Source organism: Canis aureus, chromosome 17 (genome assembly GCF_053574225.1).
Source record: "Canis aureus isolate CA01 chromosome 17, VMU_Caureus_v.1.0, whole genome shotgun sequence".
Taxonomy (NCBI): Eukaryota; Metazoa; Chordata; class Mammalia; order Carnivora; family Canidae; genus Canis; species Canis aureus.
Window position 1 is genome coordinate 43,377,744 of NC_135627.1, and position 72,089 is coordinate 43,449,832.

General features: G+C 35.3%; 1 long non-coding RNA gene and 1 pseudogene across 1 annotated transcript; both read left to right on the forward strand.

Moving 5' to 3' along the window:
• Positions 1-7,001: 7,001 nt before the first annotated feature.
• LOC144287547 (uncharacterized) lies at positions 7,002-22,753 on the forward strand. The gene is made up of 4 exons (XR_013355331.1): positions 7,002-7,643; positions 15,155-15,320; positions 15,431-15,604; positions 22,561-22,753. It is a non-coding gene; the product is annotated as an uncharacterized LOC144287547 (long non-coding RNA).
• Positions 22,754-32,852: 10,099 nt separating this feature from the next.
• LOC144287635 (BOS complex subunit TMEM147 pseudogene) lies at positions 32,853-33,651 on the forward strand (annotated as a pseudogene).
• The last annotated feature ends 38,438 nt before the right edge of the window (positions 33,652-72,089 follow it).

Below are 72,089 nucleotides of genomic sequence, written 5' to 3' on the forward strand. Positions count from 1 at the left end.
CTATTACTTTGAAAAGACAATGTTTTTTTAAAGTCAGATGGAAGATAGAAATAATATATTAGTCATACTTTTAAAGCTACTTTGGAGGGTAGGGAATAAATGACTTCTTGGGATAAGGCAATGTTCAAAGATATTTTAAATATATATTTTTAGCACACAAGAAAGCATTTTGTACAAATGTTGTATACATTAGAGCAGAGGTCAAAATCGGCTCAGGCACACAATTCCTAGTATGTTGTATACGTTTTTCAAACCCTTTGGCTTTAAATGGTCATAAAAACAACAATTTTCTAATGAGGGTTGCATAGGTAATGTATGTGATACACATAGCATGGTGCTCAGTAAATGTATTCCCATTCAACCAGATTTTTCAATTTCATATTTCTCGTAGTCAATTCCATTCTTCTCATTCAGTATAAAAATATGTAGGCAACTCAGTTATCTCAGAGGAACATGGCTAACATAAAACAGTATTATCAGTAGTCATATTATTTATGGATTTAAGGGGAAGCTAATGACTTTTAAACTACAGGGACCCTCACTAGGAGGAAATTGAATAAAATCTGCATATAAAATAACTTTGTATTCTTTATCTTAAAGGATATAAAAGTTTATATATTTTGATATAATTGTATATAAGCTTTAGATTTAGATTTCACAAAATTGGAACCTGCTTTTGGGTAAAATGTAGACAAAAATCTTGTTGAATTTCTGTTTTTTTTTTTTCACCCATTTCAGATAAAGTCATGGATTTCTGAATTGCAAAGAAATTTACTTTTTATTATTTTTAAAATATTTTATTTATTTACTGATGAGAAAATCATCATGACTCAGGACCATGCCCTGAGCTGGAAGGCAGAAGTTGAACTGCTGAGCCATCTAGTTGTCCCGCAAAGAATTTCAAAGATCAATTATCTAAATCCTACTTCATGACTAAATCTCTTTTAAGAATACCTCAATGAGTATACTTGAACTGCTCATAAACTTCTATAGGACAGAAATTAATAATACAGTTAAATTGTAGGCAAAATCTTTATTCTCTTAAATAGCTAACAGGATAACCAGCTACCAGTTGATTACTGAATAATAAAATTTTATATAAAAAGATCATGACAGTTATTCTTGCCATCTTAGCAACAAAATCTGACAAATACAGGATTTACATGTTTCCAAGCAAATGTAAATTTGGTGGCTTAATATTCAGCATAGGCCATGAGGTGCAATGTAGGTATTAATGGATTAAAACATGTTTACTATATGCATACATTGTGAACTTTTTAATACTTGTTTTTAATAGAGCTGTAATATTGATCAATTAGGTTTACCCATTCAATGTATTCAGTCATTAATAATTTATTGAATTATTCTATAATAAATACCAGAATTTTGTTCACAATTCTATACCAGAATCTGCGGGGTGGTGGGGAATTATCGGCTTTGTTCACAATTCTATACCAGAATCTGCGGGGTGGTGGGGAATTATCGGCTTCTAAATGGCCCACAATTTAGTTGTGAAGATAAACCTGAGTGATTCTATAATTAAACATAATAAATTTCTATTTTCAAGAAGCAGCAGAAATAGAACCTCCATGGAAATAAGTTGTGTACTAAATATTCAGAAAGCATTAAAACCTCAAACTATTCTAATGATCTTTCTACTCTATGAATATGCAGCAAATATTTAAAGCTGATGAAAATTAAAAACAAGCAGACATCTTACTATTTTATTTTCATTTTTTTAAAAAGAGAACTGAGTGCTTTGCCTGGAACAATTCTTTCCTCTTATCTGATGTTTCAGGAAGTCAAAGTAAATAATAGAAAAGATTGATAAATCAAGGCCTGAAAGTCAAGGATGAGTGTGGGCCCTCATAAGCAGTGGCCTCCCTAAAGGCATTTATCTTTTTAGTCTAATAGGATGTTTGGAGATAGGCATTCCTAGGTCTGGTGCACCCATTCAGGATATCCTCCTGGTACAAAGACATGCTCATCTTTCAGACTCTCATCTTCATGGCTGCGGGATAGTTACCTCACCCCTCCAGCTCATGTCCTTATTCTAGCAGGAAGAAAGAAGGGCCACATACCTTTTCATTGCAAGAATTTGACTAACTATCTAGAAGGAAAGACACCTTCAGCAATTGACTGCTTATAGTTCTATGGCCAAAACCATCTTGCAAGCTACATTTAGCTAGAAGATGGCTAGAAGAAAAGTATTTAACTTGCCATACTCGATAGTAGAGGAAAGTAAGGTAGAGGGTAGTTTGGTGTGAGTGATGAATAAGCCATGTGAGAGTGTATTGCACAATGAATGCACTCAAAGTGGACTGATGATGAATACAGGGGGTCTCATTTTTCCCCCAAAAGCATTTATGAAACTTTCCAATACCTCATCTGAAAAGCTATTCTATAAAAAGGTGGTATGTTAGCATACAGAGCCTCTTCTTACATGCTCTATTTTATAATCATCATTACTTTTGTCCATATTCTTTGATTGCTTTATCCTGCACATTTTCGGAGAGAAATCTCAATGCAAGTCATAATAGCTTTCAAATTGTTTGAGATAGTTTCTGTTACAGATGTTTTTATAATGGACTGATGCCTTCTGTGGTGGTTACTGAAAATGGATGTGCAAATGGTTTTAATACGGAGAGAGCTCAAGAATGAACCAAAATATTCTGAGCAGTTATAATCTAGCTTGTCCAACTAACAATGAACACTCTAAAACGAACATATTAAACATATCGAGATGAGATAGCAGTTTAAAATGTTCTCCAGTAATGACCCTGTGACCATGTAAGCTGTGTGTATCTGCCTTAGGAAATATCTGTTTTATCCTGGGGTCATTCATTTATTTAAAATATCTTGGGTTGAAAACAATTCTTAATATATTTACAAGATTTTTGAATCAATGTTTCATGAGTGTTATTTTATAGGATCCCACATATTTAGTTCTAGTCTTGATTACTAAGCATTATAGCTAACATTTAAAATGTACCAATGGTTAATACTAGGCATTGTTCTATCTGCCTTACTTATAGAAACTCATTTAGTCCTCATAACAATTCTGTGAAGTAGTAACCACTATTTCACCCATTTTATAAGTTAGGGAAATGAGGCACAGGGAAAGTTAAGTAAATTTCCCAAGGCCACATAATAGGCCGGCTGGGATTTAAACTAAAGAATTCCTCACAATTAATTAATGCTTGTAGCTACTCTCCAAGTCTACCTATAACGTGAAATACATTTTCGACAACAAAATATCTTAATGCCGTATTAATTGGTTTTATCTAGACTGTACAGATAACACTTATTTGGATGTTTATCTTATTTACAGAAGGAAGATTTTGTAACAGTTTGCATAAATGTCTGAAATTTGGAAAAATGCTCTACTCAGTCTCCTGAAATATTTACTGACTACATATATAGCCCATATTTATGATATTCATAATTAATAGATGTCTTTTTTGTTAATGGGAAACAAGGGTAAGCAAGATGTATGTCTTGCTATTCTATTGCTAATCTCTTTGTGAAACTTTAACAAACTGCACTAGAACCAATGTATGGTAAATTTAATACAGTGGGAGAGGATAAAACAACATCTGCCATGAAAATATCCATCACTAGTTCCATATTCTCAATGGCTTCTGCAAGCTGGTAATCAGGAGATATAAATGATTTGACTCTGCCAATTTCTAGTTGTGCAGGCGGTGTAAAATACAGGGATTATAAAATGTTCCTCTGTCACATATTTTGGCGGTGATTGGAGTATCTAGTGAAATATGGGATTTTATTCTTAGCACTTTAAGTTAATAACAATAACTGTAAAACTAATATTGTTCTTTCCAGTAATTGCCACCATCCATCATACTGCCGAGGAACGCAGGAACAAATATGTGCCACTTGGTCTCGGCGCGGGCTCCTGGGTAACACTACGGTCTTATTACTGAGTCTTTTCTACTTAAAACATTATTCAAAGAAATTATACGGTAATGAAATCATATATTTAAAGGGAAGCACAAAGCGAAGAGTGTAATAATGGTTGTATGTTTTATAGCAATCTTGCCACCTACACCCTGACCTGGCATTCTGAGGCTATCAAGTGGTTATAAATATAGAACTCCTTGTAAAGTGGTAGGTAATGATAAGGTTTTATTCAAATTCTAGTCTCTTAACATACACAGTGCTTTTCAGAAACAGAAAGGGAAAAAGAAAAATGCCAACCGTGAATAGATTGTTTTCGCTTTGGGAGCAAGAATGCCAGGCAAGACATTTAAAACATCCTAATGAAATTATCTTAAGTCTAAACCTACGACAACATGGTAGGAGCATGAGTGAAAAGGAGAAAGGAAGTCAACAAAAGTATACTTTTCCCTGAGTTAATATTTATAGTAAATTTTGAAGTGAAACTCTTCTCGGCTGGGCTCCCAGTGCTCCCTCTTTGCCACCAGGGCGCCACATTAGTAACAGGTGACTTATTATTAATGCACACTTTAAAAATAGCTCACTGGTCATATCAACTGCCAGCTCCAATATTCATCTGAATTTTTCAAAGTATCTTGGATGTTAAGTCTCATTTCACAATGACTTAAAGGTGAAAGGGCAGCCTGCTCTGGGAAAGTCATTAAATTTTCTCAGAAGAGACCAGTTAACTTTAAGCAGAAAGAGAAATTAATGTAAGGAGTGGGGGTAAAGAAACCCGTGGACAATCTGGATTGGCCTTGGGAAATAGCCAGACAAGGAATCAGAGTTGATGTGCAACTCACAGCTGCTTTTTGCATTGGCTCTCTTCCCTGCTTCCTTCTTTTGTGCATCTGTGTTTCCTTCTCTTTGCCAACAGGTCTGTGCCTCCTAGTTCCACACGGTAGAATGTGGTCTCCCCTTGTCCTCAAATTCATAGTTAATCCTGCAAAGGAGATGAGCCAGTTCTCAATTTGAAGGGAAGAACCTGATAGGTCTGGATTGGGTTTTGGTCTTCATGCCAGGCACAGAAGAAGTAGAGTGAGTGCTGTACCCTATGCTCTGGGATCCATGCTTGAACCCTCAACGTTGTAGGCTCCAGGGATTGTAGAGGTCCTTGGATCTCCAAAGTGAAGTGTCCCATTAAACTGTGAAGGGTGGCAGAGGATGAAACCACACAATATGCCACTTGTACATAAGGATTATTTTGAGCTAAAGCCACTTGAAAAACAGCAGATGGAAGCAGGACATTCTAATCTGCCCTTTTCTTTCTGAAAACAGGAGAGAACTCCAATATGAAAGATGCCTTCCCTGTACCAAGGAAAAAAGAAACAACTCTCTCACAGGGAGAATTCTGTACAAAATGGTCATACTGTATCTATAACAAATTATTTTGGTTAAAATAATTCCTATCTTTCTTTAGCACCCCAAATTGCCTTGGTTCAACCTAGCATAAAAGCATTTAGGGTTTTACCACTTCCTTGGGTCCTTATTCCCTAAAGAGGCCTTCTATATTATATAAAACTTACATAAATGTGTATGTTTTTCTCCTGTCAAACTGTCTTAGGCCAATTTAATTCTCAGGCACAGCTGAAAACCCAAAGAGGATAAAGGTAAAATTTTGCCTCGGCTGCAACTGCAAGCTTTAGCTGCCACTCAGTTACTTTGGGGTTCTTATTCTAAGAGATCAATAGTCAAGAAAATGAGTTATGATCATGGCAGGCATAACCAAAATGGGACTGTTGTAGGATTCCAGCAAGTAAAAAATGCATCTGGCTCTCAAGTAATCCACTGGGACATATCATAGTACTTGCCTTTCCAATTGTGAAAATAAATGCAGCAGGCACAATCTGAGGTGGCCATGATGGCCAGTGGTCTAGAGGTCACGGGGGAGGTATTTTGGTCACCTTACTAGGTAAGCAGTGGCTGTGAGGGAGATAAACCTGTGTTGTAGAGAATGAAGACACAGATCAATGTCTTTGACACCAGCTGTAATAGTAGAGGTTATAGATTTTCCCATTAGCCTTCCTCTTATGAAAGATTACAGAGTCAAAGGCGCTGACAAAAATCCTACATGAGCTATTTCTGGTAAGACGAAATTACATTAAAAAACATGTAATATAAAGGATGGAATGCAGGGGATGCTCAACACCATCAAGATCCTCCTCTTTCAAGACCAAGGCACTGATCTGGGGTGCTGGGAGCTTGGCTTGCTGATGGCTTATGGCTGAATTTCTCCCCAGGCCTTGCTATCAATCTGGGCACTGTTTGTTCAAGGTCATGGCCCCTGCAGTGGGCAGTTTGCACCAGTGACGAGTCTATGTGGAAAGGCACAAAAATGTCTTCATTTACATTTGAAGAATGCTCTGGAAGACCAAACTGATGCCAAAGAGACCAGGTATTTGAAGCAATGTTGAAGATCAGATTCTCCTTTTGCCTTTTCCTGCTTTTCTCTCTTCCTCACAATGGGCCTAAATCCATAACCTACTGGAATGATGCTGTGAGAATCAAGCAGTAAAACATAATGTGTGAAGTCTCTAAGGTTCCTTTTAAAGATGGGGACATAGGAAGATCCTGAACTTACCTCCTCCCATAAGATAGACCTTATCTGTAGATACATAAGGAAAAAATTTCCTCTGGCAAAAACCCCCCAAACTAGCTGAGCGACTCCTATCTTGGGGAAACAAGGGGGAAAAAATCCAGATCAAAGCAGGTAGGAGACACAAAGACACATTCTTACCAAAAGCCACTCCTTTCAGTACAGTGACCCAAAATCAGGAGGGAGCTTAAAACCTGGAGCTGCCTCCTGAGGAGTGAAGGATTTAAACTCTACATCAGGTACCCCTAATTTTAAGACCTGTACCTGAGAGATGAGCCTCCAAAACGTAACATTGAAACCCAAGGGGATATTTAAAAAAAAAAAAAGAAAGAAAAAGAAAGAAAGAAACCCAAGAGGACTTGCATCCAAGCACCCACAAGATTATAGTAAACTGAGAAATCAGTCTTCAGGGGCTCATGGGCACAGACCTACTGACCCCAAGGTCCAGTGCAGAGGAAGCAGATAGGAAAGCACCCAGGATTTCTGTGATAGAAGCTCATTTGCTTATAATAAAGTGGTGATGTGAGAGGCAGGCATCTAATTTAATGTATATCTAGGATGCATTAAATGCATGTAGGATGACTACAACTGTGTTCAGGGACAGAGGCTGGCAGCTGCCATCCTTGTACTTTCTCTCTGCTACATTAGAACAACAGTATCCAGCGAGGTGGATTTCACAGGTGTCTGGTGCCATGGTGCTTTGAATCTAGCACTCAGGCTCACTTGACCTTGTTGGCTAGCAGGGCTTGGATTCCTAGATCCATGAGACTACATGAGACAGTTCTTGGCCAGCTATCACCCCTAAGGCACTGTACAGACAATAGACTGAAACAGATACCAGTCTTGCTGTGAAATAGGCCTATTTCCTTGTCCTGGAGCCTTCCCCTAAAGATCAGGCTTCTGGTTTGATACCTAACTAAGGACTTTTTGAGCTGCTCTCAGAGAACAGAAGCTAGTAGACATCATTTTCATGTTCTGCCTCTACCTCACTCCAGCTAGCTGCTATCTCCAAGAAAGAAATCTTCCCTCAGTCTGATGTTTCAGTTTGTGCAGCTGCTACCTGGGATCATCTCTAGATCGTAAATATATGGTAAGATTCAGAATAATCTAGTAATTCTAATCTAATTCTGATACCCAGCAAGCCCTGCATTCCTGGGTCCCCGAGGGATGTAATAGACAGTTGTTGGCCAGCTACCACCCCTGGGGCACAAGAAGAGACAAAGTCTGAGGTGCCCAGCCCAGTATTTCTCTGAAAGAGGACCATTAGCTTATCTTCATAGTAACAGCCTGAAGGGGAAGTTTCTATTTAAATACACATCTAAGGGCCCCCTGTGATCCTCTTCAGAGACCACAGAGGTCAGGTATGGTATTCACCTTCCCTCTCTACTGCACTCTTGCACAGATGAATTTCTACATATGTCTAATGCCCCAGTTTTTATATCAGGTTCCCTGACTTATGTGGCTCTGCCTAAAAATCACCTTGGTGGCCAATGAAGCTTGTGTTCCTTGGTCAAATGAGACTAATAAATGGAGAGACAGTGCTTGGCTCCCTACCAACCCGACAGTGGACTGAAATATTCCCTTAGTCTTTCTGTGTAAAAGGCCTATTTGCTTATCCTGAAGCTTCAGCATGAAAGCAGGATTTTGGTTTGGCACATCTAGAAGCCTAAGGAAGTGGTTTCCAAGGATGGAGGCTAATGGACACCAGCTTGGTACCTTCTGTCTTAAACACTTATCTGGCACCCTGATTATTGCAACTTCTGCCTAAGGGACAGCTTTACAGCATCCAGTTCTGGTGTCCAGAGAGGCTTAGGCTTGTGGTCCCATAGAACTACATATATTAGCATACTTTAAAAGCTGTTGCCCAAGGGTCTGGCTTCCAATCAGCCTGAATCTAGGTGCTGAGATCCTCCCCTTTGAGATGCAGGTCTTGGCACCTTCTTAATGACTGGGAGGCACTAAAAATGAAATAGGCTGCTCAGAGAGACAACCAAGATAGAGGACAGAGTGAAAGATAAGGTTCATCTCTTATGAGAAGACATGCCTCAACATTGGGGTATGTGGCTGATTTATCTACTGCATAGAACTAATACAGAGAGTCAAGGAAAATGAAGAAAGGGATAAGTTCCAGATGAAAAACAGGATAAGTCCTCAAAAATGTCCTTTATAAAATTCTGATTAAAAGACCAACTTAGTGGTCACAAAGATAGTCACTGATCTCAAAAGAATGGATGGCCATGTCAGAACTTCAACAAAGAGAAAACATAAGAGTGCCAAATAGAAGTCACAGAAATGAAGACTAAAATAATAAAAAAAATACACAAAAAGAGTTCAGACTAGATAAGGAAGAAGAAAAAAATCCATGGACTTGAACACAGGACAGTAGAACTCAGTCATAGCTGCAAAAATTTTAAAAAAAGAAGTGAGGGGACGATAGTGGAAGGACTCATGGAAAAACATCAAGCAGACTAGCATTCAATTTCTAGGAGTCCCAGAAGAATAAAGAAATAGGCAAAAGGCTTATATGAAGGTTTAATGGCTGAAAGCTTTCTTAACCAGTGGAAAGAAATACATCCAGGTGGAGAAAGCCCAGAGAGTTCCTATAAATGGGCCCTATAGAGACCCATAAGAAGAAGATGCATTATAATTAAAGTTATTAAATTAAAGCTATAACTGTCAAAAGTTAAGGGCAAGGACAGATTCTTAAAAACATGGAGAAAAACAAGTTACAAAGGAATTTCCATAGGACTATCAGATTTTGCTGGCCAAAAGGGAATTACATGATATGTGATACAGGTACATCCCAAGAGCTGGATAAACACCTTCTCATTAGGACTAGTCTATCCAAAAGAGATGTCATTCAGAATCAGAAGAGGTAAAGAGTTTTCCAGAGAAGCAAAAGCCAGAGAAGTGCATCACCACTAGACTGGCCTTACAAACAAAACAAAACAAAAACTTTTGAGTTGAATAAAAAGGGTGGTAATTACTAACTGGAAAACAGAGTATAAATCTCACTGGTAAATATATGGTAAGATTCAGAATAATCTAGTTTTGTAAAGGTGGTGGATTAATCACATATAAAACTAGCATGAAGATTTAATAAAGTAATACAAACAAATGTAACTACAATAATTTGTTAAGGGATACACAAAATGAGATATAAACTGTGAAATCGAACACAAAGCAGCTTGGGGGAAAGTGAGCTGTTATTTGTAAAGCCTCATGGTAACCACAAAGGAAAAACTATAGCAGATACACAATAAAGAGAAATCTAAGCACACTGCTAAGAAATTCATCAAACTGTAGAAGAAAGCAAGAAAAGAGGGAACTACAAAACAGCCAGAAAATAATTAACGAAATAGCAGTAACATATGTACCAATATGTAATTTACATGTTAATGACTAAATTTGCCAATCAAAAGACATAAATGGCTAAATGAATTTAAAAAGAACCATACATACGCTGCCTACAAAAGACTTCAGTTGTAAAGACAGACTGAACATAGAGATATGAAACATAATATTCTATGCAAATGGAAGAAAGCTGGGGCAGCTATACTTATTACTGACTTTGTTTTAAAGCCTATTTTGTCTGATATAAGGGATGAAAAAGGTCATCACATAATGATAAAGGGGTTAATCAAAAAGAATATAACTTATCTAAATATTCACCCAATATAGGATCACCTAAATATATAAAGCAGTAATTAAGAGACCTAAAAGAAGAAATGGATAGCAAAAAAATAATAGTAGGGGACTTTAATTCTCTACTTTTATCAATGGATAGATTATTCAGAGAATCAGCAAGGAAACATCAACCTTAAATGACACATTAGACCAGGTGGACTTACATATATAGAACATTCCACTCCAAAGCAACAGAATATTCTCAAGTGAACACAGAACATGCTCCAGGGTTGATCATATGTTAGGCTGCAGAACAGATTTAATTTAAGAAGATTGAAATCATATCAAGAATCTTTTCTGACTATAATATACTAGAAATTAATAAAATGGGAAAATCACAAATGTGGAGATTAAACAATAGGCTACTGAACAACCAAGGGGGCAAAGAAGAAATAGAAATTAAAAAAAATGCCCTGGGACAAATGAAATGAAATATATTCAACACCAAACTTATGGAATGAAGCAAGACAATTCCAAGTGGGAAGTTTATAGGAATAAATCTCTATATGAGAAACAAGAAAATCTAAAAAAAATTCTAATTCTACACCTCAAGGAACTAGAGCAAGATGAATAAACAAAGGCCAAAGTTAGGAGGAAGGCAATAACAAAGACCAGAGCAGAAATAAATGAAATAGTTTCACTGATCTTTTCTATTGTCCTTTCTGTCTCTAAGAGCTATTTTTTTGAAAAGATAAACAAAATTGACAAACTTTTAGCTAGATTAAAAAAAGGTGAGGCTCAAATAGAATAAAAAAATACTAAGAAGAAAACTAAGGATAGGATATTACTATGAACAATCATACATTGGAGAATCTAGAAGAAATGGAAACATTCCTAGAAACTTACAATTTAACAAAACTCAATCATAATGAAACAGATAATCATAATAGAGCAGTTACTAAGAAGGAGATTCAATTAGTAATCAAAGACCTCACAATGAACAAAATTTCAAGACTAGATAGCTTCACTGGTAAATTCTAACAAATATTTAATAAAAGAATTAATACCAGATATTTCTCAAACTTTTCCAAAAAACAGAAGAAGAAACATGTCATTTTAGGAGGCCAACATTATCCTGATACCAAAACCAGACAACAGCACACAAGAAAATTATAGATTAATATCTCTGATGACAATAAATGCAGAAATCCTCAACAAAAAATGCTATCAAACCAAACTCAACAATACATTAAAAGGATCATACATCATTTCAAGTGGTACTTATTAAAAAATGGTAGTTATTAATCATCTGCAAATCATTCAATGTGATATACTACATTAACAAAATGAAGGAAGAAAATCATACGATCACCTCCCTAAGATGTAGAAAAAGCATTTGACAAAAATCAACATCCAGTTATGATAAAACTCTCCATAACTGGGTGTAGAGAAATCATTTCTCAACATAAATACTCTCTAGGATAATCCCACAGCTAACATAATACTAAATTATTATATACTAATAATACTAAATTATTATAAATTATTATATACTAATTATTAGTAAAAGGTTGAAAGCTTTTCCTCAAGATTGGGGACAACACAAGGATCCCAACTTTTAACACTTTTGTTCAACATAGTAGCATACAAAAGAAAATATTTAGAAATAAATTTATCCGAGGAGGTCAAACACCCATACACTGAAAAGTATAAAGCACCAAGGAAGAACACAAATACAAAGATATTCTATTCTCATGGATTTGAAGAACACTGTTAAAATGTCAACAATACTTAAAACAATCTATAGATTCAATGCCATCTCTATCAAAATTCAAATGACATTTTTCAGAGAAATAGAACCATCCTAAAATTTGTATGGATCCAAAAAAGACCCCAGATAGCCGAAGAAATGTCAAATAGAACAAAGCTGTTTGGGGTTTCATGGGTGGCTCAGTGGTTCAGGTCTGTCTTCAGCTCTGGTTGTGATCCCTGCGTCCTGGGATCTAGTCCTACATCAGGCTCCCCGCAGGGAGCCTGCTTTTCCCTCTGCCTGTCTCTGCCTCTCTCTCTCTCTCTCTCTTTCTGTGTCTCTCATGAATAAATAAAATCTTTTTAAAAAAAAGAACAAAGCTGTTTGTATTATCATAATAATAGACCTATAGATCAATGGAGAATAGAGGGCTCAGTAATACACTTCCATAAATATGATCAATTAACTTCTGACAAATTAGCCAATAATATACATGGGGAAAGAATAGTCTCTTCAGTAAATGGCAGGCAGGGGAAACTGGACAGCCATATACAAAAGAACGAAACTGGACCATTATTTTATATAGTTAGCAAAAAATTAACTCAAAATGTGTTAAAAACTTGAACATACAACCTGAAATCATAAAACTCCTAGAAGAAAACATAGGGGTAAGTTCCTTAACATTGATTTTAGCAATGATTTTCTTTTTATTTGACATCAAAAGCAGAGGCAACAGAAGCGAAAATCAAGTGGACTACATGAAATTGAAAGTTTTCTACCATTTTTCTACCTAGTAAAGGAAACCATCACCAGATAAAAAGGCAACCTACCAAATGGGAGAAAATGCTTGCAAAACATATATAAAGAATTCTACAACCCAATAGCAAAAAAAACTAATAGTCAAATTAAAAGATGGGCAGAGGATCTAAATATACATTTTTTCCAAAGAGGTACATGAAATGAGCTCAACATCACTAATCCACACAGAAATGCAAATCAAAAGCAACGTGAAATATCACTTCATACCTCTTAGAATGGCTATTATCAAAAGGACAAGAAAAAATAAATGTTGGAAAGAATGTGGAAAAAAGGGTCTTTGGGTACTGCTTGTTGAAATTTAATAAATGCAGCCACTATAGAAAACAGTATGAAGTTTCCTAATAAATTAAAAATACTGTAATTACTATATGATCCAGGAATTCTTCTTCTGGGTATTTATCTAAAGAAAACAAAAACACTAATTCAAATAGATATGGATGTCTATTCCTGGTATCATTATTTACAATAGCCAAGACTTAGTTTGGCTAAACTATTTCCTAAGTTTTGGAAATAGTTTCATTGATCTTTTCTATTGTCCTTTCTGTCTCTAAGAGCTATTTAGAGACAGAATAACTGTCTGTCTATTGCCTTAGAGGAAGCAATCTAAGTCTCCATGGATGGATGAATGGATAAATGTGGTATATATACACAATGAAATATTATTCAGCCATAAAAAAGAAGGACTCTTACTATCTGCAACAATATAGATGAACTTTGAGGGCATTATGCTAAGTGAAATAAGTCAGAAAAAGGTAAATACCATATTATATCACTTATATGCATAATCTTTAAAGTCATAATACAAAGATTGGTGATTGCTAGAGGAGGGGGTGGGCCTGGCCAAAACGGGTGAAAGAGTTAAAAAAGTATAAACTTCCAGCTATAATATAAAGATGTCACAGGGATGTGATGTCCATCATAGTTAATAACACTGTGTAGTAGTTTTAAAGTTCCTAAGAGAGTAAATCTTAAAAGTTCTCATCATAAGAAAAATTATAAATATGAATAGTGATGTATATTAACTGTACTTTACTGTGATATCACTTCACAATATCTACAAATATTGAGTCCTTATGTTTTTTTTATGCCTGAAGCTAATATATTATGTGTCAATTGTATCTCAGTAAATAAAAATGAGTTAGAAGCGAAATTAAAATATTTTCAACATCTTTAAAGTTAAATTTTGTATGTTCACATCCCAATTATATTTCAAGATAGATGTAGTGGTCATTTCATTTTTCTTTCCTACTTTTCCTTCCCTGTAAGATGAAGATGGAAATAAGGTCTCATTTAAAGAAAAGTGAGATAACTATAAAAAATCACTTAAAAAAAATCACTTAGATGAACTACACAGTATAAGAAATCAAAGGAAGTAAAGGGTTTATTATTATTTTAATTAAGAATATTGCTTTGGAGAAAATCACTTCAGAAGCCACATTAAATGGGAGAAAAGGTGCATTGGTAAGAATTTAAAAATTCAATAATTTCTATAAAAGTTGATTTTATATCAAATATATGCATTTATGTAAAATTCATATGTGAATATTGTATGGATATATATGCATACTTATAATCAAATTCTAGCTTTTTCTTAAAATAGCTTAATTGCATTCCTAATATGTGAAACTAAAGTAAATACAGTGAGAAAATGTATATTGTATATCATAATGCATAATTCATTAAAAGATGTAAGTATATGTAATATATAGTTTGATGTATCTGCTTTTTTATGTCTTTTTAGCATTATCTGTCTATATTTAAGAAAGAGGAAGAAATCTAAGGATATGTGCATCTAATATTTAACTGCACATTAGTTTGTTTGGGCTATAACAACATAGACTGGGTGGCTTAAACAACAGAAATTTGTTTTCTTACATTTCTAACATCAAGATGCCAGCAGAGTTGATTTTGGGTGAGACTGCTCTTCCAGGCTGGCAGATAACCACGTTCTCATTATATCCTTATGTGACCTTTCTCTGTGTACACTCAGCGACATGTCTCTAGTGTCTCTTGTTCTTGTAATGACACCAGTCCCCTAGAATAAGGACCCTACTCTTATGACCTCATGTAATCTTAATCACCTCCTTAAGACTCTATCTCCAAGTATAGTCACAGTCCAAGTTCAGGCTTCAACATATGAATTGTGGGGATATACCAATCATTTCATAACAAACAGGTGCAACCTTGGGTCTTAAATCAGCTTTGAAAGGAAATAGAGCAAGACGGTTTTACAGACTGAGGTATGAAACATTAAGTTATTTATTAAATACATTATCAGCAGAATTTGTTAATTTGAGATGCATAAGTATGTAATTTAGGGACATTATAATAATGGTACAATCCAGCCAATTTGATCCACTTCATAAGAGTAAATTATGTACATTTCTTTCCAAATATGTTTTTAGTAACCTGATCTCGACAGCCTGAAATCAGCCACAGTACTTTAAATAATAAAGAAGTTTGGAAAAAGCTATAAATCGGGGTTCCTCCAACACATCGCTATTTGGAGAACAGGGAGTTGAAGAATTTAAAAATGTGTGCTTGTACAGATATAATGTACTAAACAAAAAGGTAAAGTGTTTATTTCATAACAATTGAATGACAGACAGTTGACCTAATGGAAGTGGCTAGAGATTTATGTTTCATACTCTAGAAGTTCTTTTTTTTTTTTTTTTTGTTAGGACAAGCTTCACAAAAGAGGAAAACTTTTAAGAGGTCAACATCCCAACAAATTGCACCTCAGCAATAAAATTTTTCAATGCCAGTGCAACCTACAGAGAGTCAGTATGTCAAACTACCCTATCAGAATACATTTTAAGACACTTTGCTCATTTATTCATCAAATATTGAATCAGGTAAGGTCATATACTTTGCTTTGCACTAGATATATAAGCCTAGAAGGGTCTCTTTCCTTGAAGAAGTTAGAGTCTTGTGGTAAAACAGACATTATATAAACAAATCAATATGAAACTACAAATGTAGAAAAGTGCTGTTAAGATCATGAAAATGTGCCATGGTAGAAAATGACAGGGACAAATCTAATTAGAGAGGATGTTTGGAGAAGACCTCTTTGAGATGATGATATTTAGAGTGAGATTTGGAGGATGAAAAGAAGCAGGCTGTGTGAAGAGCCACAGGAAATGCACTCCTGGCAGATAAAACAGCACAAAAGGGCACTAAGTGGGACAGTTCTGGGCTTGTTTTATGAGCTGAAAGCAGGGCATTTTGGCCAGAGCAGAGGTGGTGGTGACTCAAATGACTTACTGGGGCCAGTCAGGTAAGTAAGTAAAGTAGAAGGGCATCTTTAGTTGTATTCTTTTAACCCAGATATACTTTGTTTGCATATTAATGGAATCTTAATTGTATTCTTCCCAAAGGGACACTCTCTGATTACATATTAAACTCACAGGAATATTTTTCACTAACACAAAGAAATATGCTCTGTCCTAAATTTATGATATACTAGTCTCCTAGGTCCATCTTTTGTTTTCTCCCTCAACTTTGCAATACAGAAAACAACAGTGCAATCTCAGTGATAAATAACAAATGACAGTGGGGTATCAATATAACAATAAGGTGATATATTGGTATCAATATAACAATAAGGTGAGGGGCGTCTCTGGTAAACTGAGAGTACATGCTTCTCATAAAGATCAGAGTCACTATTTAGCCTGAGAGCTTTTGCCATGGGTGAAGGAGGGTCCAGATTTAGCTAGAGGTTATAATTTTTAAAGAGAAGTTTAGATCTAGATTTTCCCATGTAATCCCCATATTTTACAATATTGTCAGATCATTCAAATTGTAAAAAACAAACAGCAAGGAATTATTACCAAGACTAAACAAAACCTGAAGGCGGTCTGGGATTTTACCCTACTTGCAAACTAACAAATTAACCTTCAGATTTCATTAATGCCACAAAATGTAAGACTTCTGTGTCAGGGAAAAAGGACAGTTTATGGTTCGCATTAAAACACTAGTCAGATCATCAGCATTTGTGTTGATTCCCCCAGCTTTAGTTTCCCACTGATCAATGCAAGGGGGCCAGCCGACACCAGCATATGTAGTAGATTGCATTGCACAGGAGAGGATCCCTCATTTCAGAAAATCCAAGTATTTTATGAGGGGCAGAAAGCAAGTCTTCCATTTTGCTCTGGGGGAAGATATCTTTATTTTCAAGCCTTCAAGCAAACCAAGGCTGTTGATTATATGAATGTGCCTGTACTTTCCCTACAGCAACAGACTATGCCTCCATGTGCAAGATGTTGAAAACAAACCTACAGAGAACTGTCAATATCCATAGTCCTCTAATTTTCAATCTTTGCACTAAAGCATAATGAGTGAAGGAAAGAATCATTGAAAATGATGTTTCTAGAGATGGACAAGAACTAGGTTGTGTACAGGTTTATAGGCCACAGAAAAGATGGTCCTTTTTATATGGAGCTCAGTGGGAGTCCATTGTTGGATACCAAGAATAAGAACAGCATGGATCACTTTATGCTTTCAAAAGAGCATTTTTGTAGTTAGATAAAGAATGGACTTGACAGGAACCAGATTGAAAGGCATCTCAAGATGTCTAGACATGATATGATAGCCTGGCTCAAATGCTATAAGTGCAGATGGAGAAACGTAGATTAATTTTTGATAGCATCTAGAGGTTGGATCTATAGACTTAATCAATGCATAGGGAAGATAATGGAGATAAATGAATTAGAAAGTCTCATTAGAGTTTTTGGTTTGAAACTCCAGAACAATATTTGGTCTTATATTTATTTGAAAGGGAAAGTTAGTGAAGTAATATGTTCTAGGGAAACAACAAAAGTTTTGGATATGTTATCTTTCAGATACCACTAAGCATTCAGGGACAGAAACAAAGTGGGTAGTTGAATATATAATTTAAATACTCAGAAATGTGTTTTTTGTTACATATGTAATGTTGGAAGCAGTTGGCACAGAGATGACACTTAGGTATTTAGTGTGAATAGAATCATATCAGGAGAGAATGGTGAAAAAATAACTTAAACATTGATTACTGAAAAAAAATCCCCATAATTTTTAGAAGCTTTTTGAGCAATTTAGAAACAAATGAATTTAATAATAATAATAAATGTTTAGAGAGAGAAGGAAAAAGGAGGGCATGACAAGTTGCAATAGAGACTATGAGGATGTTTCTAGGAGGAAGGTGTCCATCATATGACACTTATAAAAAGTGAGATGAGGACAGAGATGTGTCCACTGGATTTGCAAACATGGAGGTGAGGAACAAAAGAATGGTACAAGAATGGTATTGTGAGAGAAGTAGAAACAGAACAAGCAGATAATAGTTTTCAAAATGTTTTCTCTGAAGAAAAAGAGAAAACATAACTTTAGTGGATGAAGAATCAAGGTAAGATTTTTCTTTAAGATGGATCATTAATTCCCATTTTTAAAGGATCATTAACTCCTATTTTTAAAAAAGATTATTTATTTATTTATTCATGAGAGACACATAGAGAGAGAGAAAGAGACAGGCAGAGGGAGAAGCAGGCTCCCTGCAGGAAGCCCAACGTGGGACTCAATCCTGAGTCTCCAGGATTATGCCCTGGGCTGAAGGTGGCACTAAGCCGCTGAGCCACCCAGGCTGCCCCATTAATTCCTATTTAAAAAAAAAATTGAGAGAGAGAGAGAAATAGCAAGAGAGGACAAGTAGCAAGGAGAGGGAAAAGCAGGCTCCCCACTAAGCAGGGATCCTGATGCTGTGCTTGATCCCAGGACCCTGGGATCATGACCAGAGCTGAAGGCAGAAGCTCAACCGACTGAGCCACCCAGGCACTCAAGGATCATTAATTCCTAATGGGAATGATTCTATTAAGAAGGAGATACAGATAATGTAAGAGAAATAAGTGGAATACAAGTCATGTAACTGTGATTCACAGCCTCTGTGGAGAGATTGTCATTTGATTAAATTTTCTATCTTCACAGAAGAAAACCAGAAGATAGATTCAAAAACAAATATGTTAAACATTTTACTGAAGATGAGGGGATTTATGCCTTATGGCTTGTATTTTTGTAATGACATAAAGAAAATCAATAGGTAGCAAAGCAATGGTAGGTTTGAGGGGAAAAAAAAGGAAAAGATGACTGTAGTAATTGTAGAGAGTGAGTGATCTTTGTTAACAAGTGAGGTTAGCATTCATGAATCTATAGCAGCACACTGATTCCAGGATGTGAGATTTTCCCTAGGAATAACCTGCCCACTCCATTAATAAAACACAGAGAAGATCTCTGAGTTTATCCATAGCTAGAGTATGAAATAGAGTATAAAATATCTGGAGATAAAAGACCATTTTTAAGGGGGTGATTGTAATGAAATACAGAATCTACACTAGGTAAACAAGAAAGCAAAGCTGGGTCTGTCCAGGTAAACAAACGATATACCATTAGGAAAAGACACAATCCACTTATTGTAAGAGTGAAAATTTGTTATTCTGAGATGGTTTTAGGAGGGGACATGGATAGATGGATATTAGTGGTTTGATTAGGATATATAAATATGGGATTTTAGATGATCTATAGTTTCCGGGGATGACAGTTTCCAAGGAGTTTTCCCACAAGTGAAGGAGAAGAAAAGTTCATTGGTGATCAAAGAACAAAAAAAAATTCAGGGTCAACTTTATGTATGTTGCACTTACTGAGATCAATTTGAAGTGTGAGACACAGAGGAATATATTTTGAAGCAAATAAGTCCAGCAATGAATAATGAAAATACTCTGAAATTCTAAATTATATTAAAAATAATCATTAGTGTACTTGTTAAAATACACAGTTTCTAGATTTCTGGAGGTACTGAATCTGTAGACTTAGGTAGCACTTCACAGTCTTCTGTTACCAGTTACCACTGGTAATTTCAATCATCAACAGTTTAAGAAACGTGGAGTTAGGGATCCCTGGGTGGCGCAGCGGTTTAGCCCTGCCTTTGGCCCAGGGCGCGATCCTGGAGACCCGGGATCGAATCCCACGTCCGGCTCCTGGTGCATGGAGCCTGCTTCTCCCTCTGCCTGTGTCTCTGCCTCTCTCTCTCTCTCTCTATCTCTGTGACTATCATAAATAAATAAAAATTAAAAAAAAAGAAACATGGAGTTAGAACAAAGGGGTTATGGAGAATGATTGAGATAAGAGTCAGGCTATTTGATGTTCCCTGATGTCAGAATGGGAGACACAGACTTTATAGTGAAGGACTGGGGCAGGTATACCTGTGGGATATCAGGCATGGTATGTAATGATAAAGTTGAAACTTCAGTCAGGCAGCATCAGATTAGTGCTGGCGATTTACCCACAATGTATTTGGATGTGGAAATGCATCTTCAATTTCTTTCAGCTGAGCTCCCTAGTCCTCACAAAGAATATCACATTGGAATGAACTCTAGAGTGGGGGTTGGCTATCTAGTTAGTGAGATTTCTAAACTCTAAGTGCTTTTAGAAAAATGGTTCCATTTATATACTCTTTTTAGTGGCAAAATAGATAAATAGGCATGCTCTTTGGGACTTGGTATATAGGCTGCTACCATACCAACCGAGAGATCTGGAAATTGCTGCTCACAGGGATGATCATGGGCCCACTGAATTGCTAGACAGAGAATACTTGATGAAATGCCAAATGTGCTGTGCTCACACTGTCATAATGTGGACTGATAAAAATAAGAATAGGGAAGGTGGCTATCATTAAGTATAATCAGTGCTTGGACATAAAATGTAGGTAAAAATAAATTGTATGCCAACTTACTAAGAGACAGTGCCAATGTGAGTCATCAGAACCTACCTGGGCGATATACTCTCCTTATCACTTTTTACTTGTTTCTACCGTTGGCTGAGGCTTGGCCATACTGTAGGACTAAATTGGATACCAGAAATGAAAGTGTAGAATCTCATAGAGCATCAGGCTCCATTTTTCTTCTCATACCTTGTAATAATCATATACATTGGTTTACCTCTAATTTCTTGTTTTTTTTCATTCAGTTTATTGTGTGCCCTTGAATGGGTACCTTCCCCCACTTTGGTTTCTAGTGCTTAGCCTCAATGGCGAGGATCTAGAAATTTTTTTTGAGAATCTGGAAATTAATATAAAATTTCCCACTTAACTCTAAATTAATAAACTAAATTTCCATGTTTATTGTTTTATGAACATCTCTTTAATACTTACAGAATACTAGCCATTATGCCAACATGTAATGAAAATCATATTTATTTTTACTACAGCAAAACTTAAAATGTCTCATTCCCATTTGTATGGAGAATCAGAAAGATTTAGTCACTTGCATTAGATCAAACTGCTTATAAGTGAATGAGTCAGGGATTCAAATTCAGATGTTCCTTCTGTTTACCATAGCTTCCTTTACTACTATTTCCAAAGTAGGACAATTCTGTCTTGTTGAAAATAATACATGTTTTCTCCAATAGAGAATAAGTACAAAAATAACTTTGAGACAGAATAAATTTGATTAAAATGTTTTGGGATTTAAACAAGAGTGAATAATTAGATTTTCATGTAATTCAAAAATTGAAGTATAAAATTGTAGGGTATGTGGCATTTTTTTGGGGAAAGAATAACAAATCTATGGGGAAATATTCCAGGGGAAAATTTAAGAAAGTGGCAAAGATTGGGAGATTCGAGATGGTTATAGGTTTGACCAGTAACAAAGAAGAGAATTGTGGATATAAGAGTGGAAATGTTTACCTGGGCCAGGTCACAGAAAGTTTTAAGAAACAGGACAAGGAATTTTAGGGGAAAAGAAAGGTACTTGAAAGTATTGGATTACAATTATATTGGCATATTAATTTGGTAGGGCTTCTTAGGGTCATGAAATAATAAAGATCTGAACTGAGTGTTGGTTGTGAGAAAGGAAAGAATACAGCCTCATTGAATAGATGGAAGTTAAGGCGTGGAGTTCAAGAATAACATTTCTATTTCTAGTTTGGTTAACATTGTGATCTCATAAACAGGCATTAACTGGCAGAAGGAGAGGATAGATTAAGGAAAGGTGGTAGTTTGTGGTAGAAGAATATGGAATTCCAATAAGAAACTGGGAATGCCAAATTCAGATGTGAACCTGGAGTTCAGAAATCATGATATGGATATAGATTTTTTTTCTTTTTTAAAGATTTTGCTTATTTATGAGAGAGAGAGAGAGGCAGAGACACAGGAAGAGGGAGAAGCAGACCCCATGCAGGGAACCCAATGTGGGACTCGATCCTGGAACCCCAGGATCACGCCCTGAGCCAAAGGCAGACACCCAACCACTGAGCCACCCAGGCATCCCTATAGATTTGATAATAAATCTTAGGAGTGTGAATGTTTAGAGCCAAAATTATGGGTAGTAACTAAATGCCATCAAATATTTTTCCAATTAATAATTATACTTTTCTATTACCACAACAGACTCATGATATAAGCATAACATTAAAATCAGCATTTTAAGGGGCATCTGGGGTCGGCTCAGTTGGTTAAACATCTGACTCTTGATTTTGGCTTAGGTTATGATCTCAGGATTGTGAGATTGAGCCCGTGTCAAGCTTCATGCTCTGTGGGGAGTCCGCTTGAGATTCTCTCCCTCTTCCTCTGCTCCTCTCCCTTTTTGTATGCATGCTCTCTCTCTCCTATAAATAAGTAAAATAAAATAAAATAAAATAAGATAATAAAATAAAATAAAATCAGCATTGTAACAGATAAAGAAATGAGTACAAGGAAATCATAGGCGATAGACCCAACAGTTTTATTCTAGGAAATTTGTTCTTTTTTTTTTATTTTTTTTAATTTATTTTTTTTTATTTTTTTTAGGAAATTCGTTCTTAACCTGTATACTATTTTTCCTGCAATAAGAGTGAAGAAAGAAAGGAAATAAAAATTGCTATGAATGGAACAAGAATACCATGGCTTATAAAAAGCAGTAGAGAGCATTCTAAGAAGAAGTATATGGAATTAACATTTGCTACAAAGGAGTTTATGGATATAGCCATTGAGAAATATCTGCTATATTTCATCACAGGAAATTGTTTAGCTTTGAAAAAATAATTTGATAAATAGACAATAGCAAAGGAGTGTATGCAGAATTACTCCTCTAACACTTTTTTAGTGAGATTGTGTTTTCCAGTGAACAAGAAGAAGTTCCAGTTCAAGATGGCAACATAAGAAAATGCTGAACTCATCTGCTATGGACTCACTGAATCTATAGCTACATTTGGAACCATTTCCTCTGGAAAACAAACAAAAAAAACTAGCTGAGCAACAACTCCATACCAAGCAAATAAGAAAAAAAATTACATCAAAGCAGTTAGAGAGGATGAGACACATATTTACCATCAATTCTACCTCTGGCATGGTAACTCAAAATCAAGAAAGAATCTCAGATTGGGAGGGAACTCTAAACCTGGAGCTTCTTCCTGAGAAGTGAAGGTTTTAATCACACATTAGGCACTTCACTTTCAAGACCTACTCTGGAGACAATCCCTCAAAACACCTACTTTGAAAAACAACTGATCTCATGTCCATAAGACCCCCAAGGCTGTAACAAACTGACAACTTCTCCTAAAAGGTTTGAGTACACAGTCCTACTCTCCCCATGGCCCAGACCAGAGGAGGTGGTTGAAAAGTACCCAAATTTTGTATTACAGAGACTCATTAGCTCATCTTAAAGCACTGGCCTAAGGGGCAGGCATTTAACCCACATGTAAGGGCTTACTGGGGTCCTCTCCGGGGATGCAGGCTGCTGAGTACCATCTTTGAACTCTCCCTGTGCCTTGTACCAACTAGCTGTTATGTTCTGGAAGGGACCTTGTTCCTTCCTCTGGTATCCCATATTTTGCAGCTGCCACCCAGGGAACACCTCTAGATCACCTAGTGGTATTTATGCTTGAAGGGCCCACAGGACTATAACCAACAGATAACGTTTTTAAACCACTACCACCCCCTACCCCTTGGCACAACAAGAGGCAACAGGGCCAGCATCCCAGTCTCTGTGAAACATGCTTATTAGCTTATCTTCAAAGCTACAGCCTGAGGGGCAAGCTTCTAATTAACTCCATCTAAGGGCTGACTATTATCCTTTCTAGAGATCTCAGAGGGCGGGCTCTATCTTTGTGCTCTCCCTCTGCTACACTCCCGAGTGCCAGGATCTCCTGGAAAGACTCTTATACTTGTGTCTAGTGCCCCATGTTTGACATATGGTATCCCAGTTTTTGTGGCTGTCACCCAGGAGTCTGCTCCTTGACTGCCTAGCTCTGGTGGCCAGCAGGGCTTCCAGGCGTGGGTCCCATGGGACTGGAACAAATTGTTTTTAGCCAGTTACCATCTTGAAGGCACTGCACTGGTAGCAGATTGAAACACACTCCTAGTCTTTCTGTGAAAAGAAAGGTTTTGAACCTTTGCTAAAAATCTATAAGTTAGCTGAGCAACTACTACACATTAGGCAAATGAGAAAGACCCACATCAAAGTAGGTAGAAGAGGCTGGGACACATTCTCACCATAAACTCCATCTCTGGCTTGGCAAATCAAAACTGGGTTTGCTATCCTGGAGCTTCGGACTGAGGAGCAGGATTCTATTTTGGCACACATCTAAGGGTCTATGGATACGTACCTCAGGGATAGAGGCTGATGGATGCCATCTTTTTGCTTTACGACTACTTGACTACAGGTTGCCAATATCTCCTAGAAAGCAGGTATACACATGACTGACACCCTAAGTTTTGTGACTACCACCCAGAGGCTACAGCTAATGTCCTGGCTCTGTAGCAAATGGAACTTATGCTTACGGTTCCACAGAACTGTATATGTTTGCATATTTTAAAACCTGTTGCCTGAGGGTCTAGCTTCCAATCAGCCTGAATCTAGGTGCTCACTGAGATTCTCCTCATTTGGGCACTGACAGGTCTTGGCATACATTCAAATAATGGGAGCCACTAAAAATAAAATAGGCTGTTCAGACAATCATAAAGGTAAGAAAGACAAGCAAGATGGGAGACAGGGTTAATGGTTAACGTTCATCTCCTACAAGAGGCCATCTCTTAAGACAGAGATGTGGCAGTTTTATATCTATGGCATAGAACCAATACAGACAGTCAAGGAAAATGAAGAAATAGAGGAATGTGTTCCAAATTAAAGAAAAAGATAAATGCTCAGAAAAAGTCCTTCATTAAATGGAGAGAAGTGATTTACCTGATCAAGTATTCAAAATAAGCCATACAGATGTTCACCGATCTCAGGAGAAGAATAGATGAACACCAAGAACTCCAGTGAAGACCTAGAAAATATAAAAATTTACCAACTAGAAGTTCCAGAACTGAAGAGTATAATAACTGGACTGAAAAATACCCTTGAGGGATAGCAGACTAGGTGAAGTAGAGGAAGTGATCAGTAAAACTTAAGGACAGAGCAATGGAACTCAGCATAGAGAAAAAGAAAATAATGGAGATAGCTCATTAAGAGACTCTTGGGACAACATGAAGTGAACCAACATTTGTTCTAAGTATAGGTGTCCCAGAAGATGAGAGACAGAAAGGGGCAGAAAACTTTGAATGGCTAAAGATTTTCCTACCTGGTGAAGGAAACAGACCATAAGGCTGATTTTTCAGCAGGAAATTTGAAGGTCAAAGGGAAAAAAAAATATGAAAGGAAAAATTTTCACAGGTAAAAGCAAACATCTAGTAAAGGTAGTAGATCAATTACTTATAAATCCAAGTATTAAAATCAATAATATATACAAAATTAGTCAATGTATACCAAAAAAAGATGTAAAATATGACAACATATGTATAAAAGTGGAGAGGGGAATAAAAAAAAAAAAAGGGACTCAAGTGACTAAAATCAGAAATAAGGATAAAGAACAACCAACACCACAGAAAGAGAAAAGATTATAAGGGAATATTATAATGTCTTTTATGCCAAATCAGGAAGGAATAGAAGTAGAAAATTTGAACAGACCAATTACTAGTAATAAAATTGAATCAATAATAAAGAAAAACTCCCAAGAAACAAAAGCTCAAGGCCAGATGGTCTCATAGATGAATTCTACCAAACATTTAAAGAAGAGTGTATATATCTATTCTTCTTGAAGTATTCAAAAATATAGAAGAAAAAGAAAAACTTCCAAATTAATTCTACAAGGCCAACATTATCCTAATACTAAAAACAGAGACACTAAAACAACAACAATAAAAACCCCAAAGCAAAACAAAACCAAAATCCCCTACAGGCCAATATATCTGATAAACATAGAGTAAAAAAAAAGTCCTCAACAGAATATTAGCAAAATGAATTTGATAATACTTTAAAAAATAATCCGCCATGATCAAGTAGGATTTACTTTAGGTATGCAAGTGCAGTTCAATAGTCACAAAACCATGTGATATATCACATGAACCAGAGAAAGGATACAAAATATGATCATCTCAATAGATGCAGAGAAAGCATTTGACAAAGTACAGCATCCATTCATGATCAAAACTCTTAACAGAATAGGTTTAGAGAAAACATACCTCAACATAATAAAAGCCATATATGAAAAAACTCACAGTTAACATCATACTCAATGATATAAGATGGAAAACTTTTTAAGATCAGGAACAACACAAGAATGTTCACTCTCATTATTATTATTGATCATAGTGCTGTAGCATTAGATGAAAAGAAAAAAAGACATCCGAATTAGTGAGAAAGAAACAAATCTGTCACTATTTGCAGATGACATGATGTGGGACTTGATTCCGGGACTCCAGGATCACACCCTGGGGCAGAAGGCAGGTGCTAAACTGCTGAGCCACCCAGGGATCCCCTCAAACTTTGTTTTAGAATAAATTAGACATGGTGATGTAATATATAGCATGATAACTATAGTTAATGCTACTTTATTGTATATTTTAAAGTTGCTAAGTGATCAGACCTTAAAATTTCTCATCACAATAAAAGATTGTAACTATGTATGATGACAGCTATTTGACTTAAACAGCCACATTCTTTATATATGAACTCATAATGGTAGATTAATTACAATTTGACGTTATTGTGCTACTTTTTGTATTTCAGTGGTATACAAAATGAAAATGATGTAGGCAAGCAATGATAGACTCTAAATTGTAATATATATAACTTAAAATTAGATCCTTAAGGTTAAAACAGAAATCAGAATGGCTAAACTTTATATCTTCTTATAATCTTTCCATATAAAAATTAAACAGTAACTTTAAGAATCAAATATTCAGGGGATCCCTGGGTGGCGCAGCGGTTTGACGCCTGCCTTTGGCCCAGGGCGCGATCCTGGAGACCCGGGATCGAATCCCACGTCGGGCTTCCTGTGCACGGAGCCTGCTTCTCCCTCTGCCTCTGTCTCTGCCTCTCTCTCTCTCTCTCTCTCTCTCTGTATGACTATCATAAATAAATAAAAAAAATTAAAAAAAAAGAATCAAATATTCAATGTCTTTTTAATTATTTTACTTTGATTTGAAAAGCCCACCATGTGAAAGAAGAGGTATTTGGTTGAATGAAATTCTATGCAAGTACATGTCAATTTTTGACCTTTCAAATTGAAAATACCTTAAAACTCTGCTGGCCTGTCAGAAGGAAAAGAGCAACATTGAAAGATTCTAATATATCTGATTCTTAAAAATCTAAATTACTATATATTTACTTTTGACAAACTATTTTGTGAGAAAAGAAAGTAACTACTAAAAGACAATTATATGGTGTTCCTCTATATAGAAGATAGATGATATAAATAAAACAGGCACCATACTTTAGTATCTTTTAATTTGCACAGCTTTACATTGTTTTTTTTTTAAGTTGACAATACATAGACATTTTTAGAGAGACAACTGTCAAAAAAAACTCAATTATATTATTCAGTGTTACTGTAGTTTATGGAATATATGTGAAATGTCCTATGTAAAAAATTACATTATTAGCAGAGAGCAAATTTAGTTCAAAACAAATAGGTCCAATTTGTATTATCAACCACATAAATCCATATCTATATAGAAATGACTTAGACTTTCTATGAATTTTAATACATTTTTAAATATTTATTTTCATTTATTTGAGAGAGAGAGAGAGAGAGAGAGAGAGCATGTGCATGCACATTTGAATGGGAGGGAAGGGGTAGAGGCAGAGGGCCAGAAAATCTCAAGCAGAGTCTACACTGAGCATGGAGCTGGGAGACGGGGGCGGGGTGGGGGTTCAATCCCAGGACCCTGAGATCATGACCTAAGCCAAGAACAGAAGTTGGACGCTCAACTGATTGAGTCACCCAGGTGCCCCTGAATTTTATTGTATATATTATTTTTTAAAGAAAGATTTTATTTATTCATGAGAGAGACAGAGAGCAAGGTAGAGCCATAGGCAGGGGGAGAAGCAGTCTCCCCATGGGGAGCCTAATTCGGGACTGGATCCCAGGACCCCAGGACCAAAACATGAGCCAAAGGCAGACTCTGAACAACTGAGGTACCCAGGCATCCCATGCCCCTGAATTTTAATATTCTAAGAGTAAATTTTAATATTCCAAACTCTAAGATTGTTAGTCTATATGATATGTTTTCCTTCGGAAATAGTTGAAAGCAAATGCATATATATGGAGATGATCAACAAACAAGTTTAAACTATTCAAAGTCTAACACACTTTTTGGCAAAGTTTCTGGGATTTTCATGTTGAGTACGTGTCTATAATCCTCCTACTATGGACCCAATATGTACTTTCTAAAATAGTGACAGCATAGAAAATACACAATTAGAATACAAAACTATCATCAAGGAACTGGTGATCTTGTATGATGGCTAAAGCAGTAAAAATCTATAATGAAATATAATAAAACTTTCACAAGGCAGGTAAAATATCCTCAGTAGATTCATCATCTGGGTCGTATACTCCTGAATGTTGGATAGCAGCTGAAATACTCTCAAGCCAGTCTTCTCTTCCATTTCTAGTTCAGGGTACATTTTGTTGTGTTAATAGACCCCCAAATACCAGTTTTTGCTACTGTTCATGTGGAGTTACATTGTAGGAACTCATCATTAGAAATCCTGTGTTACTACTTAATATACAATGAGGTTAGAATTTGAAGTCAGAGGAAATAAAGAACATCCACTTATTTAGGAAACATTTAATACCTTTTACTATAATATGTACTCACACAGAAGTGATGTGTCACTGTAAACCTTAGAGAGCTACAGCACTGTCTAAAGCACTTTTTAAAAAAATCAAAACACAAAGATTAGTTCCTAGAACTATATAATGATAGTTTTAAATGTTCTAAATTCAAGGAAGACAGCTAAAGTGTAGGAGACAAAGAGAGAAAAATGGGGGAAAAATCTGAACTATTTTGTGACAAATTATTTAGCAAAACAAAGAATGCAATTTTTCATTCATGAATAAATGGAAAGAAGCAGATCATTTGGAAGAAACGTAAGGGAACACTTTAAGTGCAGTGATGTTTTGTGTTCAGTGTACATGGTATGGGCCACAAAGCACCCCTTAGAACTGATGAGGTCTGGCCTTTCCAAGCGTTCAGCATCACAATGGGAACACTGCTGTTAGCTTTTTTAAAAAGACAATGAAGTTGTCCAATTTAGAATTTCGGCGTTGATAGTAAACTTCCCCTTAAGAAGTATGGAAGAAAACATTTGCTTACAAGGCAGACAAAACCACCACTCAGACTGTCCACATAAATTTAAGTACCTAACTGTTACATCTCTCTTGGACTCTTAAATTTTTAACTTTTGTTTTTCTACTTTTCAGGTGACTTGAAAAAAGAAAAGAAAAAAAATCAGGTGATTTGTCTTCTTAATTCTCAACAGTACTTGAATTGACAAGATGTCCAATGTCTGAAAAAGAATATTCCTTTATTTGTGTTATTGCTTTTTTTCTAGTTAAGTAGAAAAGACAATATAGAATCCTTCAGCTCTACTGATTGACAGATGTGTTAAGGTATGTGTTTCAGTGTGTGGAAGAGGGATTATCATTTGTTTCTACAAAGGTAAGCGTGTCATTTAACTAGGTCAGTAAACAGGGAGATTTTATACGAGTTACCTGAATTGTCCACCTTTAGTAGGTAAAAAATTCCAGCTTAGAAAGGACAAAGCCTATGGATCCATCATGAAGACAGCTGAAAAGAATGAATTGGCCATATCACAGTTCAGCTTGGCAGCTGCATGAAGAAATGCATGTTGTTACATTTGTTTCAGAGAGAAAAAGCTTCATTTAATTCCTGTAGAGAATGACAACTTTTGTTGTATGTTTTCACTTTCCAACTTGCTTTTAGACCATGAAGTCCTTCAGGTACAAAATGAAAGGACATGGAATCAAAAAAATTAATGAGCATGAACAATTAAATCTATCAGTGAGTTGTTATGAACTGCTTTATATGGGAATAAAGGGAATTCTATGTGCTTTCAAATTCCTTTGGAGTCAAAAAATGCTATTCAGGCCTATATTCTGAGTTATTGGGGCAATCATGGATATCTTTTTTTACTTAATGAATATAGGAAAGAGTATTTTATATAACCAGTTCAGTGCTGAAAGAATTACATAGTAGAGAAATATCTTCTATTTGTAAAGCTGGAAACTGACTAAAGATTTCTTTTTATATTTTATCTTGTGCAAATATTTGTCCATTATCATACAGATGTGTTCATTTTAAATTCTGTAATAAAATAATAGTCTTTATACAACTACGTAATTATCCAGGGGCACTGCAAAATAGTAGTTTTAAATATTTTATATGGTATATAACAAAAACTTGAACCTATTCCATGAAAAAAGTGGTCTCTGTTTTTCATATGTATGAATTCATAAGCTGAAGGAAAATAAAGTTTTGTATTGATGTTCTTTACTGTTTCTTTCTCCTTTTTTTGACACCATTATATTCTGCTCAGTTCTAAGCATATTATTCTGTGAGGATTAATTCTATATATCTGGGTCAATAGAAAGCTCTCTGGTTCAAATGTTTATTTCACAGTTACTTTATTGAAGACAGGCAATGCTTTCTGTGATGCCATAATGTTTTCACTTATTCTTTATAATTCTTGGCATTAAAATAAGTGCTGGCTAGTGAGAACCAGTAAGTTTTACTTAAAAAAAAATTTCTTAACTGTGGGTTCTGTTTAATGTATGTATGAACACTCATGAGTCTTTAAAAATATTACCTTATAGATAGTTTCTACATTATCTATCCCAGTAAAAAGTATATAACATATGCTTAGTGACTATTTGTTTAATAATTGGAATATTAGACAATAAGAAGTTTAAAAAGTTCAAAGATTTAAAATGATTGTATAGGCCACAAGGTTAATATCTGATGAAATAGGAAATATATAATGAAAGATGGAATAAAATTGAATTTTAAGGGTTTCTTTTAAAGAAATTATTTATCAGAGGTCAACATGGGAACATTAAAATGCTAAAAAGGTACTTAATTACTTATTGCACATGGGATAATCTGTCATTTGGATAAGATTTCTTATCATTGATAACTCTGTTCACTTTCAAACTAAGAGTAACACAAAATATGTGCATTTGGAAAAAAAAAAAAAACCTAGCTCATTACCAAATTTTCTAATTACCATTTCTAGAATGCTTTTAAGAAGTAAAACATATCACCCCTATCATTTTCCTTGATGACAGGTGACTACATTAATCCATGATTTTTTTATACTTTACTCACTTATTTGTTTTCCTCATGTGCTAATGAAACTCATATGCACCATAAATTTTTAGATACATGAATATATCAGCATTTTTCATTTCTAAGAATCCATTAATTAGTATCTTAGATATCTAACACAAACACAGATGAAAAATCTAAGTTAAATATATCTTTCACACACCCCAAATTATTTGCTTTTCTATCCTTTCAGAAGTTTCTAATTATAGTATAAAGTTTATTTTTCCAACAATTTAATTCATGGATTTTACTTTTCAAGATTTAGTTAGAGAGACTGTGATATATATTATACTAGAGAGGACAAATTCAATAAAAGATAACAGATGGGTTACTGGAAGGGAGGTGGGTGAGAAGATGGGATATTTGGCTGATGGGCATTAAGGAGGGCACTTGAAGTAATGAACACTGAGTATTACTAAGAATCACTAGATTCTACCCCTGAAACTAATAATATACTATATATGTTAACTTAAATCTTAAAATGTTTTAAAAATTTAAATTTAAAGAAACTTAAAAAATTAAATGGAAGATAATCAGAAAAAAAAAGGACAAGTTAAAGGCATTCTATATAATCCATGTTAAAAATCCAGAAATTTTGTATGATTTTTAAAAGTTTTTAATATAGTGAAAAATATTTGACACTTTATACATAAGAACATAAAATTATTTTCTTACATATAAATGTAGAAATTGAAACTTCAGTGGTTTCTAAATGCCTTTCAAGGGGACTAGATATATCAGAATAATCAGGGCAGTTTTTAAAAATCTAATTCCCGGAGGCACCTAAGTGGCTCAGTTGGTTAAGCATCTACCTTGGGCTCAGGTCATGATCCTGGGATCCTGAGATGGATGCCCTGAGCTGGGTTCCCTGCTCGGAGGAAAGTCTGCTTCTCTCTCTGCCTCTCCCATTCTCTTTCAAAGGAATGAACAAAATCTTTACAAACAAATGTAATTCCTGGACTGCACCCATGATTTAGTATACTGAGGTAGATCAGGAACTCTACCAATTTTAATAATTTGTAAGTATTCTGATTCCCGATCAGATTTAAAAATAATTTTACTATTTACTCTTATAACATATTTCAATATAAAATGCTATATAACTTTAAAATGTTTTGTTAAATCTGTCCAAATTTGTTTCTGTATACATTGTTATTGTTCAATTTATCTTAAAGGAGCCTGTGACTATTACAGATTTTTTTTAGAATTTGGCAATCATTTGATTAAATATTCCCGCAAAGTATGTCTGGGCTCTCCTGTAGGTAGGAATGAGAATGCCTTGCCTATGGAACAGTGTACATTAAATGACTCCTGTGAGGAAAGCTGTGTGGTTCACAGGGGAGACGGGTGGGCTCTGGGCCTGAGCTCAGTCACCAGGCCAATCAAGCCAGACACCAGGGCTCCAATGGGTCTGGGCGGCTGATGCCATGACCCTGTTCCACTTCGGGAACTACCTCCCCTATCTCATCACCTATGAGTGCAGCAGCCTGAGTACAACACCTTCTGGAAGCATGTGCAGGCCAGAGGCACCCACCTCTTCACACTGCTGCGAAAGATGCTGCTCCTGGCCATTTTTCTCCCACCAGGAAAGGTGGCATCTATGACTTCATTGGGGATTTTGTGAAGGCCACAGTGGATGTGATAGACCTGATAGACCTAAACCTTGTCACATCCTGGAATGCAGGCAAGGCGGGGTACGAGATCATGGCTGCTGCCTTGGGCTACCCACCACCAAGCTCATTGTGTCCTGCTGAATCCCCTTTTGGTTTGGAGCCCCAGATTTGAGTTTGACTGAAGTATATCCAGATGGGCAATGACTCCAATATCAGTCTGGTCCATTACATCGTTTCATCTGCCCAGGTCTGGATCACAAGGTGCTATGACCTGTGCCACAGTTTTCAGCCAGTAGTACTTCTACTGGCGTTCCTTAGCATCTACGAGGCCTTAGTCAGGGAGACCTTCATCCCCCTCTGTTCCCTGGGCAGCTGGACAGCATTGTCCAGAGCAGTGGTGACAGGGCTGCTGGCTCTCAGTACCCTGGTGCTCCATGTCACTGCTATCAGCATACACTCTGAGGTACAGTCTACTGGACATTCACATACTCTTGCCCTGCTTCCAGGTTTCAGTGAAGCAAACAGTATTTGTGAAGTTAAAGGGAAAAAAAAAGTGAGATTGTATTCACTACTTGTAAAAAATTTCAATACCGATAATCACTTTGTTTACTAAATTATAAAAATAAACACATTTCTTCTTCATACACCTACTTTTACGTATATACAATGGACCTTGCTGGGCTTTCCCTGTGTTTCCTATCTCAAAGGGAAAAAAAAAAAAAAAAAGCTGCTAAGGAATGGGCTGTGGGACTCAGTTGAATAAGTCAATATATTCTGTCTAGATGTCATCATCTTTGTGACTTTTTTTTTTAAAGATTTTATTTATTTATTCATGAGAGACACAGAGAGAAAGGCAGAGACATAGCCAGAGGGAGAAGCAGGCTCCATGCAGGGAGCCCGATGTGGGACTCGATCCTGGGACTCCAGGATCATGCCCAGAGCCGAAGGCAGATGCTCAACCACTGGGGCACTCAGGCGTCCCTATCTTTGTGACTTTTAAAGTAAATTCATAAATATTGATTAATAAAATAATTTGAGACAAGTGTGCATATGGGGATTAGAGGGAAGATAGAGTTACTGTTATGGTTATTTTGGCTGCATATTATAATAGGGGGGACGTCCTGAAATCAATTGATGGGGGTTAGAACCAAGCAATCAGCTTTTGTGAACTTAGGAAAACTATATAATGTAGATCTTAATAATTTCCTTAAGAAAATTAAGTGAGGCTTATATGTGAAAACATCATATATTATCCAGAATGGGTCCTGGCATTCAACCATCATTATCACATCGTATAGGCAAACTGTTGTGCCATCTGTAACAGATAAAACCTTCAAACCTAATCCAAGAGGATATGCAATTTGTAGCTCAGCATGAATGTTCCCAGTATTATGTAGTTGTTTGCTGTGCATCATCAATGTTAGCTTTTGGGTAGAATATGCTTCAATATTTTGTGACTATTGTTATGTCATCAGTAAGGAGAACTTAGAATTATGTTTCCATACATTTATCAAATAATGCCAAATAGTAATATTTGCTTAATGAATATTGAACTATCTAGTACTGGTGGCAACAATTTGATATTATTGCATCATCATGCACAAAGATGCCTTAAGAAATTTATCTTGAATTATAATGTATTTAATACAGATATATTGGGGATCCCTGGGTGGCGCAGCGGTTTGGTGCCTGCCTTTGGCCCGGGGCGCGATCCTGGAGACCCGGGATCGAATCCCACATCGGGCTCCCTGCATGGAGCCTGCTTCTCCCTCTGCCTGTGTCTCTGCCTCTCTCTCTCTCTCTCTCTCTCTCTCTCTCTCTCTCTCCCTCTCTCTCTGTGACTATCATAAATAAATAAAAAATAATAATAATACAGATATATTTAGAGTTTATGGTTTTTCCTTCACAGAAAAAGGCAGATTGCTATCTATTTGGACATTTGGTAGCTACCTTTTTGTATTATTTTACTTTTATTTTTGGTTTTAATTTTTTTGTTTACATAATTTGCTTTAGGTAACTCAATGTGCTCTGAGTATTTGCTAAATTAGATCTAGCTGAGATAAAATTTTTACACAATTTCCAAGAAATGATGTTTTTAAATTTGTAATTAATGTCAGAACTGGTTTAATCACAATATGCCACAGTTAGAAATAATTATTTGACAGTGAATACTTCAGCTTTGAATCAAATACTAGATTCGACTCATTCTCTTTTCTAACAATACCATATTTCTCCTTCTCTGTATCTTGGTGGGTACAAGTAAGATATTCAACTTTGTATGTTATCAGAGAAACTCCAAATTAATTCTTTAGGCCATTGCCATTGAGAAAATATTAAAATGTGAAATAAAGGTTATTACTGTGACAAAGAGGAGCTCTGAACATTGATAGCCATTTGGGTTTAATATTGTTAAATGAGGCCACATTACTGCTATAACAGTTGGCTGTCTAATAAGCTGGAATATCTCATCAGAAATATTATAACAAGATGTGCTCTGAAGAGTCTGTTGGAAAACAATTGCTTGATATAGCTCATTTAAGGTTCAGTACCATCACTCTCATTTCTGCAGGGCTAGCAATGAGGATGAAGCATCACACCCTTATCAGTCTCTGGCACCCTGACTTCATCAGGGTTTTGATTAGTCCCCAGGGAAGGTATGTTTTACTGAAAGATATCATGATTATCAACAGAAGGAAGCAGGACGTCAAATGAAGTTGGGAGAAATTGCTCAAAAACAGAATGGAAATATAAAACCTATTAATTCAGTGACATTTCAGAGACTGTTAAGCACTGGCCATCAAAGCACTGGATATGTTGTATTTATGGATTTAGTGTCCAGTCTCAAGGCTTTTGTGAATCTAAACTATCTTTTGGATGTATGAGTATTTTTAAAAATACAGAGGGCTTTTTAGTATAAAATGTATCATTTGGTTTTATACATATATATTTATATGTACACATACATATATAATTATGTATTTTTATTCATCATTTACTTTAGAATAAACAATAGTGATCAATTAAGTTTTCTCTTTAAATTTGTATATCAGGGTCTTTCAGCTAAAATATATATTCATTGTAAAAACATGCTTTTTATGTAAAACTCTGTATTCAGGACTCCAACTTTGAGTTGTTTTCAGAATGTTTCAGATTACAGATTTCTGTGCAATATTAATTAGGAAAAATATAAAAATATCTGTATCAATTGTAACACTGCCATAGATTTTGGAAAAAGAACCTTTTCGTTGAAAAGTTATATGTAATTTCAGTGACTCATAGTATACTATTTAGGATTTATATTCTATTACCTCTTCCAGGTTACTTTACATAAAATCTTGCATATTATAGTAGTGTGCAAATTAAGTTTCCAGAAATCTAATACATAGTGTATTTCTACTTTCAAGGATGAACAAAACCTATGCATTAAAAATGCATGCTATTCCACTGAAATTTTAAGAGGTTTTTCTTTTTTGGTGTGTTTTATCATTCCCAAAAGTGCAGTGAAGATGTTTGGTTTGAGATTAATAATATCTCTTGCATTTTCAGGACTGCTTTAAAACTTCCTAGTGTGCAATCTTCATATTTTGTTGATACATCCCTGGAAAAATGCCAGTTCTGCATAAATGAACAAAATTAATCATTTCTGACTCACTGAATCTGACATGAAACTACTTATTAAGTAATATTTGAGTGCCTACTATGTGCCAATTACATTTAACACTGGAGATTCCAGATATGGAGAAACAGAAACAGACTTTTGTTCTGATGAAGCTTGCTGCTGTGAGGAAAGAAGAAAGCAAGTGATCAAAATAGCACACTAATGAAATGGTGATTGCAGACAGAGAAAAATAGTGAAAAAAAAGCAAAAATAGATTATGTATTACAAGATTTTTAAAAAATTTTTGAGGGAGTGATGCCTGAGCTGATATCCAAAGAAAGGATGGCATTTAACTAGGTGCAGTGTCAGTGGGCAATGTGCAATGAAAAGCATCACAGAGGGAAAAATTAGGACAAAAATCTTGTGATGTGAGGAAGCATAGTACACTTGAGCTACTTAAAGAAGCCTGTGCATCCTGGCAGTAGAGGAAATGAAGAGTGAACTTCTACACAACTTTCAAAAAGTATGGTTATTAAGCTAAAATGAGAAATGAGAGGACTCTAGAGCAGAACTTGTAATCATGTGTTTGAGTTTGTAGCTTTATTTTTCTCATAAAATTGAAGAGACCTGAACACATCTGAAGGTCACTGGGACACACAGTATGGAGAGAATGATGGAATGCATAAGAAAGATGAATATGATTGTTAAAATAAATTTTTCAAAAAGAAAAGATAAAATTTCAGGAAAAAGATAAAGAATAGAATCCAAAGAGCAAATGGAGGGCATGACTTTTGAAAGAAATAGGATCGATTCTTCTTCATAGCAGCAGAGATGGGAGTCTTGTGGATTCATGGCTAAAATACTTTCATGACAATGGGCACCAAGCCTAATGGCTTGAGGTCCTGGCTCACTTGTCCTGGTGTGACATGAGTCTAGACTACAAAATCTCTGCTCACCTGGACTGAGGGTTGCTACACAAAGAAACTGCTATTTTAGGACTTGCCTGGATATTTCTAGAGATAAATATTTTCATTACCACAAATATTAACTCTCTTCGATTCCTAATTGTGTCTAGCACTTCTGGGAAGGACATTAAGAGTTAATAAGATGCGGTAATAAGATACTCTATATTTCAAAAGAAAATATGTATTCGTAAAAATGGCCATTCCTCTTTGAACTAAATATTTTAGTCACAAGTTTCCTTTCTTCCTGGAGTTATTAAATATCTGATGTGATGACCAATGCTGCTTCTATGGCATTTTGATTTATGCTAAGATACTAAAAATTATGTTTAGGGAATGTCATTGAAATATAGTGCTGTTTGAAAAGTATATGTAAAAATAGATATAATTATATATTTTTTGTTAAAATTAAGGTACAATGGGAGATTAGAATTAAGAATGACAAACATTATGAACCTTTTAAATTATAGGATAGGAATTGATTTAGTAACGTTTTCAAAATCAAAGTTTAGTAATTGTGGATGGTTATAATATCCATCATTAATAGTGATCTAAAAGTCATAATAAAATTCAAAATATATTGGTTTCTAAAGTGAAAAGGCATTAATTTTAAATTAAGTGTTATATCAGAAAATGTTATTTTCTCTCGTAAGCTTATTAGTATAGGAGTTATTTCAGTTCTCCATTATACAAGCATACTTATGCAAAGTGCCAGTTTTTATAGGAGTTAAAAATACAACTTTTATGCATTATTTCAATACTTTTAAAAACCGTTGTTAAAGAATATAAAATTTCAAACCTCTGTAACACAAAGACTAATTCTAACCAGGATTTTTAATTACTATGTGTATGTAAGATCAGTTTAAATGTTTTTAAAGTAACATCTTAAATTACATTTAGAGCTTAACTGTTATCTCTAGAATTAACTGATCCCCTGAAGTCTATCATATCACAGATTGGCCTCCTCTAATACTCCACTGAAACAGGTTCCTGCCAAATACTTAGACAGTTGATCCTACTCAACTGCAAAACTTGAATCACAGGAATTCAGTCATATCATGGAGGGGCTGTTACTTCCCTAGTAATGATTGTTGATATGATGAATCTTCTACTGGATTACTATATCTCATAGTTGTCCAAAAGTGTTTATATTTCAGGCCCTCCATCATGCTAAATGAAGGCTGAGTGCTACCTCCTACCAAAATAACTAAACTGGCAATGAATTACATTATAGCATACCAATTCATGATCATACCAAGGTAAGAGCAAGTGCTTCCCTAAACATGTAGCTTAAAAGCTCCTCAGGGCACCTGGGTGGCTCAGTTGATTAAGTGTTTCCCTATGGCTCCCTCACTCATGTTTTCTCTCAAAAAAAACAAAACAAAACAAAACAAAACACCGCTCCTCAACTTCTACACAATGCTACTACTTTCAAAATCAGAAGATAATTTTTATTTATTTATTTATTTTTTTAAAATTTATTTATGATAGTCACAGAGAGAGAGAGTGAGAGAGAGAGAGGCAGAGACATAGGCAGAGGGAGAAGCAGGCTCCATGCACTGGGAGCCTGATGTGGGATTCGATCCCGGGTCTCCAGGATCGGGCCCTGGGCCAAAGGCAGGCGCTAAACCGCTGCGCCACTCAGGGATCCCCAAAATCAGAAGATATAGCTGACCCTCCTAATACTAGAAAGAAACACAGAGAGGTAGGCAAAATGAAGAGATAGAGAAATATATCTCAAATAAAAGGACAGGACAAAATAACACCAAAAGATTGTAGGAAATGGAAATACGCAATATACTTGAAAAATAATTCAAAGTACTAGTCATATGGATACTCACTGGACTTGAGAAAAGTGTGGAGGTTCTCAGTGAGACCTTTAACAAAGAGGTAGAAAATATAAAGGGAACCAGTCAGAGATGAAGAACTCAATAACAAATAAAAAAAAAAAAATACACAGAGGAGGGATGCCTGGGTGGCTCAGTGATTGAGTGTCTGCCTTTGGCTCAGGTCATGATCCCAAGTTCCTGGGATGGAGTCCTACATTAGACTCGCCACAGGGAGTCTGCTTCTCCCTCTGTCTATGTCTCTGCCTCTCTCATATTTATTATGAATAAATAAATAAAATATTTTTAAAAATATACAGAGGGAATCACAGCAGATTAGAGGATGCTGGAGAATGGATCAAAAGCAACCAAACTGAAGAACAAAAAGAAAAGAACGAAAAATGAGAATAGTTTAAGGGAAATTAACAACATTATCAAGTGTAATAACACTCATATTATAGAGATCCCAGAAAAGGAAGAAAGAAGGGGACAGAAAATTTATTTGAAGTAATAATAGCTGAAAAGTTTCCTAGTGTGGGGAAGGAAACAGACATTCAGATCCAGAAGTACAGGAACTTAACAAGATTAACCAAAGGAAGTCCACACCAAGACAATTAATCATTAAAATGGCAGAAAAGAGTAATAAAGAAAATTGTAAAAGCAGCAGGAGAAAAGAAAACAGTTACATAACAAGAGAAACCCCATAAGACTATCAGCTGACTTTTCAACAGAACCTTTGTAGGCCAGATGAGTGTGGTGTGGCATGATATATTTAAAATGCTGAAAAGAAAAAAGAAAAAAAAAAACCTGCAACCAAGAACATACTACCTGGTAAGGTTATCATTGAGAACAGAAGAGAGAGTTTTCTAAAACAAAATGAAAGGAGTTCATCACTACTAAACCAGACTTACAAGAAACAATGAAGGAATTTAAAATAAAAAAATAAAAGATTTATCTGGGTGAGGGTAGAAGGAGAGGGAGAGAATCTCAAGTGATCCCCCACTTAAGATTCTCAAGTGATCCCCACTGGGTGTAGAGCATGATGAGGCACTTGATCTCACCTGAGCTCAGATCAAGAGTTGAATGCTTAACTGATTAAGCCACCCAGGCACTCCTGAAGGAATTCTTCAACTAAAAAGACAAGATCATATCTAGAGTTAAAAAAATAATGAGTGGAAAAAAAAAATAATGAGTGGAAAAAATTTCACAGGTAAATGTGAACACGAAATAAAGGCAGTAGTTTACTTATAACACCATCGTGAGGGTTAAAATACAAAAGTACTAACATTAAATATATCTACAAAAATCAATTAAGGGATTAAGATAATAAAAGGATATAAAATATGACAACATATATAAAATGTGGAGAAGAGATTAAAATTTAGTGCTTGGGCAGCCTGGGTGGCTCAGCGGTTTGGCGCAGCCTTCAGTTATCACTCAGATTTGAATCAGATAAACAGTTTCTCAGACAAATGGAAGATAGAGGAGTTTATCACCACCAAACCAGCCTTATAAGAAAGGTTAAAAGGACTTTAACATTAGATACACTAAAAAACTATAGGCAGCAAAACAGTATGGTACTGGTACAAAAATAGGCATATAGATCAATAGAACAAGATAGAGAACCCAGAAATAAATCCACATTTATATCATCAATTAATCTATGACAAAGGAGATAAGAATAATGGGGAAAAGAGTCTTTTCAACAAATGGTGCTAAGAAAACTGGACAGCTGCATGCAAGATAATGAAACTGAACTACTTTCTTACTCCATACACAAAAATGAACTTACAAAGCTTAACACCTCCACCATCAAAAAGATCTGATTAAGAAATGTGCAGAAATGGGCAGAGGACCTAAATAGACACTTTTTTTTTTTCCAAAGAAGACATACAAATGGTCAACAGACACAAGAAAAGAATGTTCAACATCAATAATTATTAGGGAAATTCAAATCAAAACTACAATGAGATATACCTCACACCTGTCAGAATGGTTAAAATCAAAAGGATGAGAAACAATTAGTGTTGACAAGTATACAGAGAAAAAGGAGTTCTCATGGATTGTTGGTGGAAACGTGAACTGGTAAAGCCACTATGCAAAACGGTATGCAGGGGCACCTGGGTGGCTCAGTTGGTAATGCGTCTGCCTTCAGCTCAGGTCATGATCCCAGGGTCCTGAGATTGAGCCTGCATCAGGCTCCCTGCTCAGCAGAGATTCTGCCTCTCCCTTTCTTTCTGCTGTTCCTCTGCTTATACTCACTCCCTTGCTCTCTCTTTCTCAAATAAATAAACAAAATCTTAAAAAAAAAAAAAAAACAATATGGGGTTCCTCAAAAAGTTAAAAGTGGAAATACCATATAATCCAATAATTCCACTACTGGGTATGAATCCAAGAATAATGAAAACACTAACTCAAGAAGTTACCCCTATATCTGTTACAGTGTTATATACAATAGCAAAGACATGGAAGCAACATAAGTGTCCACTGATAGAAAAATGGAAAAAGAAAATGTGGTATATATACAATGGAATATTATACTGTTATGAAAAGGTAAGTTCAGAGGTGCCTGGGTGACTCAGTTGGTTAAGTATCTACCTTTGGCTCAGGTCATGATCCCAGGGTCCTGGGATAGAGCCCTGCATTGGGATCCCTGCTCAGCGGGGAGCCTGGTCCTCCCTCCCACTTGTACTCTTTCTCGCTCTTTTTGACTCTCTCTCTCTCAAATAAATTAAAATATTTAAAAAAGGTGAGATCAGGCTATTTGAGACTACATGATGGATCTAGAGGGTATTACGCTTAGTGAAATAAATCACACAAATACCATATGATTCACTTATAAATGGAATCTAAAATAAATGACTAAACAAAAAACAGATTCAGAACTATAAATACAGAGAACTGATGATTGCCAGAGGGAGGGGATTTTGGGAAAAATGAGTGATAGTGAGAGATACCGGCCTCCAGTTAAATCATGAGTAAGTCACAGGAATAAAATGTAGAGCGTAAGAAATAGAGTAAAAACAAAACAAAACAAAAACCAGTTGTCTTATTTTAAAACTGATTTTCTATCTTATATATAGTACTTCAATCAGAACGTATTATTTATGTTGATAGCTGTGTGACACATCAACAATCCTTGAAAAACTGAAGAGCAGAATTGAATTCATTATTAATCCACCATACCATCAGACATAAATATAACCTCTATCTGCTTCTACATATCCAAATGTCTGATCTCTAAGATAAAGTAGCACATTTAACAATATATCCTTTCTATAAGCAGATTATTCAAGAAACTTTTAATAACACATTTTAGAAGGAACTTAACTAATATTTGTAGCTTGATCAACTATGAAAAATACTTCAACTACTGAAAAAAATGGTTCATAGCATATAACAGGAGTTGTCAAATTATGGCCTGAGGGTCAAATCTAGCCCTCTGCCTGTAGTGTAAATAAAGTTTTATTGGAACACACATGCAAAGTAATAGTCTGTGATCTTATAAGAATAAAGAATAAAACCATAGTATATAGAGAGTGTTAAACAAAAGAAATGTGACTGAATGGGTAAAAAGCAAAACCCATCTATATGTCGTCTGTCAAAAACTCACTTCAGATGTAAAACCACATAAGCACTGTAAATGAAGGAATGGAAAAATATATACCATACAGATGGAGGTAAAAAGAAAAGCCAGGGTACCAATACTTTTATCAGACAAAATAGACTTTAAAATAAAGACTGTAACAAGAAACAAAGAAGAACACTATATAATCATAAAAAGAACAATCAATCAAGAGGATATAGCAAATATAGATATCTATGTACCCAATGTAGAAGCACCTAAATAAAGCAAATATTAATAAAGAGTGAAATTGACAGTAATATAGTAATAGTAGGGTACTTTACCACCACACACATCAATGAATAGATCATCCAGACAGAAAACAAACCAGGAAACAGTGACTTTGAATAACACCTTAGACCAGATGAACCTAACTGATATATACAGAACAATCCATTTAAAAGAGCAGAATACATATTCTTTTCAAGGGTAACATGGAACATTTTCTAGGATAAATCACATGCTAGACCACAATATAAGTCTCAATAAACTAAAGAAGATTGAAATCATAAAAAGCAACTTTTCTGACCAGCACAATATGAAACAAGAAATTAGTTATAGGAAATAATGTGGAAAGAACACAAATACATGCAGGGTAAACAACATGCTACTAAATAATGAATGGATCAACCAAGAAATCAGAGGAAATTAAAAAAATACATAGAGACAAGTGAAAATGAAACCACCAGGGTTCATAGGGATGCAGCAAAAGCAGTTCTATTAGGGAAATTAAGAGCAATACAGCCCCATCTCAAGAAATAATGAAAATCTCAGACAAACTAACCTTACACCTAAAGGAGTTACAGAAAGAAAACAAAGCCCAAACCTAGTAGAAGAAATTAATAAAGATTAGAGAAAACTAATGAAATAGACACCAAAAAAAAAAAAACAAGAGAATGAACTTGTTTCAATGAAAGTGAAAACTGGTTCTCTGAAAAGATCAACAAAATTGATCAACCTATAGCCAGACTCATCAAGAAAAGAGGGGAGGGAAACCTGGGTGGCTCAGTCCATTAAGTGTCCAATTCTTGATTTCAGCTCAGGTTATGATCTCAGAGTTATGAGATGGAGCATTGGGCTCCATGATCAGTGGGGAGTCTGCTTGAGATTCTCTCTCTCCTTCTCCCTTTGTCCTCTCCCTGTACTCACTCTCCCTCTAAAATCATAAAGAAACCTTTAAAAAAAAAAAGTAGAGGGAGGACCAGATGAATAAAATCAGAAATGAAGAAGAAATAACTGACACCACAGAAAAGTAAGCAATTATAACAGAATATTACAAAACATTATATACCAACAAATTGAATAACCTGGAAGAAATGGATAAATCCCTAGATACATATAACCTTCAATACTGAATCAGGAACAAAGAGAAAATTTGAACAGACTGGTTGCTAATAATGAAACTGAATAATAAACTCCTAACTAATGGAATTCCAAGATCAGATGGCTTCAGAGGTGAATTCTACCAAATATTTGTTTGTTTGTTTGTTTATTTATTTATTTATTTATTTATTTATTTATTTATTTATTTATTTATGAGAGAGAGAGGCACAGACACAGGCAGAGGAATAAGCAGGCTCTATGCAGGGAGCCTGACATGGGACTCGATCCTGGGTTTCCAGGACCATACCCTGGGCTAAAGGCGGCACTAAACTGCTTAGCCACCCAGGCTGCCCTCTACCAAACATTTAAATAAAAGTATATACCTGTTCTTCTCAAACTATTCTAAAAAAAAAAAAAAAAAAAAAGAAGAAGAAGAAGTAGAAGAGGAAAGAAAACTTGCAAATTATTTCTGCAAGTCCAACATTACCCTGATACGTAAAAGAGACAAAGACACCACAAAAGCAAAGAAATTAAAAAAAAAAAATATTGGCCAATAACTCTGATGAACATAGAAGCAAAAACAAAATCAACAAAGTATTTTTAAACTGAATTCAAAAATATATTAAAAAATCATTCACCACAAATCAAGTAGGATTTATTTCAAGTATTCAAGAGTGATTCAATATTCACAGATCAATAAATGTGATACATCACATTAAGAAAAGAAAGGCAGAAGAATGAAACTAGACCACTCTCTTGCACCGTACACAAAGATAAACTCAAAATGGATGAAAGATCTAAATGTGAGACAAGATTCCAACAAAATCCTAGAGGAGAACACAGGCAACACCCTTTCTGAACTTGGCCACAGTAACTTCTTGCAAGATTCATCCATGAAGGCAAGAGAAACAAAAGCAAAAATGAACTATTGGGACTTCATCAAGATAAGAAGCTTTTGCAAAGCAAAAGATACCGTCAACAAAACTCAAAGACAACCTACAGAATGGGAGAAGATATTTGCAAATGATGTATCAGATAGAGGGCTAGTTTCCAAGATCTATAAAGAACTTATTAAACTCAGCACCAAAGAAACAAACAATCCAATCATGAAATGGGCAAAAGACATGAAGAGAAATCTCACAGAGGAAGACATAGACATGGCCAACATGCACATGAGAAAATGCTCCACATCACTGGCTATCTGGGAAATACAAATCAAAACCACAATGAGATCCCACCTCACACCAGTGAGAATGGGGAAAATTAACAAGGCAGGAAACCACAAATGTTGGAGAGGATGCGGAGAAAAGGGAACCCTCTTACACTGTTGGTGGGAATGTGAACTGGTGCAGCCACTCTGGAAAACTGTGTGGAGGTTCCTCAAAGAGTTAAAAATAGACCTGCCCTACGACCCAGCAATTGCACTGCTGGGGATTTACCCCAAAGACACAGATGCAATGAAACGCCGGGACACCTGCACCCCGATGTTTATAGCAGCAATGGCCACAATAGCTACACTGTGGGAGGGGCCTCGGTGTCCATTGACAGATGAATGGATAAAGAAGATGTGGTCTCTGTATACAATGGAATATTACTCAGCCATTAGAAACGACAAATACCCACCATTTGCTTCCACGTGGATGGACCTGGAGGGTATTAGGCTGAGTGAAGTAAGTCAATCGGAGAAGGACAAACATTATATGGTCTCATTCATTTGGGGAATATAAATAATAGTGAAAGGGAATAAAGGGGAAAGGAGAAAAAATGAGTAGGAAATATCAGAAAGGGAGACAGAACATGAGAGACTCCTAACTCTGGGAAACGAACTAGGGGTGGTGGGCGGGGGCGTTGGGAGGGACTGGGCGACTGGCACTGAGGTGGGCACTTGATGGGATGAGCACTGGGTGTTATTCTATATGTTGGCAAATTGAACACCAATAAAAAATAAATTTATATAAAAAAAAGAAAAGAAAGGATAAAAAACATGATCATCTCAATAGATGCAGAAAAAGCATTTAACAAAGTACAACATCCATCGTGATCAAAATTCTCAACAAAATAGGTTTAAAGGGACATACCTCAACATAATAAAGGCCATATATGAAAAACCAACACTTAATATCACATTCAAAAGTGAAAACAGTGCTTTTCCTCTATGTTCAGGAATAAGACAAGGATGTCCACTCTCACCACTATTAATCAACATAGTAGTGAAGCCCTAACTGCAGCATCATACCAAAAAGACAAAAAAAAAAAAAGGAAAAAAAAAAGTCATTGCAAATTGGTAAGGAAGAAATAAAACTATTTGCAGATCACACGATACTATAATATAGAAAACTATAAAGCCTCCACCAAAAATCTACTGAACCGATACATGAATTCAGTAAAATCACAAATTTTAAAATTTATATAGAGGAATCTGTTGCATTTCTCTATACTAATAATGAAGTAACAAAAAAAAAGAAAATAAGAAAATAATCCCATTTATAATTACACCAAAAAGAATAAATTACCTGAGAATAAATTTAACCAAGGAGATGAAAGATCTGTACTCTGAATACCATAACACACTGATTAAAAAAACTGAAGATGACACAAATAGGAAATATTCCTTGTTTTTTAATTTTATTTATTTATTCATTCATTCATTCATTCATTCATGACAGACAGAGAGAGAGAGAGAGAGAGAGGCAGAGGCAGAGACAGAGGCAGAGGGAGAAGCAGGCTCCATGCAGGGAGCCCAACACGGACTCGATTCGGGTCTCCAGGATCACACCCCAGGCTGAAGGTGGTGCTAAATTGCTGGGCTACTGGGGCTGCCTGAAAATATTCCATGTTTATGGATGAATATGATTGAAACCAAAGCAATCTACAGAATCATTGAGATCTTGGATGGTTGGTATCAAAATACCAACATTAGTTTTTCACAAAACTAGAACAAATAATCCTAAAATATTTGTGGAACCACAAAAGACCCCAAATATCCCAAGCAAACTTGAGAAAGAAGGACAAAGCTGGAGGCTTCAAAATTCCAGATTTTAGAATATACTAAAAAGCTATAGGAATCAAAACAATACGGCACTAGCACAAAAACAGACACATAGATCAATGGAAAAGGATAGGGACATCAGAAATAACCCATGCCGGATATTTGGGTGGCTCAGTGGTTGAGCATCTGACTTTGGCTCAGGATGTGATCCTGGGGTCCTGAGATCGAGTCCCACATTAGGCTTCCCACAGGAAGCCTCCTTCTCCCTCTGCCTATGTCTCTGTCTCTCTCTGTGTGTCTCTCATGAATAAATAAAATCTTAAAAAAAAAAGAAATCCATGCTTTTGTGACAAAGGAGGCAAGAATATGCAATGGGGGAAACATTCTTTTCAATAAATGGTACTGGGAAAACTTGAAAGCTACATGCAAAACAACGAAATCAGAGCACTTTCTTCCATACACAAAAATGAACTCAGAATGGATTAAATATCTAAATTTAAGACTTGAGAGTATTTTCCTATTTGTGTCATCTTCAAAACTTCTGGAAGAAAATACAGGCAATAATTTCTTGGATATTAGCTTTAGCAATATTTTTCTAGATATGTCTCCTAAGGCGAGGGAAAACCAAATGCTTTTGGGACTCAACTAAAATTAAAAGCTTTTGCACAGCAAAAGAATCCATCAACAAAACCAAAAGGCAACCTAGTGAATGGGAAAAGATATTTGCAAATAATATATCCAATAAAGGATTAATATCCAAAAAATGTAAAGAACTTATAAAACTTAACACCAACAAAAATTTAAAAAATGAGCAGAGCACCTGAATAGACATTTTTCCAAAGAAGACATCCAGGTGGCCAATAAATACATGAAAAGATGCTCAACATCACTAGTCATCAGGAAAATGCAAATCAAAACCGCAGTGAGATAAAAACACAAGAGATAGAATGGTTATCACCAAAAAGACAAGAAATACCAAGTATTGGTGAGGATGTGAAGAAAAAGGAAAACTTGTGGACTATGGGTGGGAATATAAATATAAATTCTGTGAAAAACAGAATGGAGTTTCATCAAAAAATGAAAAATACCATAGGATTCAGTAATTCCACTATTGGATATTTACTCAAAGAATGTGAAAATGCTAATTGAAAAGGTATATGCACCTCTATTTTTACTGCAGCATTATTTACAACAGTCAAGATATGGAAGCAATCCAAGTGTCCCCTAATGGGTGAGTAGGTAACGAATATGTGGTATATATTATTCAGCTGTAAAAAATTGAAATCTTGCCATTTGCAAGAAGGTAAATGGACCTAAAGAATATTATGCTAAATGAAATAAGTCACCAAAAGAAAGACAAGTACCATATTTCTCTTACACATGGAATCTAAAAAACAAAACCAATGAAAACAAAAAATATCTCTTAATACAGAGAGCAAATTGGTGGTTGTGGGGGAGGGGAGGAAGAACGGGTGAAATAAAGATGAAGAGGTACAAACTTCATTATAAAATAAGTCAGTGATGAGATGAAAAGTACACTATAAAAATATAGTAAATAATATTGTAATAATGTTCAATGACAGTGACTCCACTTGTGATTAGCACGGAGTAATATATAGAATTGTTGAGTCATTCTGTTCTATAAATTAACTAATATAACACTATATGTTATTTATATTTCAAAAAACAAAACAAAACACCCCCTCAGCTCCTAGAATCTGATTATCAAGCCCTTCAGGATTTCTGTGAACCATCCCAGAGTGCAATACCCCATGGTGGTGGTGGGGGGGGTGGTCATATACCTGCTGTTCATCCTGTTTCCCCAATGATTGGTCACCTAGCAAGTCTTACATGTATGCTTGCCTCTCCATGTTCCATATATGATCAATAGTCCCCATCAGTCCCTTTTGATTTACCAAGATATTTTCATGTTCTAACACGCAAAATGTTCTAACATGCAAAATATGAATGATGATACTAAAGAGACTGAAATGGTGCAATTGTGCTAAAACGTGAGAGACGTGCTATTGAAAAAGAATGCTTGCTGTGTGGAAGAAAACCACCTTCATACAGATATGATCAAACATGATCAAACAAATCATAGAAGCCTACAATTCTTACAAAGGATATATATATATATATATATATATATATATATATATATATATATATATAAATATATAAATTATATATAAATATATATAAATTATATATATTATATATATTATTTTAGAAAAAGGACATGAAACATGTTCCTATGAAAAAAGTACACAATTGACAATGTTAAATAATTAAATGATGTTCTTGTCCCCATCCCTGCTTATACAAACCAGATAACTTGTGTTTTCTGGAAGTGAGGTGTTAAACAGGACATATGCAATCATTGAATCATCTAATAATGGATAAAAATAATGGATAAAATATCGTCCATTGTTCCACTTTGTCTCTTGCCTGTCTTTTCTATATAAGCTTGGATATGGAAACTCTTTCCTATCTGCTTGCAACCAAGTGTGGCCTGAGAAACAATTACGGTCAATGAGATGCTTCAGAACATCTGAGGACCCAATGAAGATTTCACTTTTTTCAGCTAAACAACCAGATGTGAGGGCTCTATTCTTATCACTTTATTCTATCTTTAAGAGGAATGTGTTGCCCGTAGCTGAAGTGATCTTGTTATTGCAAAGGAAAGGCAAAGTAAATCTGATTCTGACTTAGTTGACCTAGAAAACTAAACATTCAACATAGACAGGCAGCATATATGTAAGACTTGCTGGAGACCACTCATTGGGGAAACAGGATGAATAGCAGGTATATGATCCTCATTCCACTCACAACCACCACCACCATGGTCTATTGCAATATGGGATGGTACACAGAAATCTTAAAAATATAATTGTATCCCCTTCCCACAAGAAATTCAAAAGAAGTTTTTAAGTTACTAATTGTTATATTTTCCATTAAAAATACACTCCTTAATCTATGTAATATTTTGTGAATACTTAATGTTTTATAAGTATATAAAATGCAATATAATTTTTCTGTATAAAATGATAACTATTGAAATTTTTAAATATTGAAGAAATATTAAATTGTGTCCCAATTGACACAAGTGTTAAATCGTGTACTTTTAAAATTATCTTTCAACTTGATGAATGGCTTAATATTTGTTCTTAAAAATTTACATTTTATTCCTTTGTCACTTTCTTTTACAGCATATTTATCTTGCTGTTAAATTATCAGGATTATCCACTAAAATCTTTCAAATCAATTTTTAAAATTAATGTTTATAATATATGCAATGCATTGCATATACAGTTTGCATATATATACCTGCATATGCACAAAATGAAGCATGTAGAAGTTTTATTCAAAAACTTAAAAAACAAATGTCAAAGATGAATTTTCCACACTTTGACCAGATTTTTGACCAAAACAAAATCACTTGTATTTTAAAAGAGGTCAAGATTCTAATGACAGTGGGTTTGCCACTGCCAGTTAGAGATTTTGTAACGCAATCCCAATTCTATGAAGTAGTTACACAAATTGTTTTTTTTTTGTAGTGTGCTTATAGTTATAGAAACTTCTATAGTTTATAGAAGTTAACTCACTAAAACTGAATCCACTAGACTCTTATAGTTATCTGTCATTTTTCCAAACAGTCCATTTTCCTCACTGTATATGACTTCATAAGGAGTTGATATGTTAACATTTTTATACTTCTATTGGGTTTAAAGTTTGACTCTGTTCAGCAGTGATTCAGATAGTGCTTAAGTGAGTTGTCACATGAACAGTAAGGCATTTGATACTTCTACAAGAAATGGATCTTGAAAAATTTAAATGTTAGGGAATACTTTCCTATTTGTATAGAAGCAAACAGAACCTCACAAACTTACTCAGAATAGGATTTTAGGTTTTTCTTAAAGACTAAAAGAAAAAAAAAACAAAAAAAACTAAAAGCATAGTAACTCCAAAAGACAAATTTCTGTGTATGAAAGTGTTAACTATAACCCAAACTCATTTCAAATTCAGCAAATATTTACTGAGCTCCAAATGTGTTCCAAAACTATGTTTTCCCTTCCAAGCCTCTATTGTCTATTGGAGGACAGGGGAAATTAATTAAGCCATTTGTTGTACATTGTCTAGCAGCATGAGGCTTTGGGAACATATAAGAGGGAGAGGGAATCCGATTTTGGAAATAAAGAATAGAATAAATACAGGATAGGTGGATGGAAAGGAGTGAAAGGGATGAATAGACACTGGGGTGAGGTAGCAAAAGAGTGTGACACATTCTGGCAACTGTACAATATTTAGTTGAATACATTATCTATGTGAAGAGAAGATGGTAATAGATGAAGAAAGGGCCAGGAACAATTCATAAAAGTCTTCATATGCTATGCAAAAATGTTGGGCTGTATCTATATGGCAATGGACAACAATTTAAAATTTTTTCAAAGAATTATAGCCTCAGGTTTATATTGTGAAATACCACTATAGTTACAGTAGAAAGCTTGGGTTTTAGATGAATGGAATTTGGAGAGACCAGATGAGGGGGAGGGATGCCAGTTAACCTATTATTACATCAGTTCTGGTAAAAGGAAGTGGCCACCCAAATTAGATGAGTATCAAAATAAAAATCTGTGAATTGATTTGTAAAAGAAAGGAAAATACATGCAGACTTATTTTCTCTGTGATATAAATCACAAGTTAAAGATGGTGGAAGATAATAGACCAGACACATTGAAAAATAGATGTATGGGAAAATGGAGATAATGGAACAGTCTGAAATGTTCCTATTCCTGTCATAAAATGTGATTTTTCAGATGAGATTTTCCTGTACCTTTGCCACTAAATACTAGCTAATATTAAATGTCATTTTTTTCTTTTGTTTTTAAAAATAGAACAATTTGGAGACCTACCTGATGTCAGGCATTCGGCCTTTAGCATACATTTTTTTCACATAATTCTCTTAACAACTCTGTGTTGAAATAATTAATTTTCCATTAAGGCAGAGTCTTGCCCAAATCTATATATTTAACAAGTACCAGAGGAGGAACTTATACACAATTTTTTTTATTTTAAATCCTTTGTGTTTATAAAAAGTTCCTAAAATAAGTTCCACTATTTTAGTTCCACTAAAATAAGTGTTTTCACTTCCTTTTGAACTACACACACACACACACACACAAAGGCTAAGATTTATGACAAGATATACAGGCTATATTTACATCTCATTTTCAAGAACTCTAATTTTCATGCTTATCAATATCTTCATTGGGTAATGTGTCAGAGAATTTTTCATTATGTGAGAAATCTGTGAGGGAACTCTAGAATGCATAAATAAAGCAAAAATCTGGAAATCTCTGTGGTAAGTGAGACAGCAACATATGGTTCATAATATTTTTTAAGGAATTACAGCAAAGCAACATTTTTATAACTCCATTCAGGTATCAGTTGGGTGCAATACATTTATTTTTCAAAAATGTTACCAACTTCATCGATAACAATTTGGAATAACAAGAAGGGGAATTATGAGACTATTTTCTGCTTCCGTGAAATTATCATCACTTTACTTAACATTCATTTTGTAATTCAACATGCACTGAATGTGGTAGACAACATTCCTATATAAGTGAAGACTACCACTTTTCTCTCCAGTGTAGACAAACACACTGGCATTGTCACATATGTTGAAAGTAACTCATATCTTGCTGGTGGTGTTGGGAGTTTCATAACCAATGCTCAGGGACTGGGTAGTTGAAACGTGAACAAAACCTAGGCAAGAGATGCCTTTTTTATTAGTATTTTGATTATCCAGGTTTATTATGCTAATGATGAGGTCCATCAGCATTAACTCACCAGCTGACTTACCTAGCAGTTAAGTTCGGTTTGGCTCTTGTTCTGTTACTGTTAGGCAATGTCAGAAAGGAGACAGGTGAAGAGAAACAGTCAAAGATGGTGAATCACTATCTTGACAATATTATTTTATGATCCTAAACCTAGGCAACTGCTCTAGCATGGTACTTAAAATCTTTCCTCTCCTTTTCTACTTGGTAACATTTGTAGTTAAGATATTTAAAGAGTTTAGCATAGTATTTTTTCCACGGTCCAGTTTCCTCTATACTCTCAAACTGAAAAGTTATCCTAGAAAAGAAAAATTTTGAGGTTTACATTTAATCTAGAGTGAATATATAGCTATCAGATCTGGTGAAGGCAGGTGTTGAGCAAACATGTAGTATGCTTACTCTAACATGGAAGACTTTTAGGCCATTTTACCAAAAACATATGCTCCACTAGCTTCCAAGATCACCTGGAATATGTGGCACTACTTTGTTAAAGCATCAATGTATCTTGCAACCAAGTCACACTTTTGTACAGTTCTAGCAGCAACCAATCTTAGAATTCATATAATATAACCCATTCCGGTGTAGATGGCCCATTCATAAAATGCCTGATACATAGTCACCTGGTGTCTTAACAGCTCTAGCCAAGGGGACTATCACTAAATAAGTTTCCTAATTGTGAAATATATCTAACTAGAAATATGATGCTTATATAAAACAAACATTTCTTTCTCTAGTTTTTCCAAAATTTATCTTGAGTCTTCATTTAATTTGTCTGCAATTCTAGTATGTATAGTCATGAAGTTTTTCTTCTTTCTCCATGGAAGTAGGGGAAAGACAAAATATATATTCAATTTTAGAGGTGGAGAGTACATTTGAAGAAGATATATTAATTATAACCATGAGTCCAAATTTTGTTCACATAAGGTTTTCAGTATCTCATGCAGTATAATCCAGTCTATAAGAGTTTGGGTTTAGGACTCAGATAACCTTCTTTTCATGGGTTAGTTTTTCCTTTACCTTCGAAGGAACTTAGATTCTTGCCTCCACAATCTATTTATCTTGAAAGAACACTAATATATACTTCAGAAGGCAATTCATGTATTAAAACATATAACTTGTTTGAAAAATTTAGTTCAAATTTAAAACTAAAGTATCTTAAAATATGAATAAATAGCTGTATATGCATTAATGAAAAACATATTTACATATTCTATATAGTTCATTTGAGGAAGGGTTCCAGGGTCAAAATTATTCAATATTCATGAAGCCATTGTAAACTATGATCTTTTTGCTACCAGTCAAAAATGATTATTACCCAAAACAGATAAAAGTCTAGCTTAAACAAGTACAATTAAGTAGTATGAAAGGAGAATATTAAAAAATACACTCCTTAATCTATTGATATTTTGTGAATACTTAATGTTTTTTGGTATATAAAAGATGACAATATAATTTTTCTATATAAAATGATCAATACATACTGAAATATTTAAATATTGAAGAAATGCTAAATCCTGAAATCCTTCCATCCAAAGTCCTCAAATTTCATATCATGCATAGAAGTTTTCAATTTCAGAAAAACTACTTCTAATAAGATGCTTTATAAAGTGCTACAATTTATATTACTTTTAAAAAATCTTATTTGTAATCATTCATGTAAAAATTTGTTTCCGTATCTTGTTCTTTTTGGCATTGTGGATACCTAAATAAAAGCCAGATCTTGCCTTTGAAAAGTTCAGTCTTACGTCAAATATTTGTGAAAAGGAAATTGACAGTTGCTGTGTATTTAAGTAAAATGGTTAAAATCTTATTGTGTGCTTAGGAAGTGATAATCTAAATGTTTTATGAATACTCAGTTATGCTCGAAAGAAACTTAGAAGATGGGTACTCATTATCATTATTTTACAGTTAGAAACTAAGAGACCAAAAGATTAAATAAATAACTTGCCCAAATCACACAGAAGAACACATGTGAATGAGGCTTTGAACTCCAGGTGAAAAGTTCAAAATTACGGAGCCTAATCTCTTAATACTATGCTTGGAATGATAAAGGGAAATGTCAGATAACTATATTCACATATGTTCACACATACTTTAGACACTGGGCATCAAAAATCTGTTCTCAGGGACTGCAGTATATGAGCTGTAGTTGACAGGACAACTTAGTAAGGATAAGAGAAGAAAAGATAACAGATTGGGGGACACTGTAGAACAGGACATTGAGTCTTGGAAGAACTTAGAATGTAAACAACCTATGTTTCTAATACTATAAAACAGAAATGAATTGCAAGTACTTAAACACTGCACTACATACTTGCAAGTTGCTAAGAGAGAACTTAAATATTCTTACCATATGCACTCAAAAAAGTAATTATGTCAGGTGATGTTAATTATTTTATAATTTATTCAAAAAAATTATAAATCTGATACTGTATCCATTTTAATGAATATGTTTATAAATATCTCTAATGTGGAGGGCTTCCTGGTTGACTATATTAAATAGTGAAACAATGCTTGTGAAATCTGGTTAGTCATGGTTCAAAACCTAGTGCCTATGGTACTTGTCCCATTTAAAAAAAAAAAAAAAAAAAAGCATCCTTTTTCCCCCAAAGTTTTCCTTTCAAGGATTTGATAATTTATATGCAAATACTGGTGTGACTATTAGAGTAATTAAATATAAAATATTAACAGGGGTCATTTCTCCAAATTTATGTTAAAAACTTATATTTCATATAGTTATATTATAAAGGATATTAAAATGGAACAGAGATTGTAAGATTCAACAAAACCTCCTAAGGTAAAATGTGGCTACTTTGCTTACATTATAAATGATGTTGGGAAGTGTTCCAACTAGTGTAGTGAAAAAACTGGCATGGCTTCCATACTGAAATCATTTTTATAATGCATCTTGCATGTTAACCTGCATGTCCTTTAAATAGGCACTCATCTTTTGCCTTTACTTGTACTCGTATAAAACATTTGAAAACATAACTGTTCTCTATTAGTTAAAAAGAAATTAGAGACTGCAGAAAAGATTAGGTGGGTCTATGTAATCAACATGAAAACCTTTCAACTTTTTCATGTTACAAAATTACCAGTTCAACACTTGACAATTATTTTCCTGTAGTTTTAAAGTACTTCAGTGTCATCTAGTGATTATAACAGTGTAATTAATAAAATATGTTGAATTAAATGTAAGGTTTGGGAGCTAGTATTTGATTCTAGGTCATTCAGTGCATACATATGCACCTACTTCAGTCCAAAGAGTTTTGTTTTTGATTTTGGGTTTCCCACCACCCTCATTCTTCAGACTGTTGCTATAGCTTCCCTAGCTAACATTAGCATTCTTTGAAATTAGAGTATTGATTTTTGGATTTCAATGCCATTGTTTTATCTTAGCAACACACAAGGTTACTTGATTTTTTAGGTCTTTCACTCACTGTCTTTTTTCTCTATTCTTTATTGTTCTGTTTGGTTTTATCTGTGAGGCTATTTTTCTTTCCTTGCTTAAGCAATGAATGATAACTATCTGCTGAATCTGATTCTTTTCATGTTGATACATGAATGGAAGAGTGTATGCATTCTCACATATATAAAGAATGTCATATGTCTGCTGACATTTGGAGCAATATGGGAGGCTTAAAGGAAATATTATACTCTAAATTCATAAATTTTAAATATATTTGAAAAAACTAATTTTAATTTTTTTTCTTTTAATTCTGCAATATATCATTTTAAAGAGCTGTATAAGTGAAAGGGTGATAAGGTGGGAGTGATACGGGTGTGCTTAGCATAACATGATGAATCCTTATGGTGTTCACTCTGCAGTACCTTGACTGTTGTGGTAGATACAGAAATCTACCAAGTAATAGAGGTGTCTGGAACTTAATATGCATACACATGTGTGTGCAAAAATATATAAGAATAAAAAAGATGTAAATAGGATCAATGGATCGTATCAATGTCAATATTCTTCTAGACCATGTGGTCAAAATAATTGTCGCCAGTGAGGATTATATGAATATACTTTCTTTAATTCTCTTTCTTCAGTTCTTCAAACATCCATGAGCATGGTTATGATAAAAATGATTTGGCAATATCACATTCCTTTGTGCTTTTGGTGCATTTAGAATTATGTTCAATTCCTTAATATAGTTTACAAGGTATTTATTTCAGAACCTAGAATATTTCTGGACTGCTTCAGATTAATTTTCTACATGTCTTTATCTTGCGATCAATATTAAATTTATTTTAGTTTCTAGAATGTGTCATGTTTTTTCCTCTACATTTCCTTATAAAGTATTCCAACAAAAATCTCCATACCCCTTTGGGGCTCACTAGGAGTCTAAAATTCCTTTTTATACGATTCCCCTTATTTGTAGCTTCTCTATAATGAAAACTTAAGTGCTTTCCCTCGTATATGTTTCAATCACCTCTTCTTGACCTCATTGGTAAGGGAGAGGTTCCCACCAGAGCCTTATGTGGATGTCTGAACACACAAAATCCAACACTAGACAGATTAAGGCAAAAGAAGTTTATCAGTCATGGGTATTCACAGCTCAGGGGCAGAGGAAATTTGCAGACCATGCAATCACACAGGATTGCACTTGGGAACAGAGTAAACAAACAACCAGGGACTATGTGAGTCAGCCTTTGTGGTATTAAGAGGTGGAAATGCCCCCTTTATTTTCAGGAGAGAATACGATTGGCTTGTTTGGTAATTCTGCAGGCTGGCAGAAAACTGAAACCTGCTCTCAGGAATAGTAGGAACTGCACCTTGTTCATGTGGTAGGGAACATTGTTTAACAAGAGGACCCTTATCCCCCCCATGGGAACAGAGTCGGGAAGAGAATTTATGGTTAGGTCACTCAAGGTCCCACCAATTTTATCAGATTTAAAAGGCAGAACATTATCTACTCAATAAAATTTTAAAATTTTCCTTTCTCTCAAAACCATTCTACCCCTTTGAGAATGGCACTCCTAATCAACCAAGTCATTCTGTGGACTGCTAAAGTACTTGTGATTTGAACTATGTTTTATAAAAATTGTACTTTTATTTTGGGTTTTAGAAAAAAATAGTCAAAATTCGGCAGCCCTGGTGGCTCAGTGGTTTAGCGCTGCCTTCAGCCCGGGGTGTGATCCTGGGGACTGGGGCAAGTCCCGCGTGGGGCTCCCTGCAATGGAGCCTGCTTCTCCCTTTGCCTGTGTCTCTGCCTATCTCTTTCTCTCTCGTGAATAAATAAATAAAATATTTTAAAAAAATTATACTGAATTTATTAGTACTTACAAATTAACATAAGTTTTCCATGTTTTTCAGTACATATGATACTTATTTGTCTAGAGAGTAAAGAGAGGGAAAATTCAAAATGTCTAAATCTCAAAACATTAGCCTTGGATCAGGGGTTGAGAGGTAAGAACTCAGAATTATGTTTTGGCATATGCATTAAAATTATATATAAAAATACTCAAGAAAATACAGCAAAATACAATACAGCATTGATTTGTATACAAGTAATCCCATATTTAAAAAAATAGTGACTATAGGAATAGAATGTTATTGGTAAACCCATTCAGTTAAGTATCTATAAATCAGGGGAAAACACTGGTTTCTATGTCATTACAATATTTTTGCTTCCCTTAATTTATAAATTATTTAATTACATTTTCATCTTTTATAATGCTTCATAATTCTTATTAAAATGTTCTATGTCAGTATATTTATCACTGCAACAGGTATGTAATTTATAAGTAAAAAGTTTATTGCAGTTCTTTGTTATAATTAGCAGGTTGCTGTATTTTTTTTTTAAGAAAGAGTCTAATGGATTTTGATTTACCATCATTTGAAATACTCAATTCAAATATCCAACTCTACAGAAGTTCTGAGTTTGAGCCAAAACTAACTGCAATGCTACATTTGCTCTGTGTATAATTTATGTTGTTTGGAACCTCTGAAGTGAAATGTACAGCTTCGTACATTATGATTACTTTTTAATAAAGACTTGAAACACTTTTGACTTCTGCTTTGAGAAAAAGCAATTTAAATATATATTTTTAGATGAGTTTACTGACATTTCAAAGATGACATCTTGGTAGAGACATTTCTTTCAAGTAATTTTTTAAATGACACATCTTCCACTTGAATATGTCTCCCAAACAATCTCAAAATGTATTGAAATTCAGCTAAGCCTATGATCATAACCTGACCAACTGACTCCTTAAAAAACATTGAAAGCTCTCTCACTAACTCACAATTATTTCAATAAATGAATATTTAGAGTGGTTCTGATCTGGACATAATATTTAGTTAAATGTTGAGAATAGTGTACCAAATAAAGCAGGGATCATTCGTTTCTTAATGAAGAAAATCACTCAAAATATTAGTTTAATGAACAACACTTTAGGAAATTCTCAATCAGCTTTGAAAATTTTATTTTACATTGAGAAGTCATAGCATCATATAGATAAAAACATAATAGCAATAGGAATCCAATTCCAGTTAGGAGATGAACTGAATACATTCAAATATTCATAGCATTAGAATACAGATTCCCATCTAAATATCCTATTTTATTCTTCCCACTATTAGTTTATGTTATTTAAAGTAAATAATAAAATAATTTAACATTAGGGTAGGTCATTATATGTAATTTGCATCTTGTGATATTTTGCTAAGAATGAGTAGAACCCACCAAATTTTGAATAAGTATGATTTCCTCAGCTGCCATTATGATGGTGATTATGTCCTGAAGTTTTTCACAGTATCTCCAATTACATTAAGATTAGAGCTGCTCTGATATCTAGCAAAATACAAGGAATTTCAAGGAATATGCAGTACCTTAAATGTCCCTAGTGAAGTAAGTCAGCAGAAAATCTACTAAACAAAAGCAAGCAACAGAAAATAAATAACCAATAAAACAACAACAAAAAAAAGTTAAAGAGGTCTTTTAAAGAGATCACATAAGAAAATAAGCAGCCTATTTTTTAAAAATACCATCTACTTCTGCTTATATAGGGTTTTTAACGGTTGTGGAAATTACTCTGAAAATGGCAGGGCTAAATCCTAGTAGGAAAATGGAATAGTTGGTAGATCACAAAGAAAGGATCCAATCATCTGGCCAACTTCAGGGACTGCTAAAAGGTAATTTCTAAACGTGATTAGGGCATTTTTTAACATAATTATATAAGGCTATTTTAGTTTAATTTAAAATTACTTTTTTGTTGTTTTTACAGTTACCCAATTCACTAAAAAAAAGCAAAGACATAGTAATTGAGAAGTGCAAGTGTAATTCACAGGGTTGCAATAATATTTTGGCAGGTTAAATTTCACTCCCACGTGATTTGAATGAAAAGCTCCAAGAGAAATTGTCTGGGTGCAAAGCAACCCCAAACAAATTTTGTGAATGCATTAGTGAACATACATACAAAATGAAATTGACAAATTCAACGCCGACCTATTCCCCAAGTATATTGGAAAATAGAGTCCGTGAGCTAGCTTTAAGTGACTTATGAGATAGGGATTCCATTTATTTTTCCTGTATTTTTCATTCTATGAAATATTTTAAGTCAATTCCACAGATGCTACAGAGCTATATTGTCTTTTTCTCAATATGTGAATTCACTGTTGTTTTATTTACTCTTAAATAGGATTATGATATGATTGCTCTACAGAAGTTCACCAAAGTTCCTTTATAAAAGTATATGATTAGGTCCTAAAAGAATGATACAGTGAGGTGGTTTCAGGATTAAGATATTTTTAAAATATCACCCAGGACACCTGGGTGACACAGTGAGTTAAGCAGTAAGCAGCTGCCTTCATCTCAGGTCATAATCTCAGGGTCCTGGGATCTCACATCAGGTTCCCAGCTCAGCAGGGAGTCTTCCTCTTCTTCTCCCCCTGCACCCACCCCTCGCTGGCTCCTGCTTCTCTCTCTCTCTCAAATAAAATCTTTTTAAAAAGATATTTTTATAATATATAAAATATAAGTGAAATTGTGGTTATCAGGACCATCTACTCTTTTACATAGCAGATATATCTCTCCATTCTCTCCCACATTCCAGTCATGGCTCATTAGGAGTTAGTAATCTCATCCCCCATATCTGCCACAGGCATCTTCCTCTATCCTTCTTATAACTCACTGCTGTGAAACAGTATGGTTAGGCAGCTCCCCCAACCTAAACAACATGGACAATGATACCAGGGTGCCATTTCTCTACTGTGCAGAATTCAAACATCTTCTTCCTTCAGGTTTCTCAGAAACAAATGGAAAAACCAGAGTTACGGTTCCAAATAATAATAAAACATGCCAAAAAGTGTCAGTTTCTGAAATAGGTCTCTATCCAACACCTGCTGGACTGGAAACACACCTTAATGCAAATACCCTGTTTTGGAAAGTGTGGCTCAAGTAGCCAATACTCTGAGTTCTGTGGATGAGCTCCCACCAGGGCTAGTTATTTATCCAATTAGCACCGTTTGTCTTGAAGATTCCACAATTGGGGAAAATATAGATAAGGAGACATGTGGCAATCAGACAGGCACAGAAGGATTCTAAACTATGAGTCCCCAGGAAGCCACAGTGTTCTGGAACCAATTTGGAAGCCAAGAGTAGAACCCCAAGTGGCTACCCAAGAGACCACAATCATGGTTACTGCATCCTGGTTACCAAGACAATTGTTTTGTATGTAAGATTTAAAGATTATTTTAATCATGGAACTCAACACAGTGGCACTCTAGAAAAACGAAAAGAAGAATTTTGTTACTTACCACTCTAAAGGAGAGAAGAAAACCAGGCAGGGCCATTCAGGGGGTTCCAACCTTGGAGGGAGTAACAGCAACCTGGAAATATAGGGGACAGCTTATATTCACCAAATGGGGGGCAGGTGTTAGCTAGGTTTTGCTAGCTCCAAGAGGTTTGGCTGATTTTAATAATTATACAGGCTCAGAGGCATATGGACCTGTCCTTAGTTGTCTCCTACTTGGCCCTGGGATAATTTGGGGTAGATGGAAAATGTCCCTGAGGTTTGAGAACTCTATAAGGAAGTGGTAAATTTGGAAGAATTTACCAAATTCTGAAGCAGAGGAACACACCAACCTGTAAACCGAATCCTCCACCAGAGAAAGCTGGATCCCAGAAAGGGATCTCTGGAAATTTACAGGTGTGAGTACACTTCCTAGGATGAGAAACAGCTGGATGCCTCAGGCATCACAGGCCCCTCCTCTCAGACTTGCTCTTAAGGAGCCATCTGTCACCCAAACCCTAAGGCTGGTGAACGCCTCACACCTCCTTCTCCCCATCAGGGTCAGAGTGCTTCAGTGCTAAGCACCAGAGTATAGGGGGATGATGGTCTAGACCAAAGAATGTATAGGAAAGGGACTGCCCCTGAGAGAGATCTGGGGAGTGAAGTTGCCTGACCTAACCACAATTCTGTAGCCTTGTAGGAGCAAGCATGGAGTGTGTATTTGCAGTGATTTTATAGACGTTCCCTAAGGAAAGACTTAGTCTCCCTTATAATCAATGAGTTCCAGGTTTAGGAACTGAGGAGGGATTGGGCAGAGCAGATTTCTGTGATCCTAGAGAAGGCCCTGGGGCAGAATAACACACTCAGGTGTTTCATTCACATAAAAACATGTCAGCTGTAAGGTGAATCCAGACTTTTAAGGAACCATCTCCTACAGGTGTAGCTACAATCAGAGGTGAAGGCATGTGATGGGGGCACCCTAAGGTCGTTGCTACAAGAGTTTTCTTAGACCAGTTTTAATGTGTTGACGAATGGATTTCCTTGACCTCTATTGAATATTTGTATCATTTCACAGACATGTTTTTTTAATATATAATTTTCACTGTTGAATGCCTTTCTTCAGATCTCCTCTTCTGTGCATAAATAATAATGTGATGGATGGTTTCTCTGATGGCTTTGTTTGAATTTCAAAATAATTGTCTTCTAACTGTCTTAGCACTGCCAATCCATCTCCTTCCTTTATTCAGTTTGTAGTTGTTTTATTTTTGTTGAGAAAGTGGTTTGGGAAGTCAGGTTTCACTCTACGAAGTGTTACAGGTATTGGCTGGGAAGGAACCAAAGGGACTGAGGTACTGTTACAAAGTATATGTAAGCTTCTCTCAGCTCTTGAGGAGATAACAAGCTATGTTCATTTATGAAATATAACCCAAATAGTAATCTATGAGACTTCCATGACAATTTAATTGCTTTAAAATTTATAGTAATCTTAGTTTTTCTCATAATACTTGACATGAGAGATGGTAGAAGAAGAGTATACTGGATAAATAAATGAACAATATCTAGCATTTTTAACCCTTATTTGACCTGATCTTTCAATATTTCATTCTCCATACCCTTCCTGACCATGCACTGTCAACTGTTTACTAAGAACCTCAGTGCTCCAAAATCCATTTCTTCATGTTTATTATCCTTTATCATTTTCAATATTTTCCTGCTAGAATTTCCTCATTTTGCTTATTTTTTTTCCCACAGTATCTCTCTTTTCCTACCATAAAAATCCACCACATACCTATACAGTATCTCTCTTTTCCTACCATAAAAATCCACCACATACCTATACGTCTTTCATGGAACTTATGGGAACATTCCACCTTTAATAGTAATTTTTTTATGTGTATTTTACATTGCTTGTGTTTTTCTGTTCTTGTTTTGTTTTTTGTTTTTTGTTTTTTTTTGGTGATACTTCTTTGGAGAATTTTTTTTAAGTTTTTATTTATTAATTCATGAAAGAGAGGAAGAGACATAGGCAGAGGGAGAAGCAAGTTTCCTGCAGGCAGCCCAATGTTGGTCTTGATCCCAGGACCCTGGGATCATGCCAGGAGCTGAAGGCAGATGCTCAATGGCTGAGCCACCCAGATGTCCCATCCTTTGGAGAATCTATATTAAAAGGAAGATTGTATTAATTTTAGAAAAATATTTTATATATACAAAAAATGTTATTTCTTTGAAAATGGTGAATGGGCTGCTATGTAACAAACCATTTGCTAAACAATGGGATGCAACTGTTAGTGAGTCATACACACATAATCATTGTTCCCTTAAAGCATATACTCTAATAAGATAAATATGTGAAATATTTAATTATATAAGCACTGGAGAGACACCACAAGTTCTAAGTGGTATAAGTGAAAAGCACAAAGCTTTATAAAAACTTAAAAATGGAGGGGCACCTGGGTGGTGTGGTCAGTTAAGTGTTGGATTTTTGGTTTCAGCTCAGGTTGTGATCTCGGGTCGTGATAGAGCTGAGCCCCATGTCAGGTTCTGTGCTCAGTGAGGAGTCTGCTTGGGATTCTGCGTCTCCCTCTCTCTCTGCCCCGCCCCTCTCTCACTCTCTCTAAAATTAATAAATAAATCTGAAAAAAAAAAACACCTTAAAAATGGAGATAGAGAAAGGCTTCCCTAATGATAAACATCAGGGATTGACTTCTCACAGCCCTGGAGTCTGGGAAGTCTAAGATGAAGGTTCTAGCAGATTCACTGCTGGCGAGAGCTGGCTTCTATATGGAATGCTATTTTACTGTAACCTCACACATGGAAGGGACAAAGGAGCTGTCCAGAACACTAATCCCATTATGGGTGCTCTGTTCTGAAAACTTAATCACCAACATGGCTCCACATCCTAATACCATCACATTGGGCTTTAGGTTTCAACATATCGTTTTGGGGGGTGGGGGAGGTGGTAGGGCACCAACATCCAGACTAAAGCAATAGCCAAGCAAAGAATTTTGTTAATTTGTATGGGACAGTAATGACTGACATTGCTAATATACCATTTGGGAGGATGGAACCTAACCCTCTGGAAGAAAAGATGTAAGAAACTTTATCTGGGGCAACTCGAGCCAGGAGGGCTGGGAGAATGCTAATCGGTGGCTCCATTGTGTAAGGCATTTTGGACGAAGCTACAGATATTTCACATGCTAGGGTAATTCTTTGTAAATGTTACCTACAAATGTGTCTTACAATATCAGTTATAATATAGAAAATGGAAAAATGCCTAAAATTTCAAATAAAAGACAACGTATGTTATATAATATAATAATACGTTGCTCTTAATATTTGCAAAATTCTGAATGACATTAGAAAGTACTTATAAAGTTCAGTTGAAAACATATTAATATGCAAGTATGTATTAGTATATTTAATTAGTATACTAGTATAATTCTAAGTATTAGCATACTTAATTAGTATAAACTTAATTACATAGCAATCATGTATGTATAAGGAAAAACATAACATAGATAAAAGCAAGTATGGGGGGATCCTTGGGTGGCGCAGTGGTTTGGTGCCTGCCTTTGGCCCAGGGCGTGATCCTGGAGTCACGGGATCGAATCCCACATCGGGCTCCCTGCATGGAGCCTGCTTCTCCCTCTGCCTATGTCTCTGCCTCTCTCTCTCTCTGTGACTATCATCAAATAAATAAAAATTTTAAAAAAAGAAAAAAAGCAAGTATGGGGGAGCAGTAAACATGGAATTTTTAAAAAGATTTCATTTATTTATTCATGAGAGACAAAGAGAGGCAGAGACATAGGCAGAGGGAGAAGCAGGCTCCCTGTGGGGAGCCTGATGGGGGACTCCATCCTAGGACCCCCAGATCACACCCTGAGCCAAAGGGAGATGCTCAACCACTGAGCCACCCAGGTGCCCCAACGTGAAAAATTTTAAACTCTGATCTTTTTATTTTCTGTTTTCCAAGTTCAGTAATAAAAATAATATATTCATACCTTATGTTTTAGAGAAAACCATCCTATGTTCATTAATACTGTATCTAAGTTTGTTCGGAATATACCACTCAGCATATTTCTTACATAATTAAGACATTGTGATGATCATATAAGGCCCTAGCTTACAAGAAGATTCACTTTATCAGAGTACATTATTAAATTCACACATAATTCAGAAAAAAATGTACTAAATGCCCAAAGTAACTTCAAGCAGACACGGAGAGGGAGGATGATACTGAAGTTTACCAGAAGTACACTCAGTAAATATAATACAGAGAACACTAAAGTAGCAAAGAACCTCAGAGGTAGTATAAACATTCCCATATTTTAAACAAGGAATCTAAAGTCTAGAATGGTTAAATCATTCGTATAAATCCTAGTGTGAGTGAGGAATAAAGTGACACTTGGAAACACTAGTTTTTTGTCGTTGTTGTTTTTGTTGTTGTTTAAATTTAAGAGCCCTAATATATTTGATGGATATGCTAGAACTGGAATTAAATGGAATGTGTGGCATTTACTCTGACCCATTATCTTATTTTCTATTTCAGGTTTTGCTTGGTCTAGAAACATCAGTAAATTATATCTTTTATTCTCTCTATGGACTTCCACCAACAAAATCATCTTCCACAAAATAAACTTACAAAAAGTACATGCTGCCTATAGCACTAACTTCCATCATTTTTGGAATTAGGAACTCAAGTTACATGCACATGTGAACTAAATTGCAGTAAAAGCATCAATTCTTTTGGCTCTCTTCATTGTTGATATCTGTTGTTGGGACTGGATCAATCTTGAGGCAATCTACATCAATCATTACAACAGCGTACATGAGCCTATCACTCACATATGAAACACACTTACTTTGCACTTGTTTATTTTTATTTATTTATTTTTTTACTTTGCACTTGTGACCATGGCATTACACTACATCTGTTAAACTTTTATAAACCTAAAAATATTATCTTGCCAATGTATATGTTTCTTTCTAGAGTTGCATGATATTTCATTGTTCTTGTCCTGTCTAAAAGTTTTCTGCATTTTCTTAGAAGAAGATCGAAGACTGAGATAATATATTTAAGGTAAGATTTCCTTTATTTTTTCCATTGTTTTATGTTTTTATTTTTAAAAATATTTTATTTTATTTTTTGAGCCCATTGGGAGGAGGGCTCAATCCCAGCCCCCGGGATCATGACCTGAGCTGAAGGCAGACGCTCAAACGACTGAGCCACCCAGACTCCCCTTCACTGTTTTAAAGAATATTTAATTTCTGTTACTGTTCATCAAATTTTCTTACACAATTTCTGCAATAAGCCAGATGGAGAATTAATTTTATGAAGCTTCCATAAGCATTTAAAGGCATATACAAATTAAAATACATTACGTAATTAATTCTCAATTGCATAAAAGTCTCTGCTGATACGTTGAACAGAATTTTTAGGAACTAATCTCGAAACTTTGAAGTAACACTATTGCTAGTAATCACTGCTAAAAAGTGTTCTGGGATCCCTGGGTGGCGCAGGGGTTTGGCGCCTGCCTTTGGCCCACGGCGCGATCCTGGAGACCCGGGATCGAATCCCACATCGGGCTCCCGGCATAGAGCCTGCTTCTCCCTCTGCCTGTGTCTCTGCCTCTCTCTCTCTCTCTGTGTGACTATCATAAAAAAAAAATTAAAAAGTGTTATTTTTTAAATGTTTATGTATGGCCAGTATAATTTCATAACCCTCTCCCAATAGAACATGTTCAGGTACTCTCTAGTTTATACTGTTCCTAACTTGCATCGATGTCTCCTCATCTTAGTCTCTACCTTTAGAAAACAGATTATTTTGTCCAAATAGATTCTCTAGTAGTTTCTTAGGAACCCAACTGTATACTTATTACAATTAATCACAAAGGGTATTATTAAAGTCAAATAAACAGACAATATTATAAAATGTGAAAAGTGCCTTATAGAAGTAAAACTGCAATGTTACGGAAGAGCAAAAAATACTACCTAATGGGAAGAAAAGGGATAAGTAATATCTTTCTGTAGGAAAAGACCTTCAAATAAAAATCTTAAGGACTAAGTAGTAGCTAAATTAGTAGGGGCTGTTTAAGAAGAAGAGCAACTAGCAAGTTCAGTAATAACTGTGAGACAGTATCTATACATTTGTGACTAGTAGAACTTCCTTTTACTTATTAAACTGAAATGCACCTCATTTTAGCTTCTGACAACTGTTCTGAATCTACTTTCTTAGGGCCTTACAGACTTCAATTAATTTATTTTTGCAACTACCTTGCCGAAATCCAGATAAAATTTGCCTACTTCCATTTCCTTAATTTGAATACATAAATGCTGCCAATGATGAAAATAAATCTAGAACAGTTCAAATTGGGGCTAAATCATTGGGATACATTAATGATAAAAATGGGTAAACAGGATCTGTTTAGTAAATCATGAGAAGTAAATATATAATAAATAAATGATAAATGGCTATAACAGTGCATGAAGGGGCAACAAAATGTATGGTGCATGATTCGAACGTAAAGGACCATAGAATCTTTACATTTTTGTTGAGTTCAGGAATGCCGATAATTCTGAGGAATATGGTTTGCTGAAAGTAATGAGAAAAGACATACAAAAGGATGAAAATATTTAGGCGATACAGCCACTGAGGCCATAGATAACTAAGGAGTGATTTAGGCAAGCTATAGAGTGATGGGTCTCGCCTGAAGGCAGCACCTGAAGAATTTACAATAGAGAGGTGAGAATGGGAAAAGCAGAAAGCTTGATGGAGTGAAGGTTGTTGAGTGACCCCAGGAACAGTGTGCCATTGTACCCCAGTTGAGGAACTAATGTATAGAGCCTATCAACAGAAATGTAGGAGCCATGGAACCAGGAGGAAGTGTCCTGACTCAGAAAGCAGAATTTGGAGGTGGAGAGGAAGGACCAAACACAGAAAGAAGGAGGGAATTAGTGGGGGGTAGGGTCACATGATTTTATAGCATATGAACTCTGAGGACTGTAAGCATAGTAATATAACAAGACAAATGGTGAATTCAAAATATATATAACTATTAATGATTGGTCATTAGCATAAGACTAACACAATACATTTAGAATGGTATATAACTTTGAACAGAGAAACTGAAATTTAATGTAATGAAATCATATTTTAAGGAAAGAAAGTTATTTTGTTGATATGAACTATCCCTACAGAGGACATTTTTTCCTATGGCTCCTTGTCAGACTTGGTTGTGAGAGAAATGTATCTCTTTCCACTGAGAAGATAATGAGAATTATCTATTAAAACATAAAGAAATTTTGAAGAATTAAAGTGGGAAAATATATCAGGAGAAAAATAATGGGCATTAAAAAGGCCTGATTAAAATGACTGGGCCTTCTCTTTGTGGCTGTTAGAGCAGGCTTTAGCATCCTGTGAGACCATCACATTTTTTTGTTATTTTTTCAACTGTTAGCTGGGGTCTACATTTACCGAACTTGTCAAGAAGTCCACATTTTCCTCCATGAGGCTTATTTATCCCCCCAAACATTCTAGAAATTCAGGGCTATTCAGTCCAAAAAGTAAATCCTTCTTCCAAAGCCAGAAATATGGGAAATGATATTTCTAACACCATTGGTACTATTATTATTGCCACATGGCCTTGATCTTGATCTGGTGACACCAAGATCACCTGAGTGGCTCAGTCAGTTAACTGGCCCAACTCTTGATTTAGTCTCAGGTCATGATCTCAGGGTTGTGAGATTGAGACCCACATCTGGCTCCAAGCTCAGTGCAGAGTCTCCTTGAGATTCTCTCTCTCTGCCCCTTTCCCCCCAAATAAATAAATAAAATCTGTAAAAAAAAAAATTGCTCACACTAAATTAAAAAAAAAAAAAACTTGTTATGCTATTCACTGGGAGCTTATTTAATACTCTTTTGATCATTCTTTGTGCCAGGCTTTACAGGTGTTTACAAAATGGTGTTTCCTGGTTTGAATTCAATAAACAAAAAGTAAACAATAGATACTTCAGTTTACATATGCTCAACTGTTATCAAGACACAAATATGGGCTGGAGGAACTTTCAAATTCAGGCACAGTCTGCCATCCTAGGCTATCCCTTCCATCCAAGCTAACCAAAACAAGACAGAATCTTTGAGGAGCCTAGGTAATCATTCTAGAATGCTGCTGCCATTGTGTTAAATTACCCCATGGATCCCCTCATAACAGTGGTTCTCAGTGCAGACTATTCTAATCAATCTAATGATACTGACCACCACAAGGGAATCTGCAGTACTAGGTTAATTCCTGAGGGAGAATTCTTGAGAACTTTTAACATTTTTATTACCTGTTCATTAGAAACCCAACTACAATCTGCAAATGTTTTGAAGGAGAGATTTGTTTTCCAGGCTATGTCTGTTCCTGTGCTCCTTTTCCCTTGCTTATTATAAATAAAATGGACCAATCAAGTATAATCATGAAATCAATTTGATTTTTGCTCATAGAGGGTCTCTCTCAACTCATAGGTTAAAGATGAAAATTCTTCCCTTTCCTCTGTGTGAAACTGGGCCAGGTCTCATAACTTTTGTAGTCTCTTTTATTTAACCCAAATCCCTATGATCCCTGCAAATTACAATGAACATAGGCGATTAAGCAATGGAAACTCCATCAAAGTTTCTTCCTTTCCCTAGCCAGGCTGGTTGCATGTGGGGGCTAGACTTTGCAGAACGTATAAGGTTGTGAGTCCTTTCATGGGTCATCTGAGACATCTATCCTGTGTTCCTGTGGTTGTATATCCCCCCTGAAGGCTCTACTTTGCTTTGGACAATTGGCCCCTCTAAGCCCTGGTTTTACAGAGTTTATCTCCAAGCAGATTTTTCTTCTGTAGTGTATTGAGCCAGAGTGACTATATATTGATAGTTGCAGAGCTTTCTAAGTTAAAAATCACATAACTTCAGGGCATTCTAACATACACATACATACACACACCATTAGTAAAAAGCATATAGAAGGCTCTTCTCTTAAAGTAGATTCTGAAAAAAAAATAAGGTAGATTCTGTTCTGAGATTATAGGACATCAATGCTTCTAGCCACAGAAACAACACCATCTTTGTAATGTTCTATCTGACTGGGCTCTCTGTTGCATAAACGATCTGCTTTAAGTCCTGCCTCTTCCTTATATTTAATTTGCTCTGTGTTCAGTTCCAAATTGTATGCTCAAATCATGTAAGAGTTTCAAGCTCCATTTTTCCCCAGTTGCCCTGTCACTTTGCTCTCTCTTCAGTTTATACTCTTCCTCTATTCCAGTGGTTCTTAATTCTTATTACATGTTGGGGTCTCCTACGGAGATTCCTACTCCTGTGGAATAGTTTACTGTTGCTCAGGCTCTATCCATGGATTTGTATTAAATTGTGCTGAGGTAGACAGCACAATTATGACATAAATATATTTTTAGAGGCTCTCTCTGTGATTCCAATGTATATACACAAGGTGAGAACTACTGCTTTGGTCAGTTCACCTGGTTCTTAGTTTGAAATTGACTCAGCATTTGCTTTCCTGCTTAATAGTGAGCATCACCTGCTTTTAGCAAACAAATTAAGCTCAAGTTGTATTTCTCAAAGAATTCAGATAAATAGGAATCAGGTTATCAATCTAGCAATGTGTCTAGTGAGGGAGAATTGTGTGATTATAATAACAGTTTTGAAAAATATTCAGATCCAAATAATTATTCCATCTTTCCCTCATTTAAGTAATTATTAAATTAATTCCTTTCCATATATTATTGGCTGAATTGCATCTTCACCCCAAATTCATACTTGGAACTGCTAATTCCAGTTTCTCAGAATGTGACTGTATTTGGAGATAAAATCTATAAAAAGGTATTTTAGTTTATGGAGCACCTGGGTTGCACAATCAACCTAGAGTCTGGGTTTTTCTCTCCCTCTCCTCTTCTCTCTCTCTCTCTCTCTCTCAAATAAATTAATAAACCCTTTATAAAAAGGTAATTTGAGTTAAATGAGGTCTGCTTGTGGGCTCCAATTCAAGGGGTTAGTCTTTATGAGAAGAGGTAATTAAAACATAGACTTGCGTAGGGAAAGCCATGTGAGGATATCAGAAGAAGACAGCCATCTGTAAGACAAAGAGACCTCAGAGTGAAACCAACCTGCCA